The sequence below is a fragment of the Papaver somniferum genome, chromosome 6 (genome assembly GCF_003573695.1).
Source record: "Papaver somniferum cultivar HN1 chromosome 6, ASM357369v1, whole genome shotgun sequence".
NCBI classification, from domain to species: domain Eukaryota; kingdom Viridiplantae; phylum Streptophyta; class Magnoliopsida; order Ranunculales; family Papaveraceae; genus Papaver; species Papaver somniferum.
Genome location: NC_039363.1, coordinates 75787754 through 75859842, shown reverse-complemented (window position 1 = coordinate 75859842; position 72089 = coordinate 75787754). Strand labels below are relative to the sequence as shown.

Here is a 72089-nt window from a genome sequence, read left to right as displayed (position 1 = left end):
TTTCTCCCATACCCCCAAACTTAAATCTAACATTGTCCTCAATGTTCTAAAGATAAAATTAAAAGCATGAACAAGGAGAAACTGTTACCGCTTGAAGCAAAAGATTTAAGGAAAGATATTACCGTGTTGCATGAGCATGGGTTACCTCCCAAGAAGTTCTAAGTTCAAAGTCTTCAGCCAGACATCAGAAGGAATTAGTCACCTCATAGAATCATAAAGTAATAGATGGAATAATTGTGGATCACCAAAACCAAATAGAGCTATCACAAGTAAAAGGAATATGCAACATGCCAAGAAAATTAACAAACAAAGCACAACCTTGTCTAGTTTCCTGTTTAAGACAACTACATCTAGTTGTGGTTCAGGTTCTATAACAGGGTCTAGATAAAATATTTCCATGGGTTGCATTTCCTCATAAGTTAGATCCGAATGTTCAGGTTCTAGAATCTGAAAAAACTCAAATAAAAACTTAGAAGCACATAATAATAACTTGAATAACTGGGGATCCTCTAAGTCAATCATATTTGACTCACACATATTACCACAATGAGAGTGGTAGTGTTCCTTAAACAAATGTGTCGACCCTAATCTCCTAAAGTAATTAGGTTTAGTCTCAAAACTCAATAACTGACACATTTCAAATTCAAACATTCCCACAATTGGAATAAAAGTTTTTGGTGGGAAAACAAAATCAATCTGGGTATAATAGCCTGGGTAAACCACATCAACCAGAGGATGGGCTTCTAACAACTGAACTTCCCTATGGATATCACTAGTTTCGGGAAAACGTGTATGAAGATAATCTTGTAAAAAGTTTGAGGCACATATGTCAAGTCCCAAGTGATGGATCTTTGTAAGAGTCAATGGTAAGGCACGGGGAGAATGATAACTACCCCCAAACTTAGAGTTTTCAGTGTCTCTAGATAGACTAGTAACAATATCCCTAATTTCTAGGTCATCAGATTCCTGAAAATGGTCGATTGATTCTTCTAAGTTATAATTGGGCGGTGCATCCTCACTCTTCTCTACGAGTTCATCTTCCTTGTCTAAGACCATTGTTTTTAAATCGTTAGACTCTAAAATAGTATTCTCAGGATAAACTCGTTCCTCTAAACCATTATCGGCTTCGTAAAAAGGAAATACTACATCGTGTAAAACATTATCTCTAGTCAAATCCTCGTCCTTTTGAATAGGTGAATAATTGTTAAAATTATTAGGATATGAACCAGAAATAACATTGTTTTCATGATGGTCAATATTTGAAGTAACAAATTCCTGATTATTATGCCTACATATTTCAGATTCTTCATCAATACTATCCTCATCAAAATCATCATTATAATAACATGAAAATGATCGAACCTCATTAATACAAGTAGTGTTACCAATTCTAACCTCGTTATCTTGATTATGTGAATAAATATCTTCATTCTCAAGGGTATTATTGGATACACTATATTGGCAATTCAAGTTATTTCAAGCAACACTTTCGTTCGTCTCTAACTCAAGTCTACATGTCGACTCAGCTATCCTCTCAAGGGTCTCTTCTAAAGAAAGTTCCCTTAGTGTTGAATCTAAGTTTTGAGTTAATCTATTGAGGATATCCTCTAAAGAAGATTCAGTCATTGCTACAGTTCGTTTGTCCATAACTACGTTATTCACCTCAACTAACTCACATTTCGATTCATCTAACTTTCGTGTTGACTCAGCTAAATCCCTGAGGGACTCTTCTAGAGAAGGAATAGGAACGGAAAAATCATAAAAAGGACTACTTTTCAATAGTTTCATTGTATCCTCTAAAGATGAAGAACCAGTATTATATTCTTCTTGCTCGTATAACCATTGTGCGTGCAGATAGTAATTGGGCTCAGCATGGTATGACCCATAACCTTCAAAAGTTTGGCATTCCTAACTACTATCCACACTATGGTCAAAGTAATGTCCATTTTGAAAATCTGTCGGATATTCGTTGTATTGGCTATTGTAATACCAGTTCGACATTCTCAACACAAAATAAACCCACTGACAAATAGATAGAGTCTTACCTCCCGTACCAGACGGGCGATGAACCGTTGAAGTCGACTCAGGCCACCGACTCTAATGCCAGTGTACGAACCCGAGGGGCCGAGACAGTATCGTAACCGTCATCCTTCCCTGCAACAGTTTTATTTAACTTAACCCTTCTTTAGGGTTTAAAAATGAAAATAAAGTCCAAAAGTCCCAAAAATAAAGTCTAAAAATACAAAAATTACAAAAAATAATACCCTATTTAAAATTTCTAAAAATAAAATAAAATAAATATATACAAAATCTTCTTCTTCACTCCTTTTGGATTCCTCTTTTATTTCCTTCTTTGGCTTCGCTTTTCTTTTAAGCACTTTTCTCTCTTTTTCTTTAGCTCAGCTCCAAACCTGAAAACAAACAAGAAATACCAGAACGCGTAAAAAAGAACAAAAATAATAAAAATAAAACCTAAAAACAAATCTATACAAAGTCCCCGTCAGCGGCGCCAAAAATTGATCGAATTTTAGATAGTGGTAAATAAGGTTGTCGTTCACTCGGACTTGATGAGATTGATTTTAAGAATTAATAAACTAAAATAAAAGAAAAATATATACAAAATATTGTCACAGGATGAAGAATTTACAGGGACTCGGGGTTTTACTGTTTTTCATGTTCATGGGTTCATAAATTAATCCTAGGCATTTATAGCTCAAAACAAACAGTAACTCTAATCTTTGTCAAAGTAGATTTCATAAAATATCAGTTGTAAGTTGTAAGCATGACGCATCAAAAGTAATTAAAACTAAGCAAGCGACATCAAACAAAATAACAAATAATTAATAGAAATCATAAAACAATAAAATTCTATGCTTATAAAATAATTATTTTAATTACCACATGAATGAAAAACAACCTCCTCCATCATCCCAGTGATGGGGAATATCTCATCATGTTGGAAATACGCTCAGAATATGATTTCATTACTCAAAGGTGCTTACAAATGATGAAAAGGAGAGATATCAAATAAACCATGTATTTGCAACGTATGTAAAGCGTTACAAACCCACTGTTACAGTGAACGATAAATAGGAAATGTCATTGTCACTGTAGCAATACGACCCTCCTTTCTGTGTTGTTAGCACTGTAGATGAACAACAGTTATGTGTTGTCTTATGTTCTTCGTGTTCTTGAGGTGCAGCAGCAGCAGAAACGACTCGGCAACCTCTGATCTCTTCTATGCAGCTCACCAATCACCTATGTTTTCACTCCGAACTCTCCATGTTCGACTCTAATCCTTACCAACAACTTATATAGCCTTATAGTACCGAAAATCCTCCCTAATAACTCCAAATATTCTCCATTGATTGCGTTTATTCTTCACATCCAGTTTAGGAAATAATTTCGATCTCTGATTTTTACACGCGATATTCTGTAGCCAGCACACTCCAATCATGCTCAAAACACATCACCGAATAAGATATACATGCTCTGACTCGTGCAAATCTTCCAAAAATGAAGAAGTCCCGAGAATATTTTCACGGGAAAAATATCAGTCATGAGTTCCTCGATTGGTGATTATCTAGCCAAACTAGATCGTATCCAACACCCATATCCTTCCTGTCTATCCCAGTAGAGTAAAACCAATTAATTCCAGCCCTTTAATCTCACTGAAACAAGGTCAAATCGCAAACCCTAAAATTGTTCTTCCGCTTCAATAATTTCCCGCCAAATTCAGTTATTTAAATGTGGAAGAAGATGGTCGCCCCTTATTTGTCTGTGGAGTGTAAATAGCAGTATCCAACTGAGGTGACCCTTATCCGAAGTAGGGGTCCGTTTAGCAAGTGTTCTCTAGGGGTGCTTTCTCTCTAAAAATGTTTATTTCCCAAAAATACCTACAAACACACAAAACACCAAAATAAGTACAAAATCGAGTACCAACAGTACACAAATTTGAGGATAACTTAGACACAAAAATGTGTCTATCACTTTGTTACCAAGGTAACTTGGATTGCAAACCCTGATTTTAAAACTATACAAAGGATAACTCTAACAACTGGGAAACCTAATACCCACACCTCATGTGTGATACTAGTTGTATAGCTAGAGTCGATTCTCCTTTAACCTTAGGTTTCTTCTCGAGACCCCGTAGGTTAACAACTTGAAGACTTCATTGGGATTGTGAAGCCATACCGATACTACTTCTCTTGTAGTTGTGTGATCTGATCTTGTTGTTTCTATTGCACGAGTACAATTGTAAAATTGGCTTGAGATTTATTTCTCCGATATGCGAGATTGAAAAGTAGTCAGAAACAAACTTCGTCTCATCGTTTGTGATTCCACAATATCTAGTTTAGCCATCATATGATTTAAATTATTGTGAGGTGATTGATAACACTAGGCTTTTCTTCGATAATATAAGTCTGGTTTATCAATTGGTTCCTGTTCACCTTGATTTATCAAAAGACGGAACAAAAACTCTTGGATATTTCTGTGGTAGACAGATTTATTCATTCCAATAGACTTTTCTGTGTGAGACATATTTGTTTATCAAGTCTTCGAGTTTGGGTCGTAGCAACTCTTGGTTGTGGGTGAGATCAGCTAAGGGAATCAAGTGTGTAGTATCCTGCTGGGATCAGAGACGTAAGGAGCGCAACTATACCTTGAATCAGTGTGAGATTGATTAGGGTTCAACTAAAGTCCAGTCCGAAGTTAATTGGTAGTAGGCTAGTGTCGTAGCGGTTTAATACAGTATGGTGTTCAAACTGGACTAGGTCTCGAGGTTTTTCTGCATTTGCGGTTTCCTCGTTAAAAAAATTCTGGTGTCTGTGTTATTTCTTTTCCGCATTAATTTTGTTATATAATTGAAATATCACAGGTTGTACGTTAGATCAATCAATTAGAATATCCAACATTTGGTTGTTGATTTACATCGATTGACACTTGGATATTGGTCTTTGGTACCATCCAAGTTATCTCTCTGGGATTTAATCAAGACTCGCAGATTTCCATTTGCTTGAGTAAGAATTAAATCGAGAGATAGAGATATTATACTCTTTGATATACTTTACTCTAGATTGAGTCTGACTGTCTAGTTGATTCTCTAGAAAGTGTATTGGAGTAAGTCCTCTCAGATTTCCAAACGAATTGTTGGGTGTGGTTGTTAGACCCCCGCATTTTCAGATTCAAGCTAATATCTTTCAACCGTTAGATCGAACTTAGCTTGTTATACACAAATGAAATATAACTTATTTACGTTTGAGTAACTGTACCTAAACGTGTACACTTAGTCGGTTCAACAATAGTTAACCAATGGTTAGCCATATGAGCACTTTCATATCAACCTTATTCATCTTTACCATAACTAGTTCAAATGACTCAAATGAACTAGCTAGAGAGTTTTCAATTGCTTAGATCCCATTGAAGTATACAAAACATGATCGAAGCAAAATTGGTTTTGATTCACTCGAATCAATTCATGAATATTATAGCCACGGTTAGCAAAGATTGCATTCCTTATTATATAAATGTTTTAGTTCATTAACAAACCGATTTTAAAAAGTAACCTACTTAAGTATGCAAACGGGTACACACACCTAAGTAGCCGGAACGAGTTTGGTTATGCCAGTACGCGCATGGATACGCATACGAATTCACACTTCCAAACTCCAGCAGAAATTCACCAACGTGAAACTTCCGCCAGTTTGCGTACGGGTAAGCATACTTGCTCGAGTTTCCAACAACCGCCGGTACGCGTACCGGTACGCATACTTTAGGTTCCCGGTTTTGGACTTTTACACAAATGTGATAACACACTATGTTTATATCCAAACATGGTTACTTGTTCTAAACTCTCATTTCAATCATTTAAACTTCTTAGAGGATGTTAAAATAGTTGTTATTCACAAGCTATTTTCATCAAAGAGATTTTCAAGTTATTGAAATAATCAACATGACTTTCATCATGAGTAAAGATGAACTTGGCTAAAGCGAAAGCTTACCAACACATATTTCGATAAATAGATAAGCGAGATAAACTCGGCTCGAAATAGAAAATGTGTATAATCGAAGTCCATATAGCAAAACAACTTTTGTCTCAAGATAGGATATGGAGTAGATAGACTTTTGACTGATAGATAAGTTCAAGTCTCCACATACCTTTTGTTGATGAAGTTCCACAAGTTCCCTTGAGTAGTTATTCGTATTCAATCGATGAACGTCGTAGAGCCTAAAGCTCAACTATACTTACTATCCTAATCCGAGACTTGTCTATAAATAGACTAGAAATCAAGACTTATAGTTTTGGCAACTAAACTTGACAAACAAGCTTGAGATAGCAACGCTTGCGAATTCGACCGAGCAATGCTCTAACAATCTCCCCCTTTGTCAATTTTAGTGACAAAACTATCAATACATATGAAATACAAATTAAATAAACTTTGTAGCTTCTCATCCAAATGTTTGATCTCCTTGGTTCTTCAACATTACTCGAAATCTTCGTCACTTCCAAGTACTCCAATGATTCTAAAGGTGTTCAATTCAGCATCATCATTGTTAAAGATCCGTAGCTATAACAATGAGAAAACAATAGATCTCTATCATATATTGTTATACAGTGTCATAGTATTATTACATAGCATCAAAGTTCAATTATATAACAACTTTGACAACAATACTATGGTGATATGTATCACTCCCCCTTAGTCAATACTTCATCTCACATGAAAACCACTCCCCCTTACATAATGATCCGAAAACCATATGTATTTGTAGTGTGAACTACACATTAATTCTCCCCCTTTTTGTCAATTAAGCACAAGTTCAATTAAGAACTCTCCCCCATAAAATGTCATTCTCGAAAGAACAACAAGAGCGACCTTACTTTCACAAGAAAAGAAGGATTTCTTTGGACATTAACAAATCACATAAGAATATGAATTTGAATCCAAATATCTCAATTAAATTAACCATAAGAGAACCCATGATTAAATTAATCGGAAATGCTCACATAAGAGAACTTACGGAGCCGCACAGTATTTACATAAAAATATGGACCAAGAAAGATTAATACTGCAGAATAAACAAAGATTCATTCTATTTTTCATCATTATTTGCACAATGACATATAATAGACTTTAATCTTTGTAAACAAAAGTTCATCCTATCTCCAATCAATATTTGCATAATAACATAATAGGCTTAACTTTTGTTTGTCAAAAGTTCATTCAATCTTTTATTAATGCTTGTATACCGACATATGAAAGACTTAACTTTTGACCATGTATGGGACAATCAAAATGTTAGATCATTGTTTAGTCGAACTCGCATGCTTTTCTATCTCAAGCATGCTTGTCAATGTTAGTGATCAAAACTATAAGTCTTGATTTTTATCCTATTTATAGATGTCTCGGACTAGGACATAGATAGTGTAGTTGAGCTTAGATCTCTCGACGTTCATCTCTTGAAGACGAAGAACTACTAAGGGGAGCTTGTGGAATTTCTTCGACAAAAGGTATGTGGAGACTTGAACTCATCTATCACTTGGAAAGTATATTTCTACTATATAATATATTGAGACATAAGTCGTGTTACGATATAGTTTTCTCTATAGACATTTGAGATTTCGAGCTGAGTATATGTCTCTTACATATTTCTCGAAATATGTGTTGGTAAGTTTTCGCTTCGACCAAGTTCATCTTATGTCATAAGAAAATTTCCGAGTAACATCTTACATGGTTTATGTGATACAATCATTTGATGTAGGCTTGGAATGTTTCGATAATGATTATTTTAATATCTTGAAAATTGCTTTGATGCAGTGTGTGAAAACGACTGTTGTCATTATAGAAGAATGTTTCAATGATTGAAATAAATAGTTGAGGATGTAACCATCTTTGGATATAAGCATATATAGTGTGTTCGCACATTAGTATATAAATCCATAAACCGGGAACCAAGAGTATGCATATGAATGTGTATACGAAATTGGTGAAGGAGACAAGATAAGTATGTGTACCCGTACGCATACTGGCGGAAGTTTTTGAACCGAAAATTTCTGTTGAGTTTGGAAACTTTACAAACTCAAATCTGGTTGCTTAAGTACGCATACTAGTACGCATACTTAAGCTGGTTACTTTGTTAAATCGGTCAGTTCATGGACTTAAACATTTAAACAATAAGGAATGCAATCTTTGCAAACCGTGGCTATAATGTCCATGATCGATTCAAGTGAATCAAACCGATTTGGTTTCAATTGTGTTTTATAAACAATTGAACAACTCTTTAACTAGTTTCATTTAAGTCATTTGAACTAGTTATGATTAAGATGAATAAGGTTGATATGAGAGTAATCATATGGCTAACTTCGGTTAACTATTTGTGAACCAACCTGGTGTACACGTTTAGGTACAATTATATAAACCTAAATGAGGGTACATTTCATTTGTGTGTAACAAGCTAAGTTCGATCTAACGGTTGAAAGATACTAGCTTGGTTAAATCAATTTTTTCATATAACGGTGATTGTTTAATGCTTTGTTACCAAGGTAACTTGGATTGCAAACCCTGATTTGAAAACTATATAAAGGAGAACTCTAGCAACTGGGAAAACTAATCCCCACACCTCATGTGTGTTACTAGTTGCATAACTAGATTCGATTCTCCTTTAACCTTAGGTTTTTTATCGAGACCCTGTATGTTAACGACTTGAAGACTTCATTGGGATTGTGAAGCCAAACCCAACTATTATCTTTCTAGTTGCGTGATCAGATATTTCTGTTTCTATCGTGTTGAGTGCAATTGAAATAATTGGCTCGAGATTTTATATCTCCGATAGGCAAGATAAAAAATTAATCACAAACAAACTTCGTCTCATCGTTTGTGATTCCACAACAACTTGTTTCGCTATTCGATTAAGTTTATCGTGAGGTGATTGATAATACTAGGCTGTTTTTCTGGAATATAAGTCTGGTTTATCAATTGGTTCCTGTTCACCTTGATTTATCAAAAGATGGAACAAAAACTTTTGGGTATTTCTGTGGAGACAAATTTATTCAATCCTATAGACTTTTCTGTGTGAGACAGATTTGTCTATCAAGTCTTCGACTTTGGGTCGTAGCAACTCTTAGTTGTGGGTGAGATCAGCAAAGGGAATCAAGTGCGTAGTATCCTGATGGGATCAAAGACGTAAGGAGCGCAACTGTACCTTGAATCAGTGTGAGATTGATTAGGGTTCAACTACAGTCTAGTCAAAAGTTAATTGGTAGTATGCTAGTGTCTGTAGCGGCTTAATACAGTGTGGTGTTCAATCTGGACTAGGTCCCGGGGTTTTTCTGCATTTGCGGTTTCCTCGTTAACAAAATTCAGGTGTCTGTGTTATTTCTTTTGCGCATTATATTTTGTTATATGATTGAAATATCACAGGTTGTGCGTAAGATCAATAAATTAGAATATCCAATCTTTGGTTGTTGATTTACATTTATTGACACTTGAACATTGGTCTTTGGTACTGTTCAAGTAACTCCTCTTATATTCAATCAGGCTCGCAGATTTCTATTTGTTGATTGCGGATTGAATTAAGAGTTAGAGATATTAAACTCTTTGATATACCTTATTCTAGATTGAGTCTGACTGTGTAGTTGATTCCCTAGAAAGTGTATTGGAGTAAGTCCTCTCAGATTGCCAAACGAATTATTGGTTGTGGTTGTTAGACCCCCGCATTTTCAATTGGTATCAGAGCAGGCAAACACGTTAAAGACCTTACAAGTCTGTGTTTGTACTCGATCTGAGGATGGACGATATTGTCTCTGATAAACACAATACCAGAAATAAAAGTTTTGTTTCTACAAAGTCTATTAAAGATAAAGATTTGTCAATCTCGAACATAGATGAACATAGTGTTCCAATGAAACATACGCACGTTGACAAGTGTTTCTCTGACTACCTTACTGACAGATCTGTCTCAGAAAGGAATGCAGCCAAGGAGAGTTCAACGATTTCTAAAACATTTTAGGAGCCGGACTGATAATGTCAATCAATTGAAACATAAAGTCAATGTCCTTGTTGGTATGGCAAATAAGCATGACTCTCTTCTAAAATCCCTTCGAGAGGAAAACATCTTATTGATTGAGAAAAACCTCAAAAAGTATGCTTTGGAAATTGAACATCTTTTGAGTAATCTCTCTATTCGAGAATGGTCTAAAGAGTCCAGAATACCAACTGCTTATGTGTTAACTGTGAAAGAATCAGTTCCAGAAGTAAAACCAAACTCCCTTCCCATTAGAAAAGATGTGTCAGTATCTTCCTCTTATCAAGGAACATCCACATCACATTGAAGGAAGAAGTCTCCCAACTATGATATTGAGTCTGGTCCCTCTAATCGCTCAGGTGATCAAAAAGTATGTCTCTTTTGTGATTCAAAAGGTCATGTTGAACAAAATAAGATATCTAGGTTGAATGACAAGTCTTTCAGTCGTCTTCAACACACCTTAGATTTAAATCTCAAAGGTGTAACTGACATTCGTATGTCTAAACCAATTGGCTTTAGTACTTAACCTGTGTATTCTACCAGGAAATTAAGTTCGAGATGTTCTTCAAATGTTCAAGAATTTAATAGACTCCCCAATGTTGTTCGATCAAGAAGAACTTGTAGCGCCCCCTAAGCTAGCATCTAACTAAACCAAGAGATTAACTAAATAAAGAGGCACTAAGAATCTATAACATATACTTAGGCATTTAATTAAGAAATGCGATACAAAACTTAACCCAAAACTAACCCGCTCTGAAACATATATATACAAGAAGTCCTCTCGAATGATACATATACAATAGTCATTTGGTTTACATATACAATATGTAATATAATAAACATAATAGAAGTTATCCAACTAACGAAAACAACCCTTGAAGCTTTCGCTGCGTAACTCTGATCTGTCTCTGAAATTGAAAGTGGGAATGGATGAGCACATCATCCCTAAAAGGGGTGCCCAATAGGAATAACATTTAACTTTCAAGTAATCATGGCAAGATTTGTAAAACAATAATGTTTTCCCAAACATTAAAAAATGAACAAGTCACTGAAATAAACAAACATGTATATGGAAAAACTCCTTCTTCAAACAATGTATAATATTCGTGCTAACCACACTCATTAGTTATTGATATCACCAAGACCATGATGACCCACTCTAAGCAATAAAAGCTGAATTCATGTAGATATAAATGTGAAGGAGCGTTTCCTATATACCACAAGTGGAAATTCGTATTTCCCATAAAAATTCATATGATAAACAAACATTACAAGTCCTTTCCAAACCATGGAAAGATTAACAAAATCAACATAAGTATAATAAAGCAATTTAAACAAAACATGGAATGCATTCTAGACAATGCATGAGTTTGTTAAGCATAAACTTTTGTAAAAGAAACAACAAAGGTTACAAAAGAGTTAAAAGTATTCCCACTTCTTTTGATGACAATCCACTCCTACCTTGAGATCCACGATCCACTGGTTCATCCTTTGAATCGATCGTTGTTAATACAGACTAACTGTTAATCACACAAGAACTCTAAGAATCTGGACAAAATGGCTCACACAAGAATCATACAATTCTATCTAATGGTTCTAAGCCCATTATGGTATCTCACTCTCTATCTTTAACATAATTAAGAGTTTACTAATCCAATTAGGTTGATTTTATAGTCCGTAGCTAAGTCTTATGAATATCTACAACCTTGTAGAATAAGCCAAAGGCTAATCCGGACCATAAGAGGTCCAAAATGTCTAATTAAGAAAACTACCCTAAGCTCAAGTCCACCAAAGTCAACTAACGGTCGAAATAACGGTCAAGGGTCAACTAAAAGTTAATGTCCAAGGTCGGGTCAAAGTCCATGGTCAAATAGTCAAAATCTAAAGTCTAAATCGGTCAAAAGAATCAACTCAGTACATTAGACTGAGTCAGGTGAGTCGACTCGCTCAGATACACTAACTCAGCTGAGCTAACTGGGATGACTAGCAGGCCTAAGTTTTCAAGACCAGAAGTTCATACAATTAAAACACATTTCATTCATTTAAAATAATTTCAAACTTCATTTACAATAATCAAGCTTACCTTCAAATGCAGTAGCTGCAAGCTTCCAAGAGAGACTCAACTCAGCACATTCATACTTCCTATATAGTTCATAAATCTTGTAATTCTTATATCTAACTTCAACTCAGACACATATACATAACCATCACAACTCTCCCTTCAGTTTTGGAGTTCCAACTCAACTAAGAACAATACCATTAGAACAAAACCCAATTGCAGTACATACCGCCAACCTCAATCTCAATTCAGCACCATCATAACAAACTATAATATTCTTTCCTAAGTCACTATCTCAATTACAATTACAGCTCCACCAACAACTTCTACATTTCACCATTTAACTCAACTCTACTTTGCGGTAAACATTAGACCTAACAATCATCCATACTTATCACTTCAGTTCAATATCTTAACTCAACAAACCACCACCAAGTACATCCTTACAGGGAATTACTTCTATCATCTCTAACACAGACTAAACTATAACCACAGTTCCATTACACCCTCTTCATAATTCATTTCAAAACTCAAAACATACAGAATCCATTTATCAAACTCATCAAGGATAGTACAAGTTATACCCACCTGCAATCATTCTCATAAACAACATTCAACTATTAAGTTAATCACCATCACGTTTCATAACTACCTGTAGCTCTAATTATATTCACTCCATCTCATCTAATGCTCAACAGACTCTAACAACACCACCACCGGCCTCAACACATCAATATCATTACAATCCAAATAAAGTTCACTTACCCCAACATCCCTATTCATAGGATTTCATTCCCAATTAAACTCACAGGAACCCTGTGATAGACACATTTATATGTCAATTTTGATCTCAATTATGTGTATTGTTAGTGCTCGATTTTATACTTATTTGATTATTTTATGTTTTTGTAGGTGTTTTTGGAGAAATAAGATTTTGCGGCGAAATTGGCTCGAAAAGTGTTTTTTGCGTTCATGGGAGGACATTTGCTATTCGGACCCTCTCTTTGGATAAGGGGTAACCTAATTACTAAGGGGCACCCCATTTCCAGGCAGCTGCTAATCGCACCCCTACTCTGGATAGGGGGCGGCTATCTTCTACATTTGAATTATCAGTTTTGGCGGGAAAATGAACCATCACACCTGCAGATTAGGGTTCGAGATTCAAGCTATATTTAAAGAGATTTAAGGGCAGATTATTGTTGGGATGATCCTGCTAGAGTATAATGGAGCTAGTAAGGGTGTTTTTTTCGACCATAATTGCCAGCATGATCGTGTTGGAGCAGAACGGAGAGGAACTATCACGGACATCCTGATTCGGTAGAATGTGGAGTTATACTCGGATTTGGTTGTCGGGTTGGATTGGTAGGAACCTATTTTGATTAAACAGGGAAGGTAAGGCGGCCAGATTTGAGAAAAGATGAGTAGTTATCGATTTGCATCAAAACAGAGAGTTGCATATATTCTCGGTAATTTTTAGATTATTCCGGGAAAGATACAGGTAGATAAGGAAATAGGATTCTCTGTTGAAGTTAAGACTATCTTTGAGAGAGTCTGGGACGTTGTATTATACTTGGAAGACGCGTGAGAAGCAAAACAGAGAGTGTTTGAAGCCGCGTATGAGGATATGGAAAGAATAGATAAAACCCGTAACTTTGGCAAAAAGAAAAAGGAGATTTATTGGAGATTAAATCTACCCGTGGGATATCAAAGGAGCTGGGATAGCTCATAGAAGACGGACGAAGCCTTTCAGAGAAGTTTAGAAAACCACAGAGCTCCAGAGATCGAGTTGCATGAAAAATACCTTATTCTGCTGCTGCTGCTGAAGAGGAAGAACACGAAGAACATTGACGCACAAGTATCTGTCGCAGAACACTATCGCTATTCAACAACAAAACCCATCTATCGTTTATCAATAGTAATTGCATTAGGTCTTTAGCTACTGTTTCCTCGTTGTAACAGAGATTCTGCAACACCTTCACACTGTTGCGAATCAGCTGTGTTATCACTTTTTCACCTCCTTGTACACTTTTGAGCTATAAAAACATATTTTGAGAACATGGTTAATATGAGGAGCTAAACCCCATTGTTGAGGCACTAGAGGAAGCTATTTTTCCAACAAGAAGTGGTATATTCTCTTTTATCTATTTATTGCAATTTTATTATGATTATTTGCCTTGAACTAATATCGAATATGATTTTTATTTGAGTAATTGTGATCTATTTTGATGGAGTATTCTTAGTTTAAGACTTTTGATGCTTCATACTTTGTATTTACAATTATTGCTTTTGAAAATCTACTTGTTGCAATAGTAAGAATCAAATTGAACGAGAAAATTGCATGAATACAAAGATTGGATTAAATCACCTTAAACTTGGAAAATAGTGGAATCTTAGCCTCAGTGTTCTTTTAATATTGATACCAACTTTGTCAGTGTTTGTTATAATTATTAGTGAGTTTTCTATTTAGTTTTGAATTTAAATCCAAAGTTATCCTTCACAAGTTCGAGAATCGAATCAGTTTTTACCACTATCTACAAATCACATCACCCTGCAATTCCTAACTTCCCAGTCCTGCCACTGTTGTTCTTATACACCTACTTGAATTCAACTAGACAGCCAATTCCAGCTTCATCCAAATCTTAAATCTGTAACCAACAACAAATACTCAATTACACAAAAAGAACAATCTTAAATCACACACAGTCTTTCATACTTTAATTATAACAAACCCAAGAGGTATAGCAGTGGTTCATACTCATATTAACACAATTTAATCTTCAATTCAAAAGAACCTTAGTTACCTTTTTGATTCTCCCTGATTTTGAATCAACACTTGGATTAACACCACTATCATCACCAGATCGACCAACCCATCTCAAATCAACCCCTAGAACATCAACTTCATCTTATAACTTACTCGAATCGAATTCCAATTCAACTTACAAAAACCCTATTTTCCAATTAGGGAAGAACATAACCCTAACTATTTAATTCTTCGATCCACCTTAATAAAATATCCATGACACTAAAATAGCAATCACCCCTTCCCTCAACATCTATCAGAAATTCATAAACAACACTAATTTTACTCAAACCTTAACTTCTAATTCACCTCCTCCTTCGGGTTTGAATCAGCAACACACAATAACACCTTCACTATCAACTAATCCATGATATTATCCACCTCCTACTGATTAAAAAATCTCCGATCTGTTTTCTCAAATTTTGGTAGAAAATAAACAGAGGAGAAGAAGAAGAAGAAGAAGAAGGAAATAGAAGAATGAGAAAGAAAGAAGAAAAAAAAAAGAAGAGAATGAAGAAGAAGAATAAGAGATAATCTTCTCGGTGGGTGAAGATAAGGCCGAGCCAATTTCTGAGACACCCACACATTTCGACACGTGCAGCCACAAGATAAAATCCAAAATTACTATTTTACCCTCCGACACCAAATTGATAAATTCTCTTCATCCGGTATCTGAATAAATAGTCCATTTCGCGTATCTTTTCGAGATCTATTCAACAGTACTAGTTTCATAACTAAATCATTGTTAGATTAATTCCTATTAATTAACGTTCGTGTTAAACGAATCAAGTTATTACCGGCTAATACGTCTCTTGACTAGTCTAATAGCGTTGACGAGCCCGAGAGTCTTTACATAACTCATGGTTTTTCTTCTTTCAAAAAAGGAGATTATATTGTTCATGATGCAAAAAAGGTACCAGAAGAAGGAAGCAAAAATGGAGGTATGGAAGACAACTTAAAAGGGATAATTGAAGGATATAAAGAAATTATCAACAGGCTTTCCGTTCCCTCTGACCAAAATTCTTCAGGTAAGAATCAGCATTATGCGTCATATTTTGATGATAGTAAATTTTATGATAAATTTTCACATCATAATGGTTTTCATCCAAAGATTAAGAAAAAGAGGTTTAACCGGAAACGACGTTCATTTAATGATCCCAAGGCTCATACTTGTGTTAATTAATCACAAGGTTGAAACCTCACTCCCTTAAAAAATCCTGACAAGAGTGAGATGTATTCAGGTATACTGATGGCAAAAATTGGTTCTCTGATTGTCTATGCTATTTTCTTATCGTTCTTAGCTGGATAAGCATTGTCAAACAATTCTGCTCAAGTATTTGTGTGTTGTTGTTTTGATAATCTTAAAATATTGTTGCTGAGACAAAGTTGTTACTCTTACTCTAAAAATTATCCGATATAAATACAATTTTTGAGCTAAGATCTGTGAGTACTCTCACATAGGCAGACATTTTTAGCAAACAGTTGCATCTATTGAGTACCTATATTTTGAGTTGTTTAATGGGCCATATTCGGGTTCTTACGGGTATCCTAGTTGATGTCACGAACTAACTTTGGAAACCCTATTTTTGGGTTCCTGTGGATCTCTTTGTATACCAAACCATGTTCTGAAAAGTACGCATACCCAGGCTGCGTCTTCATCAAAAATTGCTTCACCATCTGGTTTTGGTAGTTTTCCAAGAGGATTTCTTGATAAGGGTTTGTATCTCAAAGAAGAGGAGAAAGGGACTCTGGTAGAAGTTGATGACACATCCCCTCAAACTCCTGACAACTTCTCAGATTTTGAGGATGATGAAGAGATTTCTAATGAAGTTGTCCAAAAATTTATTGAAAAGTTTAACGATGCAAAGATTTATCTTGTTAACACTCTGAAAGAGCTAGATGGGTTAAGAACCGAATTGATAAAGGTCAATTCCGAACTCGCTCTAATGAAGACACGTCTTAAGGATCGTCTCATTACCATGTCTGAAGATGCTGTCAATTTGTCTGCCACAAGCTTAAAGGTCTCGGAACCAGTGAAGCTTCCATACCGGAACTCTAAGTGTCGCTTGTGATTGCTCTCTGTTTTTAGAGTTTTTTTTGATTATGTATAGTAAATCTTCTTTGTTATGTTTTTAGAAGAATAACTAGGGTTTGGAATAGCCATTATTGTGGGTACACATAGCTATGTCCAACGATTTTTTATCTTCATGTTTTTAGATTTATTTATTTAAATTCTAAGTTTTTTGGAAGGTGTTTTTGCGATTTTTAATCTTTATGATTTTATATATTGCAAGTTGTTATGGGATATGTTGTTTACGTCCGTGAACCTGTGACTATCCCATACTTGTTCAAAAGTTATCTCTAATATGCCGATATGAATGTATTGATGGAAGATAGAATGAACTTTTGGCATTACAAAAGTTAAAGCCTTTTATGTCATATTTTGATGGAAGAAAGGATAAAACTTTTGTTTACAAGGATGAAGCCTATTGTATGTCATTGTGCAAATAGTGATGGAAAATATGATGAATCCTTGTCTATTCCGCAGTATTTGGTCGATCTACGATCCACATTTTTGTGCATATACTGTGTTGCTCCATAAGGTTTCTTATGTTGAGCACAACCGACTGAGTTGATCATTCTCTTATTATTAACTTAGTTGTTGCTCCGTAAGGTTCCTGTGTCGAGCATAACCAACTAAATTAGTCATTCTCTTTTGGTTATTTTAGTTGTTGCTCCGTAAGTTCTCTTATGTCGAGCATGACCAATTGAATTGATCACTTTGTGGTTAATTTCGCTGTGTATTTTAATTAAATTAATCATGGTATTTCTTGTGATTAATTTGGTTATATATTTCGATTGAACTAACCATGGGTTCTCTTGTGGTTATTTCAATTGAATATTTTTGGATTCAAATTCATGTTTTTCATGTGATCTGTTTGTCCAAAATAAATCCTTCTTTTCTTGTGAAAGTAAGGTCTCCTTTGTTGTTCCTTCGGGGATGACATTTTATGGGGGGAGAGTTCATTTTGAACTTGTGCTTAATTGCCAAATCTTTATGGGGAGTGCGGCTGTGGAATTTTTAGGGGTTATCGTGTATCTTTATTAACTCCTTGATGAATGCATTTAGCTTCGGCTTTATGACTGCATCTAAATTTGTTGGTATGTTAATACACCTTTTGGTCATGAAGTATATCCGTGGAAATTTCATTAGGATCCCACTAATTTTCGTACCTTTGCCAATTTTGTTGACAAAAAGAGGGAGAATTAATGTGTAGTTCACACTACAAATACATATGGTTTACGGATCATTATGTAAGGGGGAGTGGTTTTTATGTTGAGATATGTATTGACTAAGGGGAAGTGATACATATCACCATAGTATTGTTGTCAAAGTTGTGATACAATTGAACTTTGATGATGTGTAATAATATTATGACATTGTACAACAATGATTAAGAGCATTTTGTTTTCTCATTGTTATAGCCACGAATCTTCAACAACTATGATGCTGAACTTACAAACTTTAGGATCATGGAGTACTTGGAAGTGACAAAGATTTCGAGTCGCGTTGAAGATGCCAAGGAAATCAAGCATGTGGATGAGAAGCTATATTTTTTTTTTGTAATCCATATGTATTGATAGTTTTCTCACTAAAATTGACAAATGAGGAGATTTTTAGAGCATTGCTCGGTCGAACTCGCATGCGTTGCTATCTCAAGCATGTTTGTCAATGTTAGTGATCAAAACTATAAGTCTTGATTTCTAGCCTATTTATAGATGTCTCGGACTAGGACATAGATAGTATAGTTGAGCTTAGATCTCTCGATGTTCATCTCTTGAAGACGAAGAACTACTAAGGGGAGCTTGTGGAACTTCTTCGACAAAAGGTATGTGGAGACTTGAACTCATATATCATTTGGAAAGTCTATTTCTACTATATCCTATATTGAGACATAAGTCGTGTTACGATATAGTTTTCTCTATACACATTTGAGATTTCGAGCTGAGTATATCTCGCTTACATATTTCTCGAAATATGTGTTGGTAAGCTTTCGCTTCGATCAAGTTCATCTTATATCATGAGAAAATTTTCGAGTAACATCTTACATGGTTTGTGTGATACAATCAAGGCTTCGAATGTTTCGATAATAATTATTTCAATATCTTCAAAATTGCTTTGATGCTAATAATGTGTGAAAACGGCTATTGTCATTATAGAAGAATGTTTCAATGATTGAAATAAAGAGTTGAGGATGTAACCATCTTTGGATATAAGCATATATAGTGTGTTCGCACATTAGTGTATAAATCCATAAACCGGGAACCAAGAGTATGCATATGTGTGTATACGAAATTGGTGAAGGAGACAAGATAAGTATGCGTACGGGTACGCATACTGGCGGAAGTTTTCGAACCGACAATATCTGCTCAGTTTGGGAATTACAAACTCCTAAACTAGTCACCTTATGTATGCATACCCGTACGCATACTGGCGGAAGTTTTCGACGCCTAAGTACGCATAACCGTACGTATACTTAAGTTGGTTACTTTGTTAAATCGTCCAGTTCATGGAATTAAACATTTAAATCATAAGGAATGCAATCTTTGCAACCTATAATGTCCATGATTGATTCAAGTGAATCAAACCGATTTGGTTTCAATTGTGTTTTATAAACAATTGAACAACTCTTTAACTAGTTTCATTTAAGTCATTTGAACTAGTTATGATTAAGATGAATAAGGTTGATATGAGAGTAATCATATGGCTAACTTCGGTTAACTATTTGTGAACCAACCTGGTGTACACGTTTAGGTACAGTTATATAAACCTAAATGAGGGTACATTTCATTTGTGTGTAACAAGCTAAGTTCGATCTAACGGTTGAAAGATACTAGCTTGGTTAAATCAATTTTTTCATATAACAGTGATTGTTTAATGCTTTGTTACCAAGGTAACTTGGATTGCAAACCCTGATTTGAAAACTATATAAAGGAGAACTCTAGCAACTGGGAAAACTAATCCCCACACCTCATGTGTGTTACTAGTTGCATAACTAGATTCGATTCTCCTTTAACCTTAGGTTTTTTATCGAGACCCTGTAGGTTAACGACTTGAAGACTTCATTGGGATTGTGAAGCCAAACCCAACTATTATCTTTCTAGTTGCGTGATCAGATATTTCTGTTTCTATCGTGTTGAGTGCAATTGAAATAATTGGCTCGAGATTTTATATCTCCGATAGGCAAGATAAAAAATTAATCACAAACAAACTTCGTCTCATCGTTTGTGATTCCACAACAACTTGTTTCGCTATTCGATTAAGTTTATCGTGAGGTGATTGATAATACTAGGCTGTTTTTCTGGAATATAAGTCTGGTTTATCAATTGGTTCATGTTCACCTTGATTTATCAAAAGATGGAACAAAAACTTTTGGGTATTTCTGTGGGAGACAAATTTATTCAATCCTATAGACTTTTCTGTGTGAGACAGATTTGTCTATCAAGTCTTCGACTTTGGGTCGTAGCAACTCTTAGTTGTGGGTGAGATCAGCAAAGGGAATCAAGTGCGTAGTATCCTGATGGGATCAAAGACGTAAGGAGCGCAACTGTACCTTGAATCAGTGTGAGATTGATTAGGGTTCAACTACAGTCTAGTCAAAAGTTAATTGGTAGTAGGCTAGTGTTTATAGCGGCTTAATACAATGTGGTGTTCAATCTGGACTAGGTACCGGGTTTTTTCTGTATTTGCGGTTTCCTCGTTAACAAAATTCTGATGTATGTGTTATTTCTTTTCCGCATTATATTTTGTTATATAATTGAAATATCACAGGTTGTGCGTTAAGATCAATCAATTAGAATATCCAACCTTTGGTTGTTGATTTACATTGATTGACACTTGAACATTGGTCTTTGGTACCGTTCAAGTAACTCCTCTTATATTCAATCAGGCTCGCATATTTCTATTTGATGATTGCGTATTGAATTAAGAGTTAGAGATATTAAACTCTTTGATATACCTTATTCTAGATTGAGTTTGACTATCTAGTTGATTCTCTAGAAAGTGTATTGGAGTAAGTCCTCTCAGATTGCCAAACGAATTGTTGGATGTGGTTGTTAGACCCCCGCATTTTTACAAAGTTCACGGATGCAAACACACATATCCCATAACAAGTTGCAATATATAAAACCATAAAGATTAATACTGCAAAATCATCTTCCAATAAACTTTAGAATTTAAATAAATATATTTAAAAACATTGCAAGATGAAAATCGTTGTAAATAGTTATGTGTACTCAAAATAATGGCTATTCCAAACCCTAGTTATCCTTCTTAAAAATATAAGAATAAATTCCCATAAGAAGTTTCCTAGACATTAAGACCTTTGAAAAATTCTTTATCGTCCCCGAACTCCTAGTCGTCAACATCCATTGGGACATAAGGTTCATGAAGAAAGGAGTTGGTATCAACAAACCTTCTTGACTGATGTCGAACCGGGGCTTTCTGAATTTCAAGAGTCTTAAACACAAAAGCCTTTATTTGCTGAATCTCCTTCCTTGTTTCCTTCAACTCTTCAAGAACATCAGAAAACTTCTGAGAATTTTAAGGAACATCTCTTGGCTTCCTCACATTCCTCCTTTTTCTTTTCAAAGTTGGAGGCAACGGAGATTTATCTTTTTACTTCATGATTGATAGTTTAACAATCATATTAATATATTTTTCATCAGTCGACATAATGCTTGGAGTATCCATATAAGCGGAATTGTGTGAGGAAATCACAAGATAATCTCAAAAAGCAGTCTTATGATAAAAGAGTTTCAAGTGAAAGAAAAAGGAATGTAGGGTTACGGAAATTTTAAGCACATCAGTTCACGTACGCACAACTCTTAACCCTAAAGAGGGTAGAATTGTCGTGAATGACCCTCTTTTATTGATTAAACAGGAAAGTCCTTTCCAATATCAATCAGATATGAATGGCGGCACGAATTCCAGACTTTACAATGCTCACAGAGCAAAAACAAGAAAAAGAAAATCAAAATAATCTAAAAGAATTTTCTTTTCCTAAAGCCTGAGGCGTGCAAAATCTTGTCTCTTTTGATCAGGCACATGAGACAAGATGCACTAACCAATATAATTTAAGTTGTGCTGGGGTGAACAATAATCTGTCCACCATATCCTTTTCGAAAGGAATTCATAGAGCCCTATTTCTCATAGTGTTTAGACCATAAATTTCTTTCTGATGATCTAGTCTTCTCTTTGGAAACTAACTTCTTTGAAGAAGAGATGCGTTTACATACCTCTGATGATTTTTGAACAAGTTTGAGCTTGTTTGCTAATTGATTCGCTCTTCGTTGAAGTTTGTTGACATATCTCGTTTTTTGTTTGTACTTGAAACAATTTTTAAAGTTCATGACCTTTGAGAGAACAATAAGAGCATGTCAACCTGGAAGATGATTCAGACGCCCGAGATGTGTATGCGGCTAGACACGTAGTGGAACCTGAAAGATCAGAAAAAGAGTTTTCAGTAGAAACATGTAGATCCATTTTTTCTTCTAGATCGATTGAGATTTCTTCTGAAAGAATATCAAGATTGATGTATGTATTGCTACAATTATCAAAATCAATATTTTCACAAAGAAGTGCAACACTTGACTGTTCGTCTTCATTAGAATCATAGTTGTCAGACATTTCATCAAGAGTTGTAGCTAGACCTTTGTTCCCAGTGTATTTTTTATGATTTGGACACTCATTTTCAAAATGACCAAAACCTTTACACTTAAATCACAAAGGCATATCCTCATCATCAGTTTCATCATTATCCCTTTTTTTAGGAGGAACACGATTATGAGGTTTAACTGATGACCTGGGTTTATCTCTGGAGAACCGTTTACTTCTCTTCAAAAGAATATCCCTAAACAGTCTTGTGATCAAGTGGACTGACTTGTCAAGATCTTCATCTGATGAATCAGTCTCAGAAAGATCATCTTCATAGATGCAAACACTTTTACTTTTATCAAGTAATTTAGTGTTCTTTTGTGCTTTGAAAGCCACATCCTTTCCGGATTTGGATGTAATCTCATGATAAAATATTTTTAACTTCCCAACAAGAGTATTTCTGGAATGCACATCAAGGTTATTTCCCTCAACGATGGCGTGTTTCTTAGAATCGTATCTAGATGGCAGAGATCTGAGAATCTTCATCATAATGTCCTTTTCAGGAATAGTCTTACCAAATGCAAAAGATGCATTAACAATTTCAGACACTTTATGCCTAAACTCATCAAAAGAATCTTCATATACCATACGAAGGTTTTCCCAATCATAATTTAGGTTTTGAAGCATAGCTTCTTTTTTCACAGGTATTCCTTTCAAATAAGATTTCTAAGATATCCCAAGCATCATTAGACCAAGTGCACGTAGTCACATGGTGATGAAGATCTAGGGTAATGGCATGGATGATTGCATTCAGGCCGTCAGAATTTTTCTTCGCAACAAGAATCTCGGCAGCATCATAATCACCAATATCCTTTGAAACAGTTACTATGCCTATTGTAATAACCAGAGGACTATAGCCATTAACAACATAAACCCATGATTGAAAATCACGCGCTTGAAGAAAGGCACGCATCGCAATTTTCCACCAAAGGTAATTCGAGCCATTGAAGACTGGTGGTACGTTTATTGAGATAACACTTCTGTCCATAGAGTCAGAACAGTACAAACACAGACTTACGAGGTCCTAAACGTGTTTGCATGCTCTGATACCAATTGAAAAAGCGGGGGTCTAACAACCTCACCCAATATTTTTCTTAGAAATCTGTATGGACTAACTCCAATATACTTTCAAGAGAATCAACTAGACAGTCAGACTCAATCTTAATAAAAAGTATATCAAAGAGTTATATCTCAATTCAATCTGCAATCAAACAAATAAGAATTTGTGAGCCTGATTGAATATAAGAGAAAAAACTTGAACGGTACCAAAGACCAATGTTCAAGGATCAATCAATTTCAATCAACAACCAAAGGTTGGACTTACCAATTGATCGATTAAACGTAGAACCTGTGATATTTCAATTATATAACAAAATATAATACGGAAAAGAAATAAGACAGACACCAGAAGTTTTGTTAACGAGGAAACAGCAAATGCAGAAAACCCCGGGACCTAGTCCAGATTTGAACACCACATTGTATTAAGCCACTACAGACACTAGCCTACTACGAATCTAACTTCGGTCTGGAATGTAGTTGAAACCTAATCAATCTCACACTGATTCAAGGTACAGTCGTGCTCCTTACATCTCTGATTCCAGCAGGATGCTACGCACTTGATTCTCTTAGCTGATCTCACCCACAACTAAGAATTGCTACGACCCAAAGTCAAAGACTTGATAAACAAATCTGTATCACACAAAAAGGTCTATGATAGGTAAATCTGTCTCCCACAGATAGACCTAAGAGTTTTTGTTTCGTCTTTTGATAAATCAAGGTAAACATGAACTAATTGATAATCCGAACTTATATTCTCGAACAACAACCTAGTATTATCAATCACCTCACAACAATCTTAATCGTATGGTAGCGAAACAAGATGTTGCGGAATCACAAATGATGAGACGAAGATGTTTGTGATTTCTTTTTATCTTGCCCTATCGGAGATATAATCTCAAGTCAATTATTCAATTGAACTCGTACGATAGAAAATGGCAAGATCAGATCGCTCAACTACAAGAGAAGTAGTTTCATATGGCTTCACAATCCCAATGAAGTCTTTTCAGTCGTTAACCTACAGGGTCTCGGAAAGAAACCTAAGGTTAAAGGAGAATTGACTCTAGTAAACTAACTAGTATCACACCGGAGGTGTGGGGATTAGTTTTTCCAATTGCTAGATGTCTCCTTTATATAGTTTTCAAATCAGGGTTTGCAATCTAAGTTACCTTGGTAAAAAAGCATTCAATATTCACCGTTAGATGAAAAACCTGATTTCTCTAAGCTAATATCTTTCAACCGTTTAATCGAATCTTAACAAAACCTGTGATATTTCAATTATATAACAAAAATATAATGCAGAAAAGATATAACACAGACACCAAAAGTTTTGTTAATGAGGAAACCGCAGATGCATGAAAAACCCGGGACCTAGTCCAGATTTGAACACCATACTGTATTAAGCCGCTACAGACACTAGCCTACTACAAAGCTAACTTCGGTCTGGAATGTAGTTGAACCCTAATCAATCTCATACTGATTCAAGATACAGTGATGCTCCTTACGTCTCTGATCCCAGCAGGATACTACGCACTTGATTCCCTTAGCTGATCTCACCCATAACTAAGAGTTGCTACGACCCAAAGTCGAAGACTTGATAAAAAAATATGGATCACACAAAAAATTCTATTGAATAGATTAATCTGTCTCCAAAAGATATACCTACGAGTTTTTGTTCCGTCTTTTGATAAATCAAGGTGAACAAGAACCAATTGATAACCCAGGCTTATATTCCCGTAGAACAACCTAGTATTATCAATCACCTCACAATAATCTAAATCGATTAACGAAACAAGATATTGTGGAATCATAAACGATGAGACGAAGGTGTTTGTGACTACTTTTCTATTTTTCCTACCGGAGATATAAATTTCAAGCCAATCTTACGATTTCACTCAATCACGATAAAAAACAGCAAGATCATATCACGCAACTACAGAGAAAATAGTTGGGTCTGGCTTCACAATCCCAATGAAGTCTTTAAATCGTTAACCAACAGGGTTTCGTGAAAAACCTTAGGTTAAAGGAGAATCGACTCTATCTTATACAACTAGTATCATACAGGAGGTGTGGGGATTAGGTTTCCCAGTTGCTAGAGTTCTCCTTTATATAGATTTCAAATCAGGATTTGAAATCTAAGTTACCTTGGTAACAAAGCATTCAATATTCACCGTTAGATGAAAAAATGATTAGATTCAATCTAATATCTTTCAACCGTTAGATCGAACTTAGCTTGTTATACACAAATGGAATGTAACTTCATTTAGGTTTGAGTAACCGTACTTAAACATGTACACTTATCTGGTTCAACAATAGTTAACCAATGGTTAGCCATATGAGCACTTTCATATCAACCTGATTCATCTTTACCATAACTATTTCAAATGACTCAAATGAACTAGTTAGAGAGTTGTTCAATTGCTTAGATCTCATAGAAGTATACAAGACACAATCGAAGCAAAACCGGTTTTGATTCACTCAAATCAATTCATGAACATTATAGCCACGGTTTGCAAAGATTACATTCCTTATTATATAAATATTTTAGTTCGAGATTTTAGAAAGTAACCTACTTAAGTATGCAAACGGGTAAGCATACCTATGTATCCGGACCGAGTTTGGTTACGCCAGTACGCGTACGGGTACACATACCAATTCACACTTCCAAACTCCAGCAAAAATTCACGGACGTGAAGCTTCTGCCAGTATGCGTGCGAGTACGTATACTTGCCCGAGTTTCCAACAACCGCCGGTAAGCGTACAAGTACGCATATTTTAGGTTCCCGGTTTTGGAATTTTACACAAATGTAAGAACACACTATGTTTATATCCAAACATGGTTACTTGTTCTAAACTCTCATTTCAATCATTGAAACTTTCTTAGAGGATGTTAAAATAGTTGTTATTCACAAGTTATTTTCATCAAAGCGATTTTCAAGTTATTGAAATAATCAACATGACTTTCGTCACGAGTAAAGATGAACTTGGCTAAAGCGAAAGCTTACCAACACATATTTCGAGAAATAGATAAGCGAGATAAACTCGGCTCGAAATAGCAAATGTGTATAATTGAAGTCTATATAGCAATATGACTTTTGTCTCAAACAGGAAATAGAGTACATAGACTTTTAAGTGATAGATAAGTTCAAGTCTCCACATACCTTTTGTTGATGAAGTTCCACAAGTTCTCTTGAGTATTTCTACGTCTTCAATCGATGAACGCCGTGGAGTCTAAAGCTCAACTATACTTACTATCCTAATCTGAGACTTAGCTATAAGTAAGATTTATAGTTTTGACAACTAAACTTGACAAACAAGCTTGAGATAGCAACGCTTGCGAGTTCGACCGATCAATGCTCTAACACTGCATATGTCCTAGGAAGAAATATACAAGACAATGTGATAATAGCACATGAAATGATGCATTACATGAAATACACAAAAGCTATTCAGGGTATTGTGGGGATTAAACTAGACATGGAAAAATCATTTGATAGGATGGAATGGGATTTTCTTCAACAAGTCATGGCTCATATGGGTTTCTCTCAAAGTGGTGTCAACTGATTCAACACTGCCTCAGCACAGCTAGAATATCAATTCTCATCAATGGCACACGAACATAATTCTTCTCCCCCTCAAGAGGACTTAGGTTACGTGATTCAATCTCACCTTATCTATTCATTTTTTGTATGGAAGGATTAAGCAGACTCCTTACAAATGCTGCTAAAGAAAAAATTATTGAGCCAGTCATTCCGGCTAAAATAGGACCTGCAATCACTCACCTACTATTTGCAGATGACTGCATCTTATTCTCTAAATCTTCAACAAAGTCAATAACAAATCTGAAGGAAATCATCTACAATTTCACCACCTCATCTAGTTAACTTAGAGAAATCCAATGTCTTCTTCAGCAAGAAATTAAAACAAGAAACTTGTACTAATATTCTTCAGATTCTTCAAATGAGACAAATGAAAGAGGATGAGAAGTACTTAGGATCTTTTCTTCAAGATCCTAGAAGAAGAGATAAATTCTTTGATCCTTCTATACCCACAATAGAAAATAAATTACAAACTTGGGAAGGAAAGCTAACATCTCAGGCGGGAAGAACCACTCAAATTCAAGCATCTTTAAGCACCTTTACAAACTATCAAATGGACCTGTTTGAGGTCCCAGAAAAAACAATCACAAGAATTAACAGAATCCAAAGAAGTTATTTCTGGTGCAAAAAAAATGGAAAAGGAGGAAATCCCATCTCATGGGGAAAGATTGGTATGCCAAAAAGATATTGAGGTTTAGGGCTAAGTAACTTAAAGATGGTAAATATTTCTTTGCTGGAAAAACTGGCATGGAGGTTGGTTAATGAAGAACAAGCTATGTGGTATCAAATTCTAGAAGCTAGATATTTCAGAGGGAAAGATCTTCTGGCTGATTGGATCTGGAAAAGCATCCAAACTTTGCTACAACTCATAAAGAAACATTACACATGGGAAGTAGGATATGGAAATTCAATTCTGGATCACAAATATTTTTGGTTCCATACAACTGAAGAAAGAGAGTCTAATCTCTCAGCCTCATCACAAACTCATCGAGATACTTCTTTAAAAGTTTCAGATTACATAAACACTGAAGCCAGGACTTGGAATGTGCAACACCTAAATTCAACAGATATTACACATCATAATTCCTGAGTCAAGAAAAGATAGAATAAGGTGGTCCTTAACTAGAAGTGGGAGATTCACAGCTAAATCTCCTTACACAGAACTGATAAAATCTCAAGGTCTGCATCAGCAGAATAACCCTCTTCAGGAGCATCAATGGTTAAAGTTATGGCACATGGAAGTACCTAACAAGATCCAACAATTCCTGTGGAAATGCTATCATGAAATCCTTCCAGTCAACAGAAATATCAGCAAGTATAAACAGGATATAAGCAATTTATGCACTTTCTGCAATAATGAAGAGGAAACTGCCACTCACTTGCTATGTAATTGGAGCTACACAGACACAATCTGGTTTGGTATTTCTGCTGCTCTACATCAGTCAAAACAAGCTCATTCCTATCTCAAAGATTGGATAAGCTCTTGGTTCTCTGAAGATGGCTCCCTGGAAGCAAACAATAAAGCCTGCACTTTATGGCGCATATGGAAAGCATGATGCGAAAAGATCTTTGAGAAGAAATCTTATCATCCTAGAAGTGTTTTGCATAGAATAATTGCTTACACTAACTGCATTGGTTTGAACAGCTCAGGAACCCAGCATAAATCACACATTAGAAACTGCATTGCTCCAGCTGAAAGTTGGAAAAAACCACCTGAAAATTGGCTAAAAATAAATATTGATGCTTCATTTTACTCTCAGAATTCTAATGCGGGTTTTGCTTTGATCGTTCGTGATCATGCAGGGATATTTGTGGCAGCAATGGCCTACTCAGCCAGGGCCAGAGATGTGAACCAAGCTGAATCTTTGATACTTCTTAAAGCTCTTCAATGGATCAATCTAATGAAGTACCAGAATGTCATTGTAGAAGGAGATAATAGGTCTGTTGTTAACTGTTGTAATGGTAGAGTTGAGGATTTTCAATGGGAAGATCAGAACATCATCTCAGATTGTCAGAAAATTCTATAGTTGATTTAGAGTCTTGTAAGGTTACTTTTCAAAAAAGATCTTGTAACATTGCAGTTGATAAGCTAGCTAGAACTAGTATTAAGAAGGTCTTTTCATCAGACTACAATTGCCCAGTTTATTTACTTGTTTTGGTAGTTAATGAGAGGAAAACCGACCCGACTAGAAGCCGGACAAAAAAGATGTTAGAAAGGTGGGGGTGCTTTTGTGGGAAGCCATGGATGGACACCATGTTTTTCCTTAACTTTTCTCTCAGTCTTGCATTTGTCCCACTTTTTTTCTTTCCTTTTGTCCCACGTTTAACATTTTTGGAAGAAAACTAGATGTCGTAAACTTTTCTTTTTTTTTCTTTTTTTTTAGCAAAGAAGGAGATTTATTAAAGGCTAAAAAACAGACAAACTCAAATACAGACACAACCAAATTGCAGATTCAGTTCCTACTTTCTAAGTCTAAAACATCTGCAATGATACTTGGAGGATCATCCTGTGGACAGGGAGGGGTCACACGACTGTTAAAACTTGTCTAAAACTTATATCTGTTTAATCGATCCCAGAAGGAGATTTATTAAAGGCTAACAAACATACAAACTCAAATACAGACACAGCCAAATTCCAGATTCAGTTCCTACTTTCTAAGTCTAAAACATCTGCAATGATACTTGGAGGATCATCCTGTGGACAGGGAGGGTCGCAAGACTGTTGAAACTTGTCTAAAACTTATACCTGTTTAATCGAGCCCAACTCCTAATTACCGGAGTAAATTTCGTATCACTATTCACGGGTTTGTCAAACATCACCATATTCACCACTTCTTCTGGGGTGCAAAAGAAAAAAAAAAGACTTGCACTGCCAAAGAAAATCTTGCAAAGAAGCCATGGATGGACACCATGTTAGAAAGGTGGGGGTGCTTTTGTGGGAAGCCATGGATGGACACCATGTTTTTCCTTAACTTTTCTCTCAGTCTTGCATTTGTCCCACTTTTTTTCTTTCCTTTTGTCCCACGTTTAGCATTTTTGGAAGAAAACTAGACGTCGTAAACTTTTCATTTTTTTTTTTTTAGCAAAGAAGGAGATTTATTAAAGGCTAAAAAACAGACAAACTCAAATACAGACACAGCCAAATTGCAGATTCAGTTCCTACTTTCTAAGTCTAAAACATCTGCAATGATACTTGGAGGATCATCCTGTGGACAGGGAGGGGTCACAAGACTGTTAAAACTTGTCTAAAACTTATACCTGTTTAATCGAGCCCAGAAGGAGATTTATTAAAGGCTAAAAAACAGACAAACTCAAATACAGACACATCCAAATTGCCAAATTGCAGATTCAGTTCCTACTTTCTAAGTCTAAAACATCTGCAATGATACTTGGAGGATCATCCTGTGGACAGGGAGGGGTCACAAGACTGTTGAAACTTGTCTAAAACTTATACCTGTTTAATCGAGCCCAACTCCTAATTACCGGAGTAAATTTCGTATCACTATTCACGGGTTTGTCAAACATCACCATATTCACCACTTCTTCTGGGGTGCAAAAGAAAAAAAAAAAGACTTGCACTGCCAAAGAAAATCTTGCAAAGAAGCATTTCTCTACCAACTGAGCAGCTAAAATCATATCCTGTGAATAATAAAGACACTTCACACAAATTTGAGTACTTTTTCAGCAAGTTTAACTTAAACTGATCTATACTTATATAACCCGCACCAAGTTACATTTTTTACTTCACTGGAAAAATACAAACCCTTTAAATGAAGTCGGCAGCTGGTCGTGCTAATGTTTTCAGTGGTCCAAAAGACCAGATGCACTCTGTGTCCAGTGCCTCTGTGCATATGTACACGCAATCTTCTTGAATTTGTACAGAAAGCCACCACTTGTACCAACTTCTACTTGTGACCCCGTCCGTGAAGATAAATGGAAAGTTTGATGTATAAGTTACAGTACTTCATGAGCAACCTCGGATAAAGCTTAAGGTTCTTCGTGGGCAACCTCAGATAAAGTGGGTGATGATGATCCACCGTATCTGCTTGGCAGTGGTGTATTCCTACGAGATTGGCGTTTTGTGGGAACCAAATTCTCTCTTTCCTTTTCTTCGTTGTATGCAGCACTGTGATCATCATCTTCACCTTTGAAATCTGGGTGAATATACGCATTCCGAAGGTACCCTTTCAGATTCAAGTTTGGTTCCTTTGCACGTTCCAGTGTATCTTTCATCATCGCCTCCTACATTACACATCAAATGAATGGTAGATTAGTTTTACTTTGTATTGTTCTTTAGAATTCTAAATCAAGAGGATTAGCGTGAAGTGCAGTTGACTTGTTACTCGCTGACACCCATGGCTACGGTTATTAATGTACAGTTCTAGCCCTATTTTAATATAAAATAAGCTTAATGGAATGACCATCCTGCACATCCACCAAGCTAGGACTGCATGGCTACGGTTATTAATGTACAGTTCTAGCCCTATTTTAATATAAAATAAGCTTAATGGAATGACCATCCTGCACATCCACCAAGATAATATAAAATAAGCTTAATGGAATGACCATCCTGCACATCCACCAAGCTAGGACTGCATGGTGATACAAGCCTAATCAAACACGTAAAAAAAATACAACACGGACAATAACAAATAAAGATGAGTAATGGAGTGTCACAAACCTGTAATGGAAATCTAATGAATGCAGGTTCAAAACGGTTTTTGCAATATCGGTGGAACCAAATTGTCAATACAGGAAGCGCAATGAGGAGCGGTGTTGACTGCTTAGCTTCTTTTGTAGTTAACAACCCCATCAGCAGGAGTTGTGAGATTACCAATGCAGTTATAATCCGTCCATGAACATCAGGCCAGAATGCTGCCGCACTCTCATACTCTTGATTATAAACATTTATAATCTACATTGTAGTCATAAAACTTATCATTAAGTGGAAATTACTTTAATGGGTTAAACAGGAAGAGAAATCTATCAGCAATATATAATTACGACTTTTGGTAATTACTTTTAGTTATTTCAAAGTTCTAATATTATTAACAAAAACTAAAAAATGACCGATCAGGCAATTACTTACTTGATGGCGATATACAACGTAAGCTAGCGCGAAGAAGACTATGATATATGGAAGCAGGAAAGGAGTCACCACACAATAAACAAGCCCAACTAAGAAATATAATTGTATTTGAGGTTCTCCTGTGTTAAATCCAAGGCTTCCTGCATCCATTGCTTCTTCTCTATCCTTCTCAGTCTTTACCAAAAAGAAATTCTTTAAGTGGTAGATGATCAAGGGTTTTAACCTTAGAATCTCACCAGCAGTTCCAGCCCATCCATCAACCATTATGTAAGTTATGAAAAATGTTGCTTTCATCGGAATAGATACACCAATCGTGTTCGGAATTCTACAAGACAAATCAGATTTCTGTACATGAGACAAGTCTAGAGAAGAAATACCAGCAGGATTAGTTCCTAACTAATTATCTATTCTTTGTAGAAATCAAAGATTTACAGTGGGTGTGAAAACAACATACTCGCTTGGTGACTGATGGATAAATTTATCTAGCTGTTGAAACGCAGTTCCAGCAATTATACTTCCAAGGAATACATTGACGATTTGGAAGAGATAATATCTAGATGCGGCTCTTCTCTCAAGAGCAGATAGTGCGATGAAGCCTTCAATTTTGGACATTAACATCAATATTGAAGGTAGGAAGATGAGGAAAAGTTTTAAAGCAATTCCAGGTAGAAAACCTTGAATGAATGCTTTGATTACAGGCCTGCAACAAACTCAAGCTATCATGAGATCTCTAATAGCAAAAGATAGTGAACGACATAAGGAATCTTACACCAAATAAGAAGGTAGAGAGGATGTACTCACATATCAATTAGGGGTTTCAAAAAAGGGGCAACTTTCTTGATTCCTTCAATATTTGCTAGGGTTTGAACAAATGCTATCGGGATCATAAAGAAGAAGGTAAGGAAGAAGAATGCAACACCTATTATCAATCTCCTAACCGTTAGTTGAACAAATGGCAATGCAAGATTGTGCCAATATACATCACGAGGTTCAGGGGCCCATTCAGTCAACCACATGGTTGGATCTCTGGTTTGCTGAGTTTGTGCACAGACAGCAGCAGCCCATCGTGTTTTAAACGAAACAAAAGCTGCTGGCATGATGGACTTCGGGCTGCTCATAATCTTTTCTCTTTCTGCTGCTATCTGAAAATTGAAAATTCAGACACCATGAATTTAATAGCCAAACCAGATCATGAGCAGCCTAAAAAAGCTGTATGGAATCTACAAATACTTACATCTCCAGATAGCTTATCTATCTCAGTTGTGTAATACTCAATTGCATCCACCTTTTCTCCCCAGAGACCAAGAAAACCAGTCTAATCAACAAACAAAATAAAACAAAGAGATTAATACTCGACTCTGCTAATACAGAGGATTAAGAACTTCTCCAATAGAGAAATTGACATAAAATGACGACCATAGAATTGCATGCAATTTTCCATATCATAACTAATATAACCTTTGTAGTCGGTCTTTCATCTTTGTTTTTAGCTTGACTTCTAGAATATTTAAGCTGGTTATAGTCGAGCTTGTTCTGCAATGTCTTCTTCTTCTTGACCATGTCAGTGAGCTTGTTAGCATTGTACACGACCTGCACAGATGTATTTCTAGATTAGATAAAATAGCTCAAACATTGAGAATATTAACAAAAGAAAGGTAAAAAGATTGTTCAGCAGAAACATAATATATTTTTGTAGGTAAGATGCAGTTATTTTTCCAACGAAATGCAGCGACTGACCTGGTTTGTAAGATAATTATCTGGATGGTTTACTAAGAAAAAATGTTCAACAAGTTCGCTAACTGTTTCATCAGGATCCGATGGCACATTTCTAACAAGAACCTGCGCAACCACGTACATAAACATCAGAGCTCGCAGATTACTCAATAAAGTAAATCAGTTACACCAGTGACAACTACAGTGCTAATCTTACGGTAAACTGATCCGGCCGGCGATGTTCAGAAGCAAGAAAATGCAGCCTCATTGATGTTACACGTTCATATTCTCTGTACAACGTGTAGCATGTCCAGAAGGTAAAAGTATAAGCCATAACTAAGTGAGTCCAAAACCTGAGACAGGAAGAATAAATACTTAGTTGGGCAGTAACTTAAACATTGCCACTTCGGCATACTTGATACTAAATATGTGCATTGCGTCAGTATGCGAATTATAACATTTATGCACGGAAACGTACCTCTGAGACCCTACAGGAATATTTGAAATAGAAAGTTTATCGATGTCGTTAAACTCAAACTTTGGATCTTTTATTCTTTCCAGTTCAAGCGTTTTATTAGTCCAATTGACAGGAACTAGGATCACAAAAGCAAGAAGTGTGATAGGAACAAAGATTTTAAGGCTGCAACACAATAAAGTAATGTTAGAAAACACAAAAACAGAAGACAGATGCTTAACCCATGGTACGATGAATACATATTTAACAAAACCTAAAAGATAAGTAATAGGTTTGGTACCCCAGCAAGTAAATCCGCAAGTAAACTGCAGAGTCAAGTCCTGCATGTTCAATGAGTTCCGGTTCTGGCATTTTCAGCGCAGCTGGCATCCAATTTAAGAATTTCAAGTATGATCTTAAGTCCAAATTTACAAACTTGCTCACTGCTGCTCCTGTCCCAGCTGGACTGTGTCTTAGACCCTTGAGATACCATTTCGGGAAGTATACTCTATCGTTAAAAGGTTGAAGTCGCAATACAGCAAAGGCCACAAGAAAGGCAAATGCACTGAGTATATTGATAGCTGCCGCAAGTCCTATGTCGCCAAGTGATGCCATGGATCCTTAGCAGAAAAATAAGATACCTATTTTCCTGTAATTGAGTGAGTAAGCTCTTTAGCTTCAGCCTAATATAAATGTAGCCAAAAAAAACTACAGTTTCGGAGTTTTAGGGAAAGATAAATTATTCAATCATGTTGGAACAAACTTAAGCAGTTACATCATGTTCTGATCGACTACACTCTCACCAAAACCCATTTTATTCACGTCTAATGACTTCAATATCCTGTGCATCTAAATCAACCTAGAAATTCTACCAACTCACTAGCATCCTATCAAAATTGACCCTTGCATAAATCGAAAATTCCCAAATCAACTGATCTCGTTTACGAAAACCAGCTTAAACAAGCCAAAAAAAGAATTACTAAAAAGGGGCATCAAAAGATTTTGTAGATAAAAGAATTGCGATAAATAAGAATCCAACCCAAAAATAGCATGGTATATAATTATAAGTTAAAAAGAGAAAGTTCTTACACTGAATTAGCATCCGAAATTCTTAAACCCTATTGCTTCAGGCAGACCTAATAAAACACCACAAAACCAAATGTCATCTACTCTGATCACCAGTATAATCAAACAAAAAAGACTACTAAATAGACCAAAAACCTAACAATGTAACTAAACTGTTCTCTAGATCTTCAAAAGTAAAGAACACTTTAAAATTCACGTTATCAAAGTTGGCTTCAAGCTCAATCAAAGTTAAGAACAAAATTGGAAAATTAACAGAGAAAAACCAAACCTGTTGGCTTTGATATTCTCTGACTGTAGCACACTAAAATTGAAGGAGTGGTAATTATTTTCTGTAAAGAGGGAAAGGGAAAGGCGGAAAACAGGAAAGAGATATTTATCAAATCGAACAATTGAGACTCATAGGAAAAAGATGGAATGGATTAAGTAAGTGTATGTTTTACGCCCTTTTTTTTTGTTTATTTGTATTTATTTATGATTCTCTTAATTTCTAGAATTTTAGAGATGGAGTAAAAAGTAACCGTTGAGAAATATATATCGATGTGTCGGCGATAAAACACGTGACAATATAACCGTTGGATGAATGATGAAGGGACGTGACCACCACCTCTTTGTGTACGTGATTCTTAATATGTGGAGTGAAACTGTGAAAGCAATTCTGTAACCCATGCAATCCAAAATGGAATCGGTAATTCAATGCCCTCCGAGGAAAACGGATGTGTTTTTATTTCCGTTTTCTGAAAGAAAAAAATTCACGTCGGGAGAAAAAAATCACTAAGGTGCCGACACGGTTATACGGCGTTCCAAGTTGCAAGTATTCCTCATCCAAGTAATTGATCTTTTTGGTGCTGCCAGCCAGGCCGTGTATGTAACGTGTATAGTGCAGATGATGGGTGAGGTAGTCTTTAGTCGCAAATATGTGCAATTGTACAATTTCCTTTATGTTGTGAATTTCCGCGTGGTGGCATCGGTCCCCATAGGGTCCGCGGTGTAATAACAAAACAAACATACTGTGTTTTTCCTTTGGAGGAGTGCAAACTAGGGGTGCACATACCCTACCCATATCCGCCAATCCTATTTTATCCACCATTTTTTTAACCGTATCCTACCCTATCCACTATTTGGCGGGTAGGGTGGCGGGTAAAGATTTTCTTAACCGCTAGTAAACGGGTAGGGTGGCGGGTATAGGCCATATCCTACCCACCCTACCTTGGGGTGCACATACCCTACTCATATCCGCCAACCCTACCCTACCCGCCAATTTTTTAACCGTATCCTACCCTATCCATTATTTGGCGGGTAGGGTGGCGGGTAAAGATTTCCTTAACCGCCAGTAAACGGGTAAGGTGGCGGGTATAGACCATATCCTACCCACCCTACCCGTTGTGCAGCCCTAGTGCAAACTGTGAATGAGTTTGTTGAGCAACTTATTTCACGTCCTACCAACTTTTCCAAATTTCGATTATTTTATACGTATATTTTCTGTCGTTGATAGTTTCAGTTTGAAGGCTCTTCCAGACTTCCAGTTCTCCGTTGAATTAGGAATTTCGCTGATCTCTTTGATCCGTGTACAGTGTAACACAAACACTAACTGTATTCTTCTCTTAGTTTACTACTAATTGGTAGTAGTAATTAATTCCCTGACCACTTTAAACTGAATTTGTGACTGCAGTCATCTCTTATATGCTCTCAGTTCTCAAATTGGATGTTAAGAAAAAAAACATTTTTCATTTGACCATTAAAGTTTTACTAATGTTGTCACGCACTTAAATGCACGATACGCACATTTGTAATTTCTAATTACAGAGAAGCATATATGTTCATTGGTTATTTCTGGATGCTTGACTGTTAAGTGCACACCTTTGTATCAGAGTGGAAAGTGGCTCCGCGTTGTTTACATATAAATATAATAGCAAATTGTATCAAAAAGGGAGGCGGACGTACTAATTCTTTGTCATTCTAAAGTAATCACTTTTCCTTACAGCGTAGCATTGGTCCACATCACAAAAGCTTTTTTAGTGCATTGCTAAAACCTTTTCGTTGTTGGATTATTCTGACTATCAAAACAACTGAAAAATAACTGATAACAAGGATACAATTCTTTTTCCCAGCTTGATTGGGATTAATTGGGGTATACCTAATAAGACAAAAGCTATGTCATTTTGAAGTAAAAGAAACCACTCATTAACCATATGTTTTCTAAATGGCTAAATTGTCTCTGCAATGATTAACACTAATTTAATTGAAATGATTAGATTAGTTAAATTAGTTAGATTAGTTAGTTGATTTATATGAGTGGATTTGGAAATAATTGAGAGTGAGAGATAGAGTGAAGTAGTAGAAGAAGTTTTGGGGGGTAAAAGTTAGGGTTTTTGTGAAATTTGTGATATGAGTGATTCTAATCCTGATTTTGAAGTGGGGGAGTCTTCTAACTTTCCTCCTACAGATGAGTACTTGTATGATGATTTACCAAATCATGATCAAATGGATTATATGCATGATCCTCACTTTTATTTTCCTCAAACTCAAGATGGATATGGAAGTGATGAATGTCTTGAGCCAAACGTAGAATCCAATGACCAAGAAGAAGAGAATGGAGCTGCAAGTAATCAGGTATACAACTTACGTGGTGAAGATTGTGATTTTTCCATGCAAATGATCGATTTTGGCTTCTTTTTTCACTTTTGCTGCCCAGTATCGGCAAGTTCGACGATTGTCGATCATGCCAGCGTGGTCTTCATTGCATAATGCTCTGACTTTTCATGAGCAGTGTTTAGTCGGCAAGGTCGAAAATTTGAACCCTGCCAACTATAAGATTTTTTTGCAACATAGGAGATGTGTTTTGAAAATGTTTAAGCCGGCAGTGTTGGGACTACGTCGACCCTGCCGACTATAGTTTGGTCAGCACTGTGTTATTCTTAGACCATGTCGGTTTTTCTTTAGTCGGTGTTGTTTTATATATCGACCCTGCCGACTATTGTAGTACATATCAACTAACTTGTGATGTTTTGTAGATTGCATTGGTACCGATGACGGATCATCCTCAAGCTCACAGTGTTAGGGGTCCTGATACTTCCGCACATTATGCTAATGATTTGGAGTGGAAGGAAAAAGACGACGCGGTCAAGTGGGTTATTGAGAAAGCAAAAGAGAAGATGTGCGTTCTAGTGAAAAACACCCAACAAAAAGATATGCGGTTTGAAATGGTATGAGAGTGTAATGGGTCGCCGGACGCAAGTCACAAGAGAAAGGGTTATGTGTATGATAAGAAGACGACGAGAGAGTACAAAACGAAGTCAAAGAAGTGCGGATGCCCATTCAAGATTATTTTTGGGAGGAACAAAGAAACCGATAACATGTGGAGAATGAGTAGAGTTGATGTTGGTAGGCATAACCATAAAGATCCGGAAAGTCTTGTTGGACACTGCCAATTTGCCAAGTTGAAGCCACGAATTCGAACAAGTAAGAAAAAGTTGGGGAATTAAACCAAGCAAGCTCATTAGTAAGTTCAAGAGGGACGAACCCGATAACCTTTCTTCATTGTCTACAATTTATGCGGCCAAGGCAACTATCAAAAGAATTGAATGGGATGGAAGAAAGGTAATGGAAGAATCACAATGGTTGGCACACAAATACAACTACACTGTGAGACACCATGAGTAATCGGAGGGGAATGTGGATCGTATTTTTCTTTCGCATCCCGATATGATTCAATTGTGCCGGTGCTTTGATGTGATTTGTAGATAGTGGTAAAAAGTGATTCGATTCTCGAACTTGTGAAGGATAACTTTAGACTTAAATTCAAAACTAAATAGAAAACTCGCTAATAATTATAACAAACACCGACAAAGTTGGTATCAGTATTAAAAGAACACTGAGGCTAAGATTCCACTATTTTCCGAGTTCAAAGTGATTTGGTCCAAATATTTATATTCATGCAATTTTCTCGTTTAATTTGATTCTAAAATATTGCAACTAATAAATTTTCAAAAGTAATAATTGTAAATACCAAGTATGAAACATCAAGAGTCTATAAACTAAGCATACTCCATCAAAATAGATCGCAATCACTCAAATAAAAATCATATTCAATAATAGTTCAAGGCAAATAATCATAATAATAATTACAATAAATTAAATAAAATAGATTGTACCGCTTTTTGTTGGAAAAATAACTTCCTCTGTCGCCTCAGAAATGGGGTTTAGCTCCTCATATTATTCACGTTCTCAAAATAGGTGTTTATAGCTCAAAAGTGTGAAAAACAAGAGAAAACTAATAAAGCAGACAGTTTGCAACGCTACAAAGGCGTTACAAACAGACTGTTACAATGGGTTTTGAACTGTTACAGAGAAAAGATGACAAGCTTGTGATATATGAGATCTGTTGAACATCGATACTTTTGTTGTTTGAATAAGACTGCCTCTGCGACTGTCCTCCTCTGTCCAATGTTCTTCAGCTTCTCTTCTTCACCAGCAGCAGGTGAATATTCCTGCAACTTCACCTACGCTTCTCTGCTCCGATTCTATCGACCCAAACTCTAGACAACCCTTCTCTGAGTCTCGTAGCTTCTTTTTATACACCACATAGTCCTAAAATCCGAGAATAACTCTTTTTTTTTTCTTCTCCTCAAGTCTCGGTCTATTTTTCTTCTTTCCTTTCCTTCTACGCGTCTTCGTATTACTCAAACCTTCCCAAAGATAGAGTAAAATCTCTCGAGAAGATATCATCACTTAACTTCACACATACCTTCCTTTTAATCAACAGGAATTCCCGAAAATGTGATAACTTCCCTGTTTTATCGAAACCTGGTTGAAAACTTGCTTCTTTTCCTCCTACGCGGCCTCTGAGTTGTTGCAATTCTTAGCAGGATGTAATGAAATATTCAGAGAGGATCTTCTTTCCTTTTCTACACGTAACTGCTAATTATTGAAAGAGAAAAAATACCCGGAAACCTTCACCTCCCTGTTTAATCGTGCAAGACATCAAACCTTCCATTCTTTACGTTTCCAAACAACTACCTTTCCTGTTTCGATGTACTGGATCATTCCCAGTCCATATCCAAATAGAAAGTCCACTAAATTCTCGTCCAAACCTCTTCCCAAATCTTCCAGCGAAGCTCCGAGTATATTTCCGACACTGTCTTGCTTCAAATCGATTATCTATCTCAGCTTCACCGAATCCATTAACTATACCTTTCCTATTAAGCCAAAACAGGCCCATACAAGAAGTTTTTTGCGATTGAATCTCTCTATAACCTCTCCAAAAATCAAACCCTAATTTCTTCCCGTGAAAATCCATTTTTCCCGCCAAATTTGAGAATTCAAATCGTGAAGAAGAAGGGTGTCCCCCTAATCCTCTGCTGGGGTGCGAATAGCAAGTGGTGGTGAGTAGTAAAGAGGATAGACCTTATCAATTGGGTGCCCCTTAGTAATTTCGGTACCTCTTATCCAAAATGGGGGTCTGTATAGTAATTTTCTCCCACGAGCGCAAAAACCACGATTCGTGCCAATTTCGCCGCAAAACCTTATTTCTCCAAAAACACCTACAAAGACACAAAATGCCAAAATAAGTACATAAATGTACTAACAACATATGAAATTGAGATCAAAATAGACACATAAATGCGTCTATCATGCTTTTACCAAGTTTTGTTCATGGATTGTACTTATAAAACTAATAGGTACAACATGCCTTTGTTGAACATTGTAGGACAAACCTCGGATAAGCAATCGTTCACGGTGGCATGGTGTTTTATGGATCGTGAGAAGGATGATAGCTATATTTTGGCATTGGAAACTTTGAAGCTTCTCTACCACGAAGACGAGACTCCCGGGGTTGTAGTGACCGACAACGAGCAAGCAATAATGAACGCCGTGAGGATAGTTTTTCCCAATGCACAAAATTTGATTTGCACTTGGCATATACAATGCAATCTTAGAAAGAATTTTAGGAGTCATATCCAAAAGCCAAAGGCAAAGAAAGGTAATAAACATGAAAAGGAGGAAGATGAACGTCTTAGTAAACTAACTAAAGTGGAGAGAGAGGAAAAGAAGAAGAAAGAAGACGAAGAATGGAAAGAAGGTGAGATCAAGTTTGGGTTATTCATGAAAGCGTGTGATAAGTTGGTTTGATCGATGAGTGTGGCAATATATGAGATAAACTTGAAGGAGTTCAAGGATGATTGGTGCACTAATTACCCCAAAGTAGTGGAATATTGCAAGAGACAATAGTTGACGCCACAAAAAGAGAGGTTTGTGTATGCTTTTACTTACGACTATAAACATTTCAAACTTGAGTCCACAAGTATGGTAGAGAAAGCTCATGGGAGACTAAAAGGTCTACTTTTCACGAGTCAAAATGGGATTGTGACGGTGCAACATGCTATCTATGAGTATACTAATAATGATATTGACAAGATAAGAAAGCAATTCGAAGAAAGTAGGTTCCGTAAGTTGAAGGAGTTTAAGGAGGATGATTGGTTGCTTGTTGATATACATAGAAACGTCTCGCATTGCTCAATACGTTTCATGATGAAACATCTCAAGTTGTATCAAAATTATGATGACCCGAGCTTTCCTTGTAAGTGTAGGATAATGAAGGCTATCGGACTTCCATGTCGTCATATGCTTGGTAGGTGTAAAACTCCCATTCCGATTGAAGATATAGATCCTTATTCGAAGAAACTATCTTTCAAACCGGCTCCAAGAGAAGATCCCGATGAAGAGTTTGGCGACATGGAACTTGGGAGAATAATCCTCGATAAGTACCCCACGTTGAATAGGTTGGACAAACAAACTATGAAGCACAAGTTGATGCCGATTGTTTACCCTTTTATGGAAGAACTTGAAGAACCGGCGAAACAATATCCAACGGGTAGACCACCTACCACAAAGACAAGGGCGGAAGAAAGGGAATAAATTAAAGAATATTTGAATACAAAATGCGGTCCATCCGGACATGACTATACCGAGGCGCAATACAAAGAGGAGTCGGCTAAAAAGAAAAGAGGTCGTCCGAGGAAAGAAACAACTACACCAACGGTTTTAAACTTGAATCCAAATGAAACTCCACCTCTTGAGAGTCAAGCAAGTGTTGTAAATAAAAGGGGTCGGCCGAGCAAAGAAAAAACTACACCAACCGTCTCAAACTTGAATCCAAATGAAACTCCACTTCTTGGGAGTCAAGTAAGTCAAGGAGATGTTGTGAAGAAAAGAGGTCGTCCGAGGAAGGTAGTAAAACCGATATGGAAGAGTATCGCGTACAACTCCCTCAAATTAATAAAGAGTTCGTTATTGGTACCAACGACATCCCAAATGACGGAAATTGTGGGTTTTACGTTGCCTCCTAACAATTGGGACACCTAAGTGGAGCGGTTGAGGAGAATCTCACCCAATATCAATACATAAGAAAGAAGATGGCCGCCCGACTAGAAAAAGACAAGGAGTTTTATATCTCAATGATGGTAGAAGGTTCCATGGAGGACAAAGAAACGACTTTTAAAGAGATACTTACTAGTGTTAAAGGCACGGAGGGAAATGCACCAATCAAATGGGAGCGTTGGTTGAGAATGACGGAGTGTGGCCATCTATTTGCGGATACGTGGTCATGCGTGGTACATTTTTTTAGTAAAGGACTAAATGTAGAATTGGCACCGAAATACGCGGTTTGTGTGGAGCATCTCAGGCATAGAATAATTTTTGTGGCTTTGGTTGATGGTAATCATTTTATTGGTCTACAACTCAACAAGGAATGTCCATTACCTCCTCTTTGTAGGTTTAGTTTTTGGGAAAAGTTCATATTCAACAAGAGCAGGGAATGGATGAAACTTTATGAGGACAACATGCACCTTTGGAATGATTTAGATGAGTCTAGGGAATGTCCCATATATTTGACTAAAGGAGGTTCAATATATTTTAATGAACTCCCTCCAATAGATTTGAGTGATGAGTGATTATGATTAGGGAATAAGGAATCTTTTTGGAGTACTTTTATAATCGCATTCGTGTTTTGTGTAATGTACTTTGGAGTACTACAAATGAATGAAATAGATGTGTTTTTTTTGTGTATACTCCTTTGGTCGGCATTGTATCTATCACACGACCAAGTCGGTTGTCCCAGGGTCGGAAGGTTTTGATTTCGTCAGGTTTCCGGCTGTACTGCATGACAACACAGGAAAAAAGGCCTGGGACGGTCGGCAAGGTCTTGATTTCGCCAGGTTGACGAATTTTTTTTGGTCGGCAAGGTTTACGAGGACAACCATGCCGATCAAAACAGAAAAAAGAAGTTGTTCCTGGATGTTCTTCACACATTATAGTCGGCGGGGTTTATGAGGACAACCCTGCCGACTATACTTTCGCCGGCTATGTTAATAAATTGTTAAGTGCCGACTGTTAAGAAGCCGACACGCTTTGAATTTTGTATAATGCCGATTAAAATCGAATGCAATGATTGTTAAAAACTTAAAAACTTTTGAAACTTAATTAGAGCATACAAACCTTAAATACTTAATTAGATCATACAAACCTTAATTAAAGCATACAAACGGTAAAAACTTAACCCTAACACATTTGGGACATAGATAATATCTTTTTCCGGTACACAATTTCTTAGGAGAGGTAATTAGCTTCATCTTACCGTCGCAACATGGATCTATGCACGGTAGAAGGTTGATTTTAGCAACTTCATCTTCATACGGAGCCAGGCGCTCATCTATCCAATAGAAAAACCCACAACAGGTGCATTTTAAAGCATACAGATGATATACATCTCCTATTGCAACTTTCATGAGAAATAAGAATCCCTTACAACCACCAATAGTGCATTTGCTTCCTTCAAAGGGACAATCATTTGCAAAATGTCATAGTCCTTTAGCCTTATGGAGTACTAGGGTCTGCCCTTATTAATTGAGTGGGTGCTCTTATAAACTGTTAGTCATTGGCCAGCCTTGTATTGAGTGTTGACCGATCAGATAATGACATGTGTCGACTATCTGATCGTTGTTGTTAGGTCTTCTTCACTTCCTTAAATGTGTAAGAACCTCTTATTTATTTTCAATTAATGAGAAAATACCTGCAAATTAGTTTAGTAGCTGAGTTCATTAGGAACTTAGATCCAATTTCATTAACTCTTGATTCCCAAATTGTACTGAGTACAATACATTTGGCATCAGAGCCACTCCAAATCTTTTCTCGATGGGCGCTTCTGATCCAAAAATTGTTAAGGATGTTATAGAACTGATTAAACGACAACAGTTGAGCTCTGAAGATCGTTTTGGTGCCATTGAAGACAAGCTTCTTTTTCAGCAACAAAAAGTTGATTCGAATCAAGCATCGATTAACCAACGATTTGATGAGCTTCTAGCCCGCTTGCCATCTACATCGAAAACATCTCAACCAAATGATTCAGGAGGATCAATTCATGGTACTCAGCTCGACAATCTTCCAATCTTTGGTTCAATCTCGCCAGGGGAACTCAAAATCAATTTAATCGAGTACCAAAGATTGATTTCCCAAGATTTGATGGTGATAATCCTCGAGGTTGGATCCAAAAATGTGAACGATACTTCTGGATACACATCATTGATGAGAGTCGCAGAGTAGATATTGCAGCTATTTATCTTGATGGCAAAGCCGATAAATGGTTTCTCAATTTTCAGGTGGTCGAACTCGTATAACTTGGTTTGAATTTGCTCATGGTATTTGTGTCAGATTTGAAAATCCTGTGAAAGAAAATTTTATTGGGAGTTTTAATAAACCGGTTCAGATTAACTCTGTACAAGAGTATTTTGAAGAATTTGAATCTCTCAAATCTCTAATGCTTGCTAACAATCCGTCCTTAAGTGAGAACTATTTTATCATGAGTTTCATTAGTGGGTTGAAGGAAGAATTGCGTGATTCTGTAGCTATGTTTTATCCAAAATCACTTTCCACAGCTTTTTCCTTACAAGAATGGAGGAACAGAAGCATCACACTGCTGCTGCCAAAAGTGTTAGAACCAACTCTAGCTCTTTCATTAACTCTAGAGCTTTCTCTACCACAACCTTCTCTGCTAAACCAATTTCCACCTCTTACACTACTTCCAAGTCCACTCCTACAACTAGAAAATCTTATTCCCCAACACCACTCAAGCCCTCATCAATAAATCTCATTATTAAACGTTTAACTCAAGAGAAAATGCGCATTCGCAGGGATAAAGGTCTTTGTTGTAATTGTGATGAGGTTTATTCATTGGGTCATAAGTGCAAGGGTAGGAAGCAATTTTTCATGGTGCAAACTGAAAATTCTGATACACATGACACAGAGGTTGAGGATGAGGTTTTTGAAGAAGCTGTGGAATCACCAGTTGAGTCTGACATGGAGATTTATCTTCATGTTCTCACTGGTACTGTCACAGGTGATACTATACGCATTCCTGGTCTTCTTAAGAGACAATCTATCTCTATTCTTATTGATACTGGTAGCACAACTAGTTTCATAGATTGCTCTATAGCTGCTAAACTCAAATGCAAGGTAGAACACGCAGCTCATAAGTTAGTTACAGGTGCTAATAGGGATAAAACAGTGAGTACTGGTATTTGTTCTAAACTTCCTTGGAGTATGCAGGGTTATCAATTCACTGAGGACTTCAGGTTACTTCCACTTGGAGGCTATGACATGGTGTTAGATGCTGATTGGCTTAAGAAGCTAGGTGATGTTATGTTTAATTTCTCTAAACTCAGTGTTTCTTTTTTTCATAATGGTCAGCATATTACATTACAAGGGATAACTAATTCACCTTCACTGCTCATGATGAGTGGTTCAACAGTTAAGAGATTTATAGAAAAACTATTCATGGCCTCATTGGTCATCTCTTTTCATTCTCAACTACTCCCCCTCCAACACCTGCACTTTTATTACCTCTGTTATCTGATATAAGGATATTTTTGTTGAGCCTACTTCATTACCACCTCACAGAACTTTAGACCACTCAATTCCCTTGAAACCAGACTCTCCACCTCCAAACCAAAGACCTTATAGGTGCCCTTACTTTCAAAAAGTAGTTGTGGAATAACTGGTGAAAGAAATGATTTCTTCTGGAATCATACAACACAACCATAACCCATTTTCTTCACCAATTCTTCTTTTCAAAAATAAAGATAACACTTGGAGATTTTGTGTTGATTACAGAAGACTCAACATCATCACTATTAAAGACAAGTTTCCTATTCCAATTGTAGATGAGTTGTTGGATGAGCTACAAGGATTTCTGTTTTTGTCTAAGTTGGATTTAAGGGCAGGTTATCATCAAATACTTTTGAACCCAATGGATATATACAAGACTGCATTTAGAACTCATCATGGGCACTATGAGTTCAAAGTCATGCCATTTGGTTTGACCAATGCACCTGCAACATTTCAGGCACTTATGAATGAAGTCTTTGCTCCCTACTTAAGGAAGTTTGTTTTGGTTTTTTTTGATGATATTTTGGTGTACAGCTCTTCCATGTCTGAGCATATTGAGCATTTGAGAATAGTGTTTTCCTTACTCACACAGCACCAATTATATGCTAAGCTTTCAAAATGTTGTTTTGGTCAATCACAATTAGAATAATTAGGCCACATTATCACTCCTTCTGTGGTTTGTGCTGATCCAAACAAGATTGCAGCAATGCAGAGCTGGCCGATTCCAACTTCTATCAAAGAATTAAAAGGCTTTCTGGGTTTAACAGGGTATTACAGGAAATTTGTAAAGAACTATGGTGCAATCTGCAAGCCACTAACTGATCTTTTGAGGAAAAATTCTTTCAATTGGACTGTAGCTGCCACTTCTGCATTTGAACAGCTCAAGCTATCCATGTCCACAACTCCAGTACTTGCATTGCCTGATTTTTCTAAGCAATTCATTGTTGAAAGTGATGCAAGTGAGACCTGTCTTGGTGATGTCTTAACTCAAGAAGGTAAACCACTTTCTTTTTTCAGCTCACCTTTAGGACCAAGAGCAAGAGCCTTATCTACATATGAAAATGAATTTTTAGCTATAGTTAAGGCTGTACAAAAATGGAGGCATTATTTACTAGGCATCAAATTCATTATCCAAACTGATTATCACAACATTCAATACTTCTTAGAACAAAAAATCATCACAGTTTTACAACAAAAGTGGTTAATGAAACTGTTGGGGTATGAATATGAGATTCATTACAAAAAAGGTAAGGAGAATATAGTTGCCGATGCTTTATCTAGAAGACCAGCTCCTTCTGCATCTTGCTCTGCCTTATCTATGTCTCAACCATCTTGGGTCCAAGACTTACTTCAAAGCTATATTGGTGATGACAAGGTACAAAAAATTATTTCTCAACTGCTTGTATCTGCAGACTCTGTTCCACATTACTTACAAATCTGAAATATTGAGATACAAAAATAGGATATATGTGGGTGCTAGTAATGGGGTAAGAGCTACAATTTTAAATATTGTTCACACATCTGTTGTTGATGGTCATTCTGGCATCCAAACCACTTATGTTAGGGCCAATTCACATTTATTTTGGCCTAAAATGAAGCAGGAGATCATCTTATTTTTCACTGAATGTGACATTTGCCAAAGAAATAAAGGTGAATGCTCTTTTCCATATGGTCTGCTGCAACCTCTTCCAGTCCCTGAGCAGGCATGGCAGCACATCACCATGGATTTCATTGAAGGTTTACCCATGAGTGACAGGAAAAGTGTTATACTAGTGGTTGTTGACAGGCTAACAAAGTACCGCCATTTCATTGCCTTACAACACCCTTATACAGCTGCTTCTGTGGCTAAAGCCTTCTTGGATCAGGTATTCAAATTGCATGGTCTCCCTTTTTCCATTGTGTCTGATAGAGATAAGGTTTTTACTAGTCACTTCTGGAAAGACTTGTTTAAATATCTGGGTACTAACTTGAATCTCAGCACTGCTTATCATCCTCAAACTGTTGGCCAGTCAGACAGAGTTAATTCTTTCTTGGAAACTTACTTAAGGTGCATCACTGGACACAAGCCTAGTAAGTGGTGTCAATGGTTATCTCTTGCTGAATGGTGGTATAATACTAGTTATCATACTGGTTTGAAAATGACACCTTTCCAGGCCCTATATGGTTATCTTCCTCCACACATGGCTTACCCATCAACTACCACTACTTCTGTAGCTGCTATGGAGTCATATCTCAAGGACAGGGAGACAACGATTGATCTTCTGAAGGAATCCCTACACATTGTTCAAGCAAGAATGAAATTCTTTGCTGATAAATCAAGGCAAGACATGACCGTTGTTGTGGGTGACTTGGTGTATCTGAAACTGCAACCTTACAGACAAGCTTCTGTGTCACTAAGGAAGAATTTCAAGTTGTCTGCAAAATTCTATGGCCCTTTCCCTATCTTACAAAAAATTGGACCAGTAGCCTATAAACTACAGCTTCCAAATCAGGCCAGCATTCACCTTGTGTTTCATGTGTCTCAATTGAAAAAACATATTGGTAAGAAACACATTCCATCTCCTACATTGCCTATTGTTGATCATGCAGGTGAAGTGATAATGGTTCCATCAAAAGTCTTACAACACAGAACCATCACTATTGGTAGAAGTCAAGTCCCACAAGTGATCATTCAGTGGACTAATTCAACTCAAGAGGAGGCTACTTGGGAGGATGTTGCTACCATTAAGTCACACTATCGCAACTTTATCCTTGAGGACAAGGATACTGTCCAGCAGTAGGCAATGTCATAGTCCTTTAGCCTTATGGAGTACTAGGGTCTTTGATTATTAATCGAGTGGGTGCTCTTATAAACTGTTAGTCATTGGTCAGTCTTGTATAAAGTGTTGACCGATCAGATAGTGACATGTGTCGACTATCTGATCGTTGTTGTTAGGTCTTCACTTCCTTAAATGTGTAAGAACCTCTTCTCTATTTTCAATTAATGAGAAAATACCTGCAGATTAGTTTAGTAGTTGTGTTCATTAGGAACTTAGATCCAATTTCATTAACTCTTGATTCCCAAATTGTACTGACTACAGTACATAAAATGACTACTTAGTGTACAAAGACTACAAATATTTGGGTCTGTTGCGCTTGAAACTTCCATTCTTTATGCATGGTTGAAGATGAAGTTGAGAATGCTTTTATAATAACAACACACTTAATGTCTTGATTTTGAAATTTCTAGGTGTTGAGCATTCAATGGGTTGTACTTTGTACCTAAAAAGTAATATTTTTATACTACTAACATTTAAGTAGGCAAGGTCGACATTTAAAACCAAAACTATATTGATGATGACAAGGTACAACAACTTATTGCTCAACTACTTGTATCTGCAGACTCTGTTCCACATTATACTTACAAATCTGAAATATTGAGATACAAAAATAGGATATATGTGGGTGCTAGCAATGGGGTAAGCGCCACAATTTTAAATACTGTTCACACATCTGCTGTTGGTGGTCATTCTGGCATCCAAGCCACTTATGTTAGGGCCAAGTCACATTTTTTTTGGCCTAAAATGAAGCAGGAGATCATCTTGTTTGTCACTGAATGTGACATTTGACAAAGAAATAAAAGTGAATATTCTTTTCCATCTGGTCTGATGCGACCTTTTCCAGTCCCTGAGCAGGCATGGCAGCACATCACCATGGATTTCATTGAAGGTTTACCCATGAGTGACAGGAAAAGTGTTATACTAGTGGTTGTTGACAGGCTAACAAAGTACCGCCATTTCGTTGCCTTACAACACCCTTATACAACTGCTTCTGTGGCTAAAGCCTTCTTGGATCAGGTATTCAAATTACATGGTCTCCCTTTTTCCATTGTGTCTAATAGAGATAAGGTTTTTACTAGTCACTTCTGGAAAGACTTGTTTAAAGCTCTGGGTACTAACTTGAATCTCATCACTGCTTATCATCCTCAAACTAATGGACAGTTAGAGAGAGTTAATTCTTGCTTGGAAACTCACTTAAGGTGCATCACTGGACACAAGCCTAGTAAGTGGTGTCAATGGTTATCTCTTGTTGAATGGTGGTATAACACTAGTTATCATACTAGTTTGAAAATGACACCTTTCCAGGCCCTATATGGTTATCTTCCTCCACACATGGATTACCCATCAACTACCACTACTTTTGTAGCTGCTATGGAGTCATATCTCAAGGACAGGGAGACAAATATTGATCTTCTGAAGGAATCCCTACACACTGCTCAAGCAAGAATGAAATTCTTTACTGATAAATCAAGGCAAGACATGACCTTTGTTGTGGGTGACTTGGTGTATCTGAAACTGCAACCTTACAGACAAGCTTCTGTGTCACTAAGGAAGAATTTCAAGTTGTCTACAAAATTTTATGGCCTTTCCCTATCTTACAAAAAATTGGACCAGGAGCCTATAAACTACAGCTTCCATATCAGGCCAGCATTCACCTTGTGTTTCATGTGTCACAATGGAAAAAAAATATTGGTAAGAAACACATTACATCTCCTAAATTGCCTATTGTTGATCATGCAGATGAAGTGATAATGGTTCCAACAAAAGTCTTACAACACAGAACCATCACTATTGGTAGAAGGCAAGTCCCACAAGTGCTCATTCAGTGGACTAATTCAACTCAAGAGGAGGCTACTTGGGAGGATGTTGCTACCATTAAGTCACACTATCGCAACTTTATCTTTGAGGACCAGGATACTGTCCAGCAGTAGGTAATGTCATAGTCCTTTAGCCTTATGGAGTACTAGGGTCTTTCATTATTAATCGAGTGGGTGCTCTTATAAACTATTAGTCATTGGTCAGTCTTGTATTGAGTGTTGACCGCCCAGATAGTGATATGTGTCGACTATCTGATCGTTGTTGTTAGGTCTTCACTTCCTTAAATGTGTAAGAACCTCTTCTCTATTTTCAATTAATGAGAAAATACCTGCAGATTAGTTTAGTAGCTGTGTTCATTAGGAACTTAGATCCAATTTCATTAACTCTTGATTCCCAAATTGTACTGATTACAGTACACAAAATGACCACTTAGTGTACAATGACTACAAATATTTGGGTGTGTTGCGCTTGAAACTTCCATTCTTTATGCATGGTTGAAGATGAAGTTGAGAATGCTTTTATAATAACAACACACTTAATGTCTTGATTTTGAAATTTCTAGCCGTTGAGCATTCAATGGGTTGTACTTTGTACCTAAAAAGTAATATTTTTATACTGCTAACATTTAAGTCGGCAAGGTCGACATTTAAAACCACGCCGACTACCTATCCCTGATAGCACTATAACATATAGCCTGGGATGATCGGCAAGGTCGAGCTTACAAACCATGCCGACTTAGTAAAACTCTAACATTGTCTAAAACTGCACAAAAAAGAATAAGATCTAAAGCAACTGAAACTGGAAATTATCATAAGTTTAACAAGTCTTAAAACCACAATCTAAGAGTTCAAAACATAATGAATGAGTTCAAACCACAATCTAAGTTTCTAAACCAAGTAAAACATAATAAAGTTTAAAAATTTCATGGATCCTTCCCATAGTTGTTATCTTCCTCCGATTCACTAGCTTTTTCACCATCACTAGCTTTTTCACCAACATCAGCTTTTGCTTTTCCCTTTCCCTTCACTGGACCTATGTAGTCACCAGCCTCATTGTAACAGGGGTTCACTCCAGAAAAGTCATATGCTTTGAAAAAAGTTTTTGGATTAATCTCCTCTTATTCCTCTTCTGATGATGTGCATCCTTGATAGTTGAGGGGATTGCTAGGACTATCCATAAATCTTAGAAATTCTTCATGATCTTTCTTACCCATTAGAAGTAACTTTCTTACGGGGGGAATTCTTTTCAGTTTCATCTTTAGGATTGTCTAAAGTAGGATAAATCTTGTTAATGAATTCCAATAGCTCTGTTGCATTGCTAACAAGACAAGGATATCTTCTAGGTTTTCCTCTGGTGAAGAATAAGCTGATGTTGTTCGAATTTAAAAGGGGATCTGAGGTTGTTATAATTGAGATATTAGGGTTTATTTGAATCAAGAACGCAGGGAAGAAGAGAAGATCTCACCGTCGTTTTAATGGGTTGATGAAATGTTCGCAGTTCATGAAGAGAGAAATTAAAGAAGAAATTGAAGGTTAATGAAGAAGTTTGGAATTGGGTATTACTTGAATTCAGATTTAAAACCCAGTATTCATGGTATGAGCTCAAGGGTTTGGTGGTACTGAGAAGGAAGAACGGATGATGTAGCTGCTTCTGGTGACTGCGTTTGAGTACTGGTGGAATTCATAGCTGAAATGGATGTTATGTTGGCTGGGAGATTGCAGAATGAGTTGCATGTGAGAAGATGAATTCGCAGGGAGACAAAAGAAGCTGGTGTTGGTGATGTATGGAATAGCAGTTGTAATGCAACTGGTTCTGGTGGGTTGTGTAGCAGAGCTGGAGATGTTCAAGGGTTTGTTGGCATTGAATCTCATGTCTGTAAGCTGAGAAGAACTGAGATGATGTGATGGTGACTGTTGCCAGGAATTTCAGGTGGGATGAAGTGATGCATCTACAATTTGAGCTAAGCAGAGATAGATGGCTGATTCAAGCAGGAAAAGAATTACAATGGAATTGAAGATGTATTGGCTATGCAGATGAAATGGGAGTGCAGCTGAACAGCAATGTGCAGTGACTGGAACTTGATGGTGCTATATGTGTGTTACTGCAATAAGATGGAAGTGTTGGTGGTGGCACTGAGATTGCAGATTTGGTAGTGTTGATAATGGTGGATGTTTACGAAGGGGTCTTGTTAACTTACTGCAGTCAACAAAGAGATAGAGATGGAGCAGGTGATGGGTTCTTGAGAAAAGGAGTTGTTGCCATTGCTCAAGTGAAACAATGGATGCTGGTGGAAGTGTGCATTTGCAGGCAAGGCTGAATGGTGGTAACTGGTGATTTTGGCTGAGAGTCCGGTGGTGCTGCAATGTAGAGATTGAGTGATGAATTGCACTGGGTATTGAAGATAATGGTCCTGTTGCAGTTGTTACACTGCTGCAATAGGTTACAATGAAGAGCATAAGCAATGGTTGGAGTCGGATTTGTAATTGATTCGACTATGAAGCTGAAACAGTTGATATGGGTTTGATGGTTGTCTACTAGCCTCTGGTGGATCTGTGAAAGGAATTTGAGCATGAATCTGTAAAAGGTTGAGGTTGTTGATGTTCAGATGGAGCTGGTGATTGCACGCTTGCACCAACCAAAATAAGTAGTATGTGTGCTGGTAATGAATGCATATTAGAATGCTCGCAGGGATAAGGTTATGACTGAGATGAGAACAAGAAGATTATGAAGCTGTTTTTGAGTTGGTTTAACAAGATAGAGGTTGTTTGAAATGGGTTTAATGCAGTGGTACTGTAAAGAGAAGCAGATTGTTGTTACAGATGCAGTGACTTGGTTAGAATGGCAGGAGATGGCCCTGGTGATGATGCTATGGCTGAGAAGTTATGCATTTGAAGCTACAAGATGGCAGTTTGAGTTGTGAATGATGTGAAGCTGCACGGGATTGTAGTTGGTGGTAGAAGAGGACTGGTGTTTGCTGACTGCAATGGATTGGCAGTTGCAAGTGTAGCAGCTGGGAATGGAGCAGCTGAAATGATGCAGGTGTGAAGCCAAAGGATATGGCGTTGTCGCAGGTAAAGATGAAGGCTAGGAGCAGAAATGAACTGAGCTGGATGGTTGTGATAGATGCATTGGCTGAACTACAGTTGGATTGGAGTAGTGAGTCTGAGGCAGAAGCGGTGATGATGCAGGCAGTGATGCTGATACGTTGCAGCTGCAGTTGGAGGTTTGAACTGGTTGTCTTTGTTTGTGATGTTGTAGGAGAAGATTCGAGAAGTTACAGTCAAGTCAGGTTCAGGTGAAAAATTGCAGGAGTGGCTTTGAGGTTGCAAAATGTGAATGTGGGTCGTAAGAATGAATGTGTGCTTGAAGTTGATTGCAGCTAGGTATGAGAATGCAATATGGACTTGAACTGTGCAGTGGAAGCAGCTGAGACTAGTGAAGAAGCTGTTATGTGAAATAGATGAATCCTAGGAGTGTAGAGAAGGATTTAAAAACGGCCTGAAATTATGGCCAGAAACATGCCATAAATGGGTAAACTCTGCCGGATTTCATCAACGGCGAGTTGACTCACCGATCCAACAGCTTGCTCAGATGGACTTGGGCCTGATATTGTATGGGCTAGACAGGCTTGGTACTGGGCGAACTTGCCATGATTTGTGCGTGACCTGAACAGAAAATTGGTAGGGGAAAGAAGGATAGATATAAAAGGAACTCCTCTACTAATTTATAGATATCTTATCTCTTCTTCTGTTTTTGTTTTCTAGGGTTTAGAAACATGATTCTTCTCTTTATTTTTGTGATGAACTCCATGAACATGTGTAGCTAATTATCTTTTGGTTAAGGAATAAGTTGGATTTCCAAACATGGGTTGTGCTCAATAAATTAGTTTTGTCTCAATTTTATCGATTATGATTCACTAGAAATATCGCCATGTATGATTGGTTGTTAGTTTTGTCAAGTTGCAAATTGGTAGAACTAGTAATCATATCTATTGCTAGTTTAGGGTTTATTATACGTAAACGTGATACACCTTGAATACAAATAGCATAATTGTGATTATTGCTTGTAGTGATACATCCTAGTAGTCACAAGTGAGTCATAACCTTTGTAAAATCGGATTAGTGATTTTACACGTTCGATTGCTTTGATTGGCCTGATTTCATAGAACTTAATGCATCTAGGGAATTAAACTTGATTAGTGCTTTTACACGTTAGGTTATTCTCTAAGGTAGAATTCATACTCGCATCTTTTAATGTGTTTGTTGATGAAAATAGGAGATTTGCGGGATATACTTGCGATCAAGGTATCTTAGGACCTTTATAAAAAAGAGATTAAATATAAATTCTAGTTATTGTTAGAAAGCATGTTAGTGAAAGAAAAACGAAATCCTTAACCAATATCTTTATATCCTTGATTTGCGTGTTTATTTCTTTATTTGCTTTTATTTTATTTATTACATAAAAATCAGAAAACCCCTCATTGGTATTTATAGGAAACCGAAACAATTTGACAACCTTAGTCCTCTCTGTGGGAACGATCCTTTCTTGCCCTTGCCATATTTATATTTTGAGTAGTAAGAAAGTGTAATTTATTTTTGACGCATACGATAGCGACCAAATTTTGGCGCCGTTGCCGTGGAGGCAGCGATTGCCACTTGTTTTTGGTTTCTTATTTTTGTTTTTAGTCTTTTATTTATTTATTTATTTATTTATTTTGTTTTTATCTTTATTTTCTGGTTTTTAACCTTGTTTTGAGAACTCTTGTTTCATGTACCAATTACTATGGACGGAACATTATGACAACTATCACCCTTATGGGGAATACTATCAAAAACTATCCTTTGGTTATGGTCAATATTCCACGTACCCTTTGAGTTATTCTCATACATACCAACCTTCTTACGGTAGTTATGTAAGTGAGCAACCACAAGGAGGGGAGACTAGTTGTACTCCTATTCATATTTCTTCGAGTTTGGTAGATGAGATGCAATAATTTATGGTGGGCATGGAGTCAGTTTGTAGACAACCAAGCGTGGAACCAATTTCGTTAACTAAATATGCTAATAGTATGTTTGGCCCAATTTCTGATCGTAGTTATGATCATTCACCCATTCAAAGGGAAGATAATTGGCCTAGCAATACTGAAGTAAGTGATTCTACTTTTACCTTGTCGAACGAGCTTTACCAACAAATGGAACACTATTTTCAAAATTTGGATGGATCACTCCAAGAGCTTCAAAAAGGTGTTTCCATTTTAAGACAAGGCATTGAAGAATACAAAGAGGACATGCAAAATTCTGCGAAAGACCAATCTTTGGGAAGTGGTAACCAATATTATGTCAACTATGATAGTGACGATGACTATGAAAGTACAACGCTTGAACCAATTTATGGTGACATCCCCGAGGAGTGTACAATGGAGTCCTTTTGCGATCAAGGTGAAGATGAAAAGGATTATGATGACACTAGTGCAACTTACTCAAGCATTGATCTTAATAATGATCAAGAACCTATTCAAAAGGTAGAGCTTGAGGATGATGCAATGCGTGTTCTTAAAAAGTTCCTTATGGAGAGACTTGTTACCGCAGTAGCATATGTGCCTTACAACAAAGAAGAGTGTGTTGGGAATGAAACCGATATGGCCAATATTGTGGAAGACCCAATTGAGATTGCAAAGGATTGTAATGATGATGTTTATGTCGAGACTTTGGTTAAGGCGGAAACGGACGAAGAATGGTTGCAAGGTTTGATAGAGGACCATGATACAAAAGAGGTGAATAACTCCCTTGAGTTTTTCAAGGATGAATAGGATTCCGTGATACAAGAGATTGTGCAAGGTTTGTCTAACCCTTTGCATATTGTTTCTTCTCCTTTATCTCTTATTGGTTTGAATGTATGTGCTTCAAAAACATTGTTGAATGACTTTATTTCTCGATATCCGCCATTGGAAACATTTGATTCTCATGCTATGCAGGTTTGTGAACACCATGAAAGTTCTCGAATTCTATATTTTATATCCACTTCCAAGTGTGGACAAGAATAAGTGTGGGGAAAACTTTCATCGGTTAATAGCTTCGTTTCTGTTTTATATTACTAATATGTGTGCGAAGCTAGTGTTTGCAAAACAGGTTCTATGGAAGGATCCTCAACTTTTCAGGTTATTGGTGTATGGGGAATCGGTCTTGCAAGTCGGGCTGACGACTTTAAACCAAGCGCTAAATGGGAGGCAACCCACTGGTTTTGTGTATCTATCTTTATCTTTTTATTTCTCAAGTCTTTTATCTTTATTTTCTTATTTTGGATATTTGCATATCAAAACTCCAACTTTTAGAAATTTTTGAACAATTTAGAATAAACACTAGCCTTTCTAAGTAGATGGAATTTTTGCTTGACGATGAGGTATATATATTGGATGAGTTGGGATTAGATGCCAACTAAATAGCTTGTTTAGTGTTATCCTCTATTTTTCAGAAATAACTATGAGTTGGAATATCAGTTTTTATCATGCATTTTATTTTCTTATTGTGTATATATATCATGTTATGCATTTCCCATCTTAAATTTTACTTTGGATGACTTAATTTACATTGAGGACAATGTAAAGTTTAAGTGTGGGGGAGTGTTTTCGCATAGAGAGTTTTTAGCCTTGTTAGTTTTTCCCTTTTACGATAAAAAAAATGCTTTATACACCCTGAAACATAGAAATATGTGCCTTTAGGATGACACTATCAATCTAAATGGATGGAACCATCTTGGCTGCGGGAGTTGAGGAACCCATTAACTACAAGGGACATAATTATTCAAGTGTTAGAAATAATATGAAAGTTGTTATCATATCTCGGAATATCACCATATCACTTTCTGTTTTTATTTGTGCAAACTTTATGTTATATCTATGTGATTTGGTGGGTCACTAACATCGAATTGTTATTGCTGCTAGGATGAAATAGTGTGATTGAGTTAATAAAAAAAAAAAAAAAGACCGACCAATTGACCAAACGGAATAAGATTGACACTTGGATAGCAATATGTGTGTGTTATCCCTGTCTCTGTCGCCTAAGCAAGTGTGGAGTGCAGAATCCAAGGGAATTACCATGTAATCTGTTGACAAGAATCATGCGCTTGGATTCTAAAAATAAAATAAAATCCAATCATGTTGTCGATTTGAAAAAAAATAAAAAATTGAAAAAAGAAAAGAAAAAGAAAGAGAAAAATTTATCATTATTGTTTAATAAAATCGACTCATGGTTCCCTTGTATATGCCAGTTGATTTGATCTAGAATTAAGATTGTCGACCGCTGGTTCCCTTGTATATGCCAGTTGTTCAGCCCAGTAGCTCAATCCAATAGGATTCATAGGTTCATATTGGCAGCGACCTTCAGACAGATATGGGAAACATCGATCACTTTAGTAAACATCGCAACCATCTATATCTATTTCCATCTTGTTTATCTATTCATTTGTGATTGTGGTTTGTTAGTTTCCGAGATTGTGGCTTGTTCGACTTTCTTAACAGAGCTTAATTTTTATATAATAATTTGGATTCATAACAAGGTACCTCCTTTTGCAACCATTTTGGATTCGTTCATGGATTTGTCATAGGTAGATGGAGTTTGAAAAATAGGTTTTGTAGGCAAACCTCTTGTAAACTTTCACGAGACTATAACTCGTCCACTAGGGACACCTAGGGGTTAAAAGGCTTGTTATTTATGCTAAAAGTGACCGTAGGCTCGACGAGACGGAGTTGTATGTATGATTTGGAATTGATTTATTTGATTTGCTCGAGGACTAGCAAAGTCTAAGTGTGGGGGAATTTGATAGGTGTCTAAAACACCTAATTTTATATCTAGTATTTATGTTTTCTTTGCTATTATCCTTGTGAATTGCATCTCTTATGTTTAGTTTTGAGTTTTATAGGTGTTTTGGAGTCATTTGAGTAAAAGGAAGTGGAAGTCATCTTAATCCAAGGTTTATTCTCAATCATCTCGAAGAGAACGGAAAGAAGGAACCAACGGCGAAAGATCAAGGTCAATCCGACGCCGTATGAGAAAGTTGCGAGCAAAATCAGATATTAAGCTTGTTAGTTCTCCAAAACTGACAATACAATGAGAATGAAGCAGGAATTTGTACTGTCAGTCTTCTAAGAATGACAGTTTGGAAGCTATCAGGGTGACCCTTAATTGAAGCATGGGTGCCATCAGCACCTCCTAAAGTTATATCCTTATGTCTAAACATGGGTCCGACTGAAGAAGAACACATTTTATGATTTTCATTTCTTCATTCTGCAGCCGCTGGAGACGTTCATGGAGGTGATTTTGATGAGGAATTTGGATGGAATATACGGAGCTGAATTAGCAACAGAAAAAATAGATGGGTTCATGAGCTCATTGTTGCAGTCGGTGGTCAAGAATAAGCTGATGTTGTTCGAATCTAAAAGGGGATCTGAGGCTGTTATAATTGAGATATTAGGGTTTATTTGAATCAAGAACACATGGAAGAAGAGAAGATATCACCGTCGTTTTAATGGGTTGATGAAATGTTCGCAGTTCATGAAGAGAGAAATTGAAGGTTAATGAAGAAGTTTGGAATTGGGTATTACTTGAATTCAGATTTAAACCTCAGTATTCATGGTATGAGCTCAATGGTTTGGTGGTACTGAGAAGGAAGAACGGATGATGTAGCTGCTGCTGGTTGATGTGATTTGTAGATAGTGGTAAAAAGTGATTCGATTCTCGAACTTGTGAAGGATAACTTTAGACTTAAATTCAAAACTAAATAGAAAACTCGCTAATAATTATAACAAACACCGACAAAGTTGGTATAAATATTAAAAGAACACTGAGGCTAAGATTCCACTATTTTCTAAGTTCAAAGTGATTTGGTCCAAATATTTATATTCATGCAATTTTCTCGTTTAATTTGATTCTAAAATATTGCAACTAATAGATTTTCAAAAGTAATAATTGTAAATACCAAGTATGAAGCATCAAGAGTCTATAAACTAAGCATACTCCATCAAAATAGATCACAATCACTCAAATAAAAATCATATTCAATAATAGTTCAAGGAAAATAATCATAATAATAATTGCAATAAATTAAATAAAATAGATTGTACCGCTTTTTATTGGAAAAATAGCTTCCTCTATCGCCTCAGCAATGGGGTTTAGCTCCTCATGTTAATCATGATCTCAAAGTAATTGTTTATGGCTCAAAAGATGATTAAAAAGATGAAAATTGATAATACAAACGATTCACAACAGTTTGTTGGTGTTGCAGAATCACTGTTGCAGGGAGAAATAGTAACTAAAGACCTAATGCAACCGCTGTGATGAACGACACATAGGTACTGCTGTGAAACAATGATAGTTTGTTGCGACAGTTTCTTGTGCGTCAATGTTCTTCGTGTTTTTCCTCTTCAGCAGCAGCAGCAGGATATTGTATTTTTCCTGCAACTCGATCTCTGGAGCTCTATATTCTCCTCTAAACTTCTCCTAAGGTTTCGTACCCCTTATATGAGACTCGAACCAACTTATATATACTCTACAGGTGACGATATTTCGAGAAAGATTTCAATTATCTTCCCGTTCTCTTCTCTGCAAGTCACGGACTTTTCTGCCTTTCCTTTTTATTCTACGCGTAAACAGAGTTGTCCAAGCCTCCAGAACTCTCTCAAGACCTTAATAAAATCTTTATACAATCTCTTATTTCCATCCTTCCACATAACTTCCACATATTGAAACAGAAAAATACCCGATATATTATCATCTATTCTGTTTTAAGAAATCTTCTTTCTTTCCATGAATAAATCCCCCAACTTCCCTGTTTTGATAAAACAGGGCAATCACCGTACGATCCCGTGGAAAACTCTGTGGAAAACTCCATGAAAATATCCTCCCCTGTGTTGTCGATAAACTGATTATCCATCCCATTTCAATCGATCCAAACTCTCGTAATAAGCCTGTCTGCTCTTGATAAGTCAACCCATCAAAAATCAGCCATTGAATCTCGTTATTTCACGTCCAACTGATACTCCCAAATTCACGCAGGTAATAATATAGTTTCCCGCCAAAATTGTGTTTGAACGATGAAGAAAAAGGGGATGCCCCTATCCTCTGATGGGGTGTAAATAGCATGTGGCAGCAAATAGTAAAGAGGATACCCCTTATCAGTAAGCGCCCCTTAGTAATTGAAGTGCCCCTTATCCAAACTGAGAGTCCGAATAGGAAGTATCCTCCGGGTGTTTTCCGACAACTTTTCGAGCCAATTTTTTTTCCAAAAATGTTTATTGGCCAAAAATACCTACAAATAAATAAAACACCATAATAAGTACAAAAATGAGCCCTAACAATATATAGAATCGAGACAAATCGGACACAAAAATGTGTCTATCAAATACCCCCAAACCTATTATTTGCTAGTCCTCGAGCAAAAATCCTAACTCACTGTCGCAGGCATCGTCGATTGCATTTAGCGTATGCAATAAGCATTTAAAACCCTAGGTGTCTCTAGTGGCGGAGTGTTGTCTCCGGAGGGCTTACCAGAGGTATACCCACAAAACCTTTATACTCCAGACCCTAGCTATCTACACAGAACCTTGGAAGGCACTAAAGAATCTCCTTGGTTGGCATACTTATTGACTACAGGAGGAAGTACCCTGATGCGAAATTCCAATTGTTGTACACGAGTTCGCACTCAAGCATACTAAAATTCATATAAAGTGACAGAGCTCTACTCAGATAGCCGCATCCAAACTCAGAATCAAATAAATCACATGAATAGATTAAGAAGATGGATATAGAAAAACATAGATGGTTTTGATGTTGACTAAGGTGAACGATGTTTCTCATATCTCTCTGAAGGCCACTGCCATAATGAACCTATCCTAATGGACTGAGATACCGGTCTGACTAATATCAACACACTGGCATATACAAGGGTACTAGTGCTCGATAATCCTAACTCTAGGTCAACACAACTGGCATATACAAGGGTTCCAGTGGTCAACTTTATTGAATTTATTCTAGTTGGTCTGATGGTCTGGTCTCAATTTCTCTCTTCTTCTTTTTTCAACTTTTTTTTTTTTGGCTATCTCAATCACTCTATTTCACCCTAGCAATGGTAACAACTTGAATCGTGAGCCCCACCTAATCACTTAGAGAAACATATTTTAAAAATAAAAAAATAAAAATAGAAGTGAAAAGGACTCAATGAGACATGGCGAAACTATCATGTTATTTCTAACACCTGAGCTTTGTGCTTTTATGAATAAACTCTTTAGATGTTTCCATCTAATCAGATTGGTCCCTCAACTCCTACAACCAATATGCTTTCATCCACTTAGATTGGGTAGTGCCATCCTTAATAAGGATAAATTTCTAGGCTCTGGAGTTTTTTATTGCAACGAAAAGGTAACAAAAAGTTCTACCCCACCCCCAAACTTAAATCTAACATTGTCCTCAATGTTTCTAATTAAAGAACAGTACCAAAAATATAAGTAACATGAGGAAATAGTAAAGAGAGAAGTCGGAAAGATAGTACCTGGGTGAAGTGTAACCAAAAACCTACAAAAATAATATACAACATACAAAATCGCCTAGATGGTCAATCAAGGTAAACAGGGTCCTCCAGAGGGACCTCCTCAACATCACCTGTAGGAAAAGGCTTTATAAAGGGCTTCAATCGCTGACCGTTAACCTTCGAAGAACTACTACCATCTGGTGTCTCAATCTCAACAGCGCCATGAGAAAAAACAGTACGAACCACAAAAGGACCGGTCCATCGAGAGCGCAACTTCCCGGGGAATAGATGCAACCGAGTGTCATATAGAAGAACTTTTTGACCTGGAGAAAATGACTTTCGTAAAATATTCCTATCATGCACAAGTTTCATTTTGTTCTTATACTCCTTAGCACTATCGTATGCATCTCTACGAATCTCGTCCAACTCATTGAGCTGGAGCTTTCTTTGAGCTCCTGCCTTGTCAAGTGAAAAGTTTAAGTTCTTAATAGCCCAATAGGCTCGATGCTCTAACTCAACAGGCAGGTGACATGCCTTGCCAAATACTAAACGATAAGGTGACATTCCAATGGGTGTCTTAAACGCAGTACGGTAAGCCCATAAGGCATCAGTAAGCCTCGACGACCAGTCTTTCCTATTTGGATTAACTGTTTTCTCTAGAATACGTTTAATTTCCCTATTGGAAACCTCTACCTGACCACTAGTCTGAGGGTGATATGGGGTTGCTACTTTATGGGTAATACCGTATTGTTTCATTAAAACGGTCTATTACAAAAGTGTGAACCTCCATCACTAATTATAGCTCGCGGCGTACCAAAACGTGTAAGTATATCTTTCAAAAACTGGACTACGACCCTGTGGTCATTGTTTTACACGGAACCGCCTCAACCCACTTAGACACATAGTCTACAGCGACAAGTATGTAAAGATAACCAAACGAAATAGGAAATGGACCCATAAAATCAATGCCCCACACATCAAAGACCTCAATCACTAAAATAGGGTTCAAAGGCATCATATTTCTACGGGAAATGGTTCCTAACTTCTGGCAACGCTCACAAGAAACACAATGACTATGGGAATCTTTAAACAACGAAGGCCAGTAAAATCCACACTGCAAAATCTTAGCAGCAGTCTTCTTAGCACTAAAATGACCCCCACATGCATGTTCATGACAAAAGGAGATAATACTAGACTGGTCACTCTCAGATACACATCTCCTAATAATCTGGTCCGGACAATACTTAAACAGATAAGGATCGTCCCAAAAGAAATGCTTAACCTCGGCTAAAAACCTAGAACGATCTTGCTTACCCCAATGTTGAGGCATTCGACCAGTAACAAGATAATTCACTATATTTGCATACCAAGGTGATTGGGAAACAGAGAACAATTGTTCATCAGGAAAACTATCCCTTATAGGAAGGGAATTATTAGGGGAACTAACAACTAGCCTAGACAAGTGGTCTGCTACCACATTCTCTGCACCCTTTTTGTCTCTAATGTCTGGACAAAATTCTTGTAACAAAAGGATCCATCTAATCAATCTAGGTTTGGTATCCTTCTTAGACAAAAGGTATTTCAAAGCAGCATGATCAGTATAGATTACGATCTTAGAACCTAATAAATAGGATCTAAACTTATCCAAGGCAAACACGATGGCTAGCAATTCCTTCTCGGTAGTTGTATAGTTCATTTGGGCATCATTCAGAGTTTTGCTAGCATAGTAAATCACATGGAGTAATTTGTTTTCTCGCTGACCTAGCACAACGCCTATAGCATAATCTGAAGCATCACACATAATTTCAAAGGGTAGGTTCCAGTTAGGTGCCTGGACTATCGGGGCAGTAGTGAGTAAAGTTTTAAGCTTATCAAAAGCCTTTAAGCAAGCATCATCAAAGACAAACTTAACATCTTTTGCAAGCAAATTGCAAAGAGGTCTAGAAATCAAGCTAAAATCCTTAATGAATCGACGGTAAAAACCTGCATGCCCTAAGAATGACCTAATATCTTTTACGGTTTTTGGGACCTGTAGAGTCTTAATAAGGTCAATTTTTTTGTCTACCTCTATACCCTTTGAAGAAACGATGTGCCCTAAGACAATTCCTGATTCAACCATGAAATGGCATTTTTCCCAATTAAGCACTAAATTTTTTCCTTACACCTAGTCAACACTAATGTCAAATGATGCAAGCACTCATCAAAAGATGAACCAAATACTGAAAAATCATCCATAAAGACCTCTAAAAACCGTTCTACCATATCAGAAAATATGCTCATCATACAACGCTGAAAAGTCGCAGGGGCATTACATAACCCGAAAGGCATGCGTCTATACGCAAAGGTACCAAAGGGACAGGTAAAAGTGGTTTTCTCTTGGTCTTCTGGGGCAATAACGATCTGATTATAACCGGAGTAGCCATCTAAGAAGCAATAGTGACTATGTCCAGCTAATCGCTCTAGCATTTGGTCGATAAAAGGAAGGGGAAAGTGATCCTTCCTTGTGACCTTGTTCAATTTCCTATAGTCAATACACACACGCCATCCCGTGGTCACTCGGGTTGGGATTAATTCATTATTATCATTCTGGACTACAGTGATACCTGATTTCTTGGGGACAACCTGAACAGGGCTGACCCACTTACTGTCTGAAATTGGGTAAATAATACCCGCATCTAACAACTTAAGCACCTCTTTTCGAACTACCTCTTTCATGTTAGGGTTCAGTCGACGTTGCATCTCCCTAGAAGGTTTGGAGTCTTCCTCTAAATGAATCTGATGCATACACACAGTAGGACTTATACCCTTAATGTCTGCTATAGTCCACCCTAAAGCTTCCTTATTGTCTTGAAGTATTTACTAGCCTACTTTCCTGATCACTATCCAAATCGGAAGCTACAATCACAGGTAAAGTCTCAGATGGGCCTAAAAACACATACTTTAGAGTATCGGGTAGTGGTTTAAGGTCCAACTTTGGGGGCTCTTCTAAAGAAGGAATTAGGGTAGTCTCAGAAACTGGTAACGGTTCGAACCTAGCTTTCCATCTATCAGTGTCTAACACAGGGGTAGAATCTAATAGAGCATTCACTTGTTCAATAGTGCTATCGTCATCAAAATCTAAACCAAAATGGGATAGACAACTTTCTAATGGGTCTTCAAATAAATGTTTGGTAATGACTTCTGAACTAAGGCTTCTATCATGTTCACCTCTTCAACACATGTGTCATCTAGCTCATAAGGTAGCTTACTGACATTAAAAATGTTCATCTATAGTCATATTACCAAAAGATAAATTCATCACACCATTTCGACAGTTAATGATCGCATTCGACGTAGCTAAAAACGGGCGACCTAAAATCACAGGTATCTGGTTCTCTGGGTCAGGGACAGGTTGAGTATCTAGGACCACGAAATCCACTGGATAGATAAACTTGTCGACCTCAATAAGGACATCCTCAATAACACCTCGAGGAATTTTAACAGACCTATCAGCTAACTGCAGTGTTATCTGAGTAGGTTTCATTTCACCAAGTCCTATGTAAGTACACATGGTACGGAAGTAGGTTCACACTGGCTCCTAAGTCAAGTAAAGCTTTTTCTACCCGGCGTTTACCTATTGTACAAGCAATGGTAGGGGAACCTGGGTCTTTGTACTTTGGAGTTGTAGTGTTTTGAATAATTGAACTTACGTGACTAGCTAAAAAGGCTTTCTTATGGACGCTAAGTTTTCGCTTTCGCGTACACATATCCTTAAGGAACTTGGCATAAGCAGGAATTTGCCTAATTGCATCTAATAAAGGAAGGTTTATGGTAACTTGCTTAAAAACCTCCAATATGTCATTAAAGTTCGATTCCTTCTTTGTTGGTACTAATAGCTGAGGAAATGGGGCTCTAGGCACAGAATCAGACCTCTCAGGAACTGAGTTGGCATCATCAGAAATTTTATCAGTTTCCTTAGCTAGTGGTCCTGAGGGGTGAACTACAGTATGTTCACTATCGGGCATGGTTACCTGATTGTCTACTATTCTACCACTCCTAAGGGTTCTAATAGCATTCAATTGATTCGATGGTTTTGTACCTACTTCATGAACTCCTCTAGGATTGGGATTAGTCTGACTAGGGAACCTACCATTATCTCTCTCACTTAAGGTCTTAGCTATTTGGCCGACTTGAAGTTCTAACTTAGCAAGGCTCTGAGCATTAGTTTGAAAATTCTGCTTGGTTTCCTGTTGAAAACTAACATGGCTCTGTGCTAACATTTCCTGAGTTTTTGCTAACATCTTAATAGATTCCTCTAAGCTAGTCGTTTTATTTTTTGGGCCTGATGTATTCCTAGTGTAGCCAAAACCTGGGGGAGCATTAGAATTATTAGACTGACCCTGACTCTGGCCCTTAGACCATGAAAAGTTCGGATGGTTTCTCCAACCAGGATTATAGGTTTCTGAATATGGGTCAAACTTCTGACGATTATCAAACCTAGTGTTATTATATAGAGCATTGGCTTGCTCTTCATTATTCTGGCCTTCCCAAAAAGGCTCCAATCTACCACTAGTGTTACCCACTTCTAAAGCTTCTAACCTTTTCGCTATAGCAGCAATTTTGGCATCTGATTCATAGCCTCCTTCTACCCTATTAACGTTTCCTCTGCCGAGAAGAATTGTTTTCTGGGGTCCCCTACTACTTTCCCATTGTTGGGTCTTTTCGGCGACTTCATGCAAATATGTCATCGCGTCATCAACTGTTTGGTTCTCAAATCCACCAGTACACATAGATTCTACTGTGGTTGTGTGGGATAATCTAAACCCTCATAAAGGATCTGAACTAACCTAACCTTCTCTAAACCATGATGAGGACATTGGGCTAATAAATCATTGAACCTTTCCAAATACCTATACAAAGTTTCTCCCTCCTGTTGAGAAAACGTGCAGATTTGCGTCCTAATAGACGATGTTTTGTGCCTAGGGAAAAACTTGTTCAAAAAGGCAGATGTAAGTTGTTCATACGTTTCGATTGACCCGGAAGCCAAACTATATAACGATTTAGCTTTATCTTTCAGGGAAAAGGGGAATAACCTAAGTTTCAAAGCATCATCATCTAGGTTTCTAATCCTGAGGGTACTACAAATTTCCTCAAAGTCCCTAACATGGAAATAGGGGTTTTCATTTTCTTTCCCTAAAAAGATTGGGAGCAGCTGTAAGGTCCCAGGTTTAAGTTCATAAGTTGCTTCCGTCTCAGCTAACCTGATACATGAGGGACGAGTAGTCCTAGTTGGATTCAATAAAGCTTTCTAAGTTGCCATTTCTGGCGCTATCGGAGTAACAGGGATTCTCTCCTCAGTCAAAGGACGTTCAAAAACAGACTCTTCAGAAGTCGTACTCTCTAGATTAAGGTAATCGAGACGCTTAGAACTACTAGGTTTCTCTTTAACAAATCTACCTAGTGCGTCTCTTTTACGTTCAGGCATACAATAGAATTTTTTAAATTGGAAGGGTAAGCAAACACAGATCAAGGCCGACTCAACCAAATCAAACCTATTGATTTCTAGCAAACAAAAAGCCTGATAGCTCCACTTAGATTGTTTCTAGACCAGCTTCTAATCCTTCGAACGAGAATCCTTTACAATTTAAGCAAACCCCTATGGAATCAATCCGAGTTAAAGTAAGTTGAATAGAGGCGAGGGAAGCTCGGTGGAGCTTTGATACCCAAGGCCTCACCGGTATTACAAGGAGGCGCAGTCACGCATTCAATTTACAGAAACCGTCAAGAACTTCGAAGTATGCTTAAAAGAGTAACCAATATTTTTCGAATGACTTTCCTGTTAAGCTCGTTACCCTATCAGTCTTGTTCCAGTCAAAATTTTAGGCTTAGGTTCGCGTAGGTTACGTGTTTCTAAAGCGGGAAAAAAGAGAACGATGATGAAATCCGAACCCTTATCTTGTATGGCCAGGCCTTGCCCTTTACTAGAAAAATAAATGTCTGTATTCAGTCCTCAACATATATGCATACGAAGGAGTCCAGTAACTCGCTGACAGGGGATTTACGAGTGTTTAGAATCTTACCTCCCGTTCCAGACGGGGGATGAATCGGTTGTAGTCGACTCGGGCCACTGACTCCGATGTCAAGTGTACGAACCCAAGGTGCAGAGACAATATCGTAATTGTCCTCCTTCTCTGCAAACAGTTTATACTTAAAGTACTCTTCCGTAGGGTAATAAAAAAATAATGTCCCAAAGTTCGAAAGTCCAAAAAGAAAAGAAAAATTACAAAAATAATAAACCTTAATACAGTTTTTTTTTCTAAAAGAAACAAACCCTAAGCTAAAATTGTCTAAAATAAAATTGTCTTCTTTTCTGTTCTTTTTGCTTTAATCTTTAGCTCCAAGTCTTTATGAAATCATCAAACTCTTTGGCTCAATTTTATTTATGATCCAGAACCTGTAGACACAAGATAAATACCCAAAAACATAAAAAAGAACAAAAAAAATGACAAAAAAAATAAAATAAATCTAAAACCCTAAAAACAAGTCTGCGTCGGCGGCGCCAAAAATTGATGTGATTTGTAGATAGTGGTAAAAAGTGATTCGATTCTCGAACTTGTGAAGGATAACTTTAAACTTAAATTCAAAACTAAATAGAAAACTCGCTAATAATTATAACAAACACGGACAAAGTTGGTATCAATATTAAAAGAACACTGAGGCTAAGATTCCACTATTTTCCAAGTTCAAAGTGATTTGGTCCAAATATTTATATCCATGCAATTTTCTCGTTTAATTTGATTCTAAAATATTGCAACTAATAGATTTTCAAAAGTAATAATTGTAAATACCAAGTATGAAGCATCAAGAGTCTATAAACTAAGCATACTCCATCAAAGTAGATCACAATCACTCAAATAAAAATCATATTCAATAATAGTTCAAGGCAAATAATCATAATAATAATTGCAATAAATTAAATAAAATAGATTGTACCACTTTTTGTTGGAAAAATAGCTTCCTCTATCGCCTCAACAATGGGGTTTAGCTCCTCATATTAATCATGATGTCAAAGTAATTGTTTATGGCTCAAAAGATGATTAAAAAGATGAAAAGTGATAATACAGACGATTCGCAACAGTTTGTTGGTGTTGCAGAATCACCGTTACAGGGAGAAATAGTAACTAAAGACCTAATGCAACCGCTGTGATGAACGACACATAAGTACTGCTGTGAAACAACGATATTTTGCTGCGACAGTTGCTTGTGCGTCAATGTTCTTCGTGTTCTTCCTCTTCAGCAGCAGCAGCAGCAAAATATTGTATTTTTCCTGCAACTCGATCTCTGGAGCTTTCTATTCTCCTCTAAACTTCTCCTAAGGTTTCGTACCCCATATATGAGACTCGAAACAACTTATATATACTCTACAGGTGACGATATTTCGAGAAAGATTTCAATTATCTTCCCGTTCTCTTCTCTGCAAGTCACGGACTTTTCTGCCTTTCCTTTTTCTTCTACGCGTAAACAGAGTTGTCCAAGCCTCCAGAACTCTCTCAAGACCCTAATAAAATCTTTATACAATCTCTTATTTCCATCATTCCACGTAACTTCTACATACTGAAACAGAAAAATACCCGATATATTATCATCTACTCTGTTTTAAGAAATCTTCTTTCTTTCCATGAATAAATCCCCCAAATTCCTGTTTTGATAAAGCAGGCCAATCACCGTACGATCCCGTGAAAAACTCCATGAAAATCTCTCTTCAATCTTTCCCAGGACCCGAGAAAACTATCCTCCCCTGTGTTGTCGAGAACTGATTATCCATCCCATTTCAATCGATCCAAACTCTCATAATAAGCCTGTCTTCTCTTGATAAGTCAGCCCATCAAAAATCAGCCATTGAATCTCGTTGTTTCACGTCCAACTGATGCTCCAAAATTCACGCAGGTAATAATATAGTTTCCCGCCAAAATTGTGTTTGAACGATGAAGAAAAATGGGATGCAAATAGCGTGCGACATGAAATAATAAAGAGGATACCCCTTATCAGTAAGTGCCCATTAGTAATTGAAGTGCCCCTTATCCAAACTGAGAGTCCGAATAGTAAGTATCCTCCGGGTGTTTACCATAATAAGTAAAAAAATGAGCCCTAACAATATATAGAATCGAGAAAAATCGAACACAAAAATGTGTCTATCACTGGTGATTGCTTTTGAGTACTGGTGGAATTCAAAGCTGAAATGGATGTTGTGTTGGATGGGAGATTGCAGAATGAGTTGCATCTGAGCAGATGAATTCGCAAGGAGACAAAAAAAGCTGGTGTTGGTGATGTATGGAATAGCAGATGTAATGCAACTGGTTCTGGTGGGTTGTGTAGCAGAGCTGGAGATGTTCAAGGGTTTGTTGGCATTGAAGCTCAGGTTTGTAAGCTGAGAAGAACTGAGATGATGTGATGGTGACTGTTGCCAGGAATTTCAGGTGGGATGAAGTGATGCATCTACAATTTGAGCTAAGCAGAGATAGATGGCTGATTCAAGCAGGAAAAGAATTACAATGGAATTGAAGATGTATTGGCTATGCAGATGAAATGGCAGTGCAGCTGAACTGCAATGTGCAGTGACTGGAACTTGATGGTGATATATGTGTGTTACTGCAATAAGATGGAAGTGTTGGTGGTGGCATTGAGATTGCAGATTTTGTAGTGTTGATAATGGTGGATGTTTACGAAGGGGTCTTGTTAACTTACTGCAGTCAACAAAGAGATAGAGATGGAGCAGGTTATGGGTTCTTGAGAAAATGAGTTGTTGCCATTGCTCAAGTGAAACAATGGATGCTGGTGGAAGTGTGCATTTGCAGGCAAGGCTGAATGGTGGTAACTAGTGGTTTTGGCTGAGAGTCCGGTGGTGCTGCAATGTAGAGATTGAGTGATGAATTGCACTGGTTACTGAAGATAATGGTGATGTTGCAGTTGTTACACTGCCTCAATAGGTTGCAATGAAGAGCATAAGCAATGGTTGGAGTCGGATTTGTAATTGATTCGAATATGAAGCTGAAATAGTTGATATGGGTTTGATGGTTGTGTACTAGCCTCTGGTGGATCTGTGAAAGGAATTTGAGCATGAATCTGTAAAGGGTTGAGGTTGTTGTTGTTCAGATGGAGCTGGTGATTGCACGCTTGCACCAACCAAAAGAATTAGTATGTGTGCTGGTAATGAATGCATATTAGAATGCTTGGAGGGATAAGGTTATGACTGAGATGAGAACAAAAAGATTATGAAGCTGTTTTTGAGTTGGTTTAACAAGATGGCAGTTTGAGTTGTGAATGATGTGAAGCTGCACGGGATTGTAGTTGGTGGTAGAAGAGGACTGGTGTTTGCTGACTGCAATGGATTGGCAGTTGCAACTGTAGCAGCT

The 72089-nt window shown here is 37.0% G+C and overlaps 2 protein-coding genes and 1 pseudogene across 3 annotated transcripts; 2 read left to right on the top strand and 1 right to left on the bottom strand.

Annotated features, from left to right (window-relative positions):
- The first annotated feature begins 27975 nt into the window (after window positions 1-27975).
- LOC113290950 lies at window positions 27976-29287 on the top strand. The gene is made up of 2 exons (XM_026540532.1): window positions 27976-28040; window positions 28906-29287. The coding sequence occupies exons 1-2, from the start codon at window positions 27976-27978 to the stop codon at window positions 29285-29287; spliced, it is 447 nt and encodes a 148-aa protein (XP_026396317.1).
- A 1552-nt stretch (window positions 29288-30839) lies between these two features.
- On the bottom strand, window positions 30840-36033 carry LOC113288026 (calcium permeable stress-gated cation channel 1-like). Of its 2 annotated transcripts, none has more exons than XM_026536953.1 (13): window positions 35871-36033; window positions 35606-35652; window positions 34818-35165; window positions 34541-34702; window positions 34280-34415; window positions 34087-34188; window positions 33808-33939; window positions 33584-33664; window positions 33151-33491; window positions 32804-33049; window positions 32350-32674; window positions 31942-32175; window positions 30840-31502 (listed from the first exon to the last, which is right to left on the bottom strand). In XM_026536953.1, exons 3-13 carry the CDS (start codon window positions 35129-35131, stop codon window positions 31248-31250), a joined length of 2328 nt encoding a protein of 775 aa, XP_026392738.1. In that variant the 5' UTR covers window positions 35132-35165; window positions 35606-35652; window positions 35871-36033; the 3' UTR covers window positions 30840-31247. The 2 variants fall into 2 exon arrangements, with proteins under 2 accessions (XP_026392738.1, XP_026392739.1); XM_026536954.1 differs by lacking the exon at window positions 35871-36033 and adding an exon at window positions 35756-35813 and having other exon boundaries at window positions 31248-31502.
- A 31502-nt stretch (window positions 36034-67535) lies between these two features.
- Window positions 67536-67635, top strand: LOC113292033 (annotated as a pseudogene).
- Window positions 67636-72089: the final 4454 nt, after the last annotated feature.

What these genes read in the sequence shown, in the direction of transcription:
- LOC113290950 (XM_026540532.1), top strand. Translation starts at nt 27,976, where the DNA reads ATGGTAAATATTTCTTTGCTGGAAAAACTGGCATGGAGGTTGGTTAAT. An exon ending in AATGAAGAACAAGCTATGTG is followed by an intron (nt 28,041 to 28,905) that starts GTATCAAATTCT and finishes TGGTTTGAACAG; the next exon opens with CTCAGGAACCCAGCATAAAT.
- LOC113288026 (XM_026536953.1), bottom strand. Translation starts at nt 35,131, where the DNA reads ATGGCATCACTTGGCGACATAGGACTTGCGGCAGCTATCAATATACTC. An exon ending in ATTCCTGTAGGGTCTCAGAG is followed by an intron (nt 34,416 to 34,540) that starts GTACGTTTCCGT and finishes TTCCTGTCTCAG; the next exon opens with GTTTTGGACTCACTTAGTTA. An exon ending in ACGTTGTATATCGCCATCAA is followed by an intron (nt 32,176 to 32,349) that starts GTAAGTAATTGC and finishes ACTACAATGTAG; the next exon opens with ATTATAAATGTTTATAATCA.